This window comes from Stegastes partitus, unplaced genomic scaffold (assembly GCF_000690725.1).
Source record: "Stegastes partitus isolate 25-593 unplaced genomic scaffold, Stegastes_partitus-1.0.2 Scaffold12, whole genome shotgun sequence".
NCBI lineage: Eukaryota > Metazoa > Chordata > Actinopteri > Pomacentridae > Stegastes > Stegastes partitus.
In genome coordinates this window covers 274551-335498 of record NW_007577743.1, presented here as the reverse complement: position 1 = coordinate 335498, position 60948 = coordinate 274551, and the positions used below count along the sequence as shown (strand labels likewise).

The following is a 60948-nucleotide window of genomic DNA, read 5'->3' as shown; positions in this document are numbered from 1 at the left end:
TCATGTAACATTGTCATTATGTTTAATAACATGTCCAAAACATCCTCAGAATATTACAAGGACCTGTCTACCTTTGTTAACGTGGCATTCAAAGAATGTTATATTAAAAACGCTCCGTCATCTGAAGCCCCGATAACATCTTGAAAACATTTTTTGAATGTTTGTTTGAGAATGTTCTTCCGTTGTTATCACATAATGTAATCTGTGGCCCTGACAACGTCCGCAAAACATCCTCTGAATGCTGCGGTTCGAACTCGACATCTCAGCTGACATATAACCTTTTTTTGAACATTTGATTAGAACTATTTCTTTAAAACATCATTACAGCATGTAGGTAATGTTGTAGGAACATTTCCTGATAGCGGGGACCATTAAGCTTTTAAAAAAACACAAAACGTATTCGCTGCTGTGTAAGATCTGAGTACTACAGAGTAGAAAAGTACTGAGAAACAGAATACCACATTTGGCATTTTGATGAGATTAAAAATGTAAAATAAAACCAACCATGTTAGAAATAAAAATGCCACAAGAAAAGAAAACATGATATTTATTAATCATCATCACAACATTGACATCAGCACAATTCTCCCTTTTTGTTCTGCTCATCTGAGTGCAATCGACATCATTAAATAAAACATGTTAATAAATAATTAAAAAAAACAAGTTATTTACAAGCAAGCAAATCATTTTAGCATTAATTATGCTTTGCACTTCTATTACAACATAAAAATATACTTAACAGTTGTACAAAACAAAATTCTGTGCAAATAGCTTGCTGAATTCAGTGGGGGTTCAAATTCCTATTTAGCATACGAAAGAACGGATTCATTATGGCACCCTGGATGCTCTGTTTGTTGCTAACTATTTACAATCCGTCATCACACTACAGTGGAAGGAATTATGAGGAGTGTATCATTGTATCAGTGTTTTCTTCCAGTGTTCAGTTGTAATACTTATTGACAATATTCACATTGTACTTGACTGAACAGTTGTGATTTGATCCCTTTTTTTTTTTTAATGTCACAGCTGAACTGTGGAGGTTAGTAGCAGTGAGAAGTGAGGGGGCCCTGGATTAGACAACATGAAAGGGGGCAGCTGGTCACCAGGGTATTTTCAGTTATGGCTTTAGGTCACTGTTACAGTGAGTCACCATGCAATGCTGAAGCGTAGCCGGTGCTGGCCGGCCCGAGTGGCCACATTAGAGGCTGCGCATTCCCAGGAGCCTCAGCGGAAGGGTTCGGCTGCAAATAACCAACACTCCTTTGTGGCTGCTTTAAACCGCGCTCCACAAACACTAACAAGTCAGGGTCCATACAAAGAGACAAGGACAGATTTAACATCAGACACCACGGGTCATGCTAAAATAAACAACCACACCACCTCCGCCGTTTTGGGCTGTAGCTTCGGGGTGACGCATAAACAAATACACAAACTTGCAGACGTGTGTTTTATGCAAAGTCTAGCCAGTAAACTTTTTTTTCTTTTTTTTTAACCATATAATTCTCAAACTCCATTTAGAATCACTGTTTAAGGAGAATGTGAATCAAGTCCTGAGTGAGAATGCTACGTCAATTTCAGTTACTCAGAATAAAAACTGTTTTGCTATTTTAGATAGAAATGGAAATTAGAGCAACTTTGTTTCTAGTCCAAATGACACATCAACAGGGCTTTTCTACTTTTCTTCCTGATGTGATTTTTGACATTATAAACCAAAATGAATTTTTTTATTTATTTTTTTTGCCATTCATGCTAAATAGCTGAATCGAGATTACGTGTTTACATTTGTGTTCAGGACCTTTATATGTTCTTGATTCTGCCCAGACAGCTCAAAATAAATAAGTTTACTAAAACCAGGTGAATCTGGTTGATGTGCCCTCAACCACAACTCACTGTAGGTGTTCTCTACCCAGAGAAATCTTCAATTAGTCCTTGCATCAAATACACATAGCAATTAAAACTTCTTTTTTAGCTGACTCAAACTCTCCCTCCCACGAAACAATCTGTCCAAGTCAAATCTGTCCACCATTACATTTTTAAGGAGAGCTTTTCAGAAACTAAAGGGGGTGAATCCAGTTTTGGTTCCCTGGTCTAGGCGCAGGCTTTGCAGGGTGAAGACGGGGACACCTTTTTGTTTTCCCACCGTAAACAAAGCTGGAGACTCCTCTCAGAGTTTAAGAGGTCAGCTTGGAGTAATTGGGTGGAGAGAAGCGTCTGCGCAGGTACTTGAGGATGTACAGGGGCAGACAGCTCACCAGCGTGATGACCGTCACCTTCCACAGGAACGACACCGTGGCGATGAAGTATACGTCTGGCACAGAAGAAGGGTCAAAGGTCAAGATGATGTTGTCAGCTACAAACATGCATTTCTCTTTTTTTTCGTCATTTTCTTTTTATTGATTTTTCCATTTGTAAACAGACACACAAAAATAATGAACAAGAATACCTTTTGGTGAATATATAACATCAGGGAGAGAAAATTTTAAAAATGCCTAAAGAGACTTGTAGAGATTTCAGGTTGTCAATGAAACAAGGAGAGTAAGAGAGAGAAAGAGAGATAGTACTAATAATGACATTAATAGTAATGATATTAGCAGTGATATTTAACCAAAGTTTACCTGAAGTCTGGTTCAACGGTAGAAATATATGCAGTCCACGTTTGCCAATTTTCAACAAATGCATGTTTAAGATTCTCAAGTTAAAAGTAATTGTTTCCATAACAAAGATACCATGCACAGTATCAAGCCAATCATCTACACTGGGTGCCTCCCTTTTCAGCCATTTTCTTCGTAATGGATTTCTTACAGGCCACCAACAATATTCTTAATAGGTATTTATCCAGGCTGCAAGGTGGCACAGTTGGTAGCACTGTTGCCTCGCAGCAAGAAGGTCGCCGGTTTGCGTCCCGGTGGGGGCACCGTGATCTTTCTGTATTGAGTTTGCATGTTCTCCCCGTGCAGTGTGGGTTCTCTCCGGGTTCTCCGGCTTCCTCTCACAGTCCAAAAACATGTTGAGCTTAATTGGTGATTCTAAATTGTCTGTAGGTGTGAATGTGAGTGTGCTTGGTTGTCTGTCTCTAAGTGTAGCCCTGTGATAGACTGGTGGCCTGTCCAGGGTGTCCCCTGCCTTTGCCCTGAGTCAGCTGGGATAGACTCCAGCACCCCCACGACCCTAGTGAGGATTAAGCAGTGTATAGATAATGGATGGATGGTATTTATCGTTGCTCCTCCAATCAAGTTTCTCCAAATTGACTAGGTACAAGAGATTGAAGCTTAAAGTAATTTGAGTAAAAAAAAAAAAAAACAGTCTCTAGAATTTGGTGTGTTTTGAACCAAAATGGAATTACAGCAGGGCAACTCCAAAATATATGAAAATGATTTTCCTCTTTGCTTCTACAATGTCTCCATCAGGATGTCCGATTTGAATACATTTTGTTTTCAAACATACATTTCTAAATGCTACATAACGACTTTGGAAGAAGAAAGTCAAGCAATTTCTTTGTCAGTTTTATCATAACTGTAGCGGAAGTCATTTTATGTCCTCTGGTGAAAATCAAGTTTTTGTTATATGGCGTTTTATATTTGCTAAAGGACATATTTGTGGCTGAACGATTTTACCTTGAATCTACAGAGGACAAATGATGGTCACAAACACTTCAGGCTTCACAAAATAATTTTTCTACTTGTCAGTGTTTACTGGAAGGCAACAAAAGTCAAATTCCCTGTGTGTGAAAACCTACTTGGCACAAAAACTAAAACCTGAGGAGTCAACCTGTTTGAACCTGTACAGCTAAATTACTCCAGTGCCTTTACAATGTTTGAGCAGAGATGTGAGTGAGCTGGTGTGCTCGAGTTGCAGTGAGTCGGGGGGGAAAGAAGAAAAAAGAAGAAGCGGAGACTTCTAAGATTTACACATTGTAAAGGAGGCAACGCCATAGTGTTGCATATGAGCTGTTTAAGGCACAAAGGGATTATCCATAATCTATACACCGCTTAATCCTCACTAGGGTCGCGGGGGGGCTGGAGCCTATCCCAGCTGACTTAGGGCAAAGGCAGGGGACACCCTGGACAGGTCGCCAATCTATGACAGGGCTACACTTAGAGACAGACAACGAAACACCTACAGACAATTTAGAATCACCAATTAACTTCAGCATGTTTTTGGACTGTGTGGGAGGAAGCTGGAGAATCTGGAGAGAACCCACGCTGCATGGGGAGAACATGCAAACTCCACACAGAAAGATCCCGGTGCCCCCACCGGGATGCGAACCGGCAACCTTCTTGCTGCGAGGCAACAGTGCTAAACAACTGCTACACCTTGCAGCCCACGAAAGGATTATTTTCATGGAAAATCCAAAGAAGAGAGTTGAGATAATCGTGTATCAGATTTGGTTATAATAAACCAGTTAGTCCTATTCTTGACATAAATTGCGGCAATAGTGTTTTAAAGTGTTCATAAGCAGGTCAAACTGCATTTGCATTCAGATCAGCAGCATGCATCTGTCCCTGTCAGCTCTCTCCCTTCGACTCACACTGAAGAGGAACACCTTTAGAATGTCCATATCAAATAAAAAAAAGCATTTCTCGTAGGAGTTCTTGACAAAGTTGGAACCATATTGGTCCAGACTGAATGCAGGAGACAGGAAAATCCACCTTGGAAAATGTCCAACAAAGCGCATACAGTGCGCACACGACAGAAGAATAGCCTTTAAAATCTATTCCAGTCTGACTTCAAGAGGGACAGAAAGTGTCCAAAAAGGGTACACTTGACCACATGCCAGTCATGATCCTCAGTGGTTGAGATTGTAGGCTGAAAATGGAACTCCACACCCCACATAAAGCTGAAAATAAAGACTTGAAGAGCTCTTGGTCAGAGTATTGTGTATGTCATGAGTCTTAATATGGCACCGCTAAAAATGGCTTATTTTTTGTCAACCACAGTAAATAGATGTCCAATAGCCTGGCAACAAGCACAGAGGAACAGAATGCGATTAACACTGTCAATACACTTTTCTTCTGCTGGAAAAGCTGTTCTTTCAGGCTTCTAATAGCTATGAATGTGATCCTATCTGACACTGACAGAAAGCTATTTTTGTGGGTTTCTACCAAACACACCTTTACTGTGAAAAACACATAAACCTTGGCAGTTGACAGGAAACTAACCAGACTGTTGGCGTTTCCTCTTTTGCACTACAGTAAGCCCGAGCCCCGTTCAAACCAGGACAATTTTTCAATACACTCACCTTTAGACTTCCTAATATCCAGCATACCACAGCTTATTGTTCACTAGAGACACAATATGAATGAGCAGGTCTCCCCTCACTGCTGAATGCTGACGTCTATTTCAAGGTCGGCCAAAGCACAATAACATCAATCAGTCTGCAGTGAAATGAACGCAGACGTGCATTTGTTTTCTTGTCTTTATGAAATATGCTGCTACAAGTTCCCAGTCACCTTCTGTGTGGCTGAAATAATGAGTGTAGGTGTGTGTGCTTGCAATCTCCTACCGATGAACTCGTGCAGGAACACGAGCGAGGCGACGTAACACGCCAAGCTCAGGAGCTCGCCGACGATCATGAGCCAGTGCCACGTCTGGATGGTCAGGGCCACCATCAGCAGCTCAGTCAGGATGAGAGAGGTGAAAGAAATGGCAACGATGTGGACGAACTCTGACTCGAAGAGCAGCAGCGCCCCGTACATGATGATGCTCCCTGGGGAGGAAAAAGAAGCCGCAAGCTGAGAAAGAGTCCAACACCAAGTTTAATCAGCACTCTTAAAGTAATGCACAATCTAATGGGTTAATAAATGCCTTAACAAACCCCCTGCTCAGACTACAACTGGGGTAATTTCTAACCCAGTCCAGTTTGTAACTTAGGTGCATTGTCTGAGCTAGAATCATAGCATTCATGGATATAGTGGTAAGTATTTTATGTCATACAGTGATTCACCTAAATGCCCTTTACAAACTACCACAAATTCTGGACTATAAGCCGCTACTTTTTTCACACACTTTGAACACTGTGCCTCACTGCTTGACAAAATACAGTAGATTGAAGATGAGCTGTAAAAGGGAAAGCTCATGTTATGAAAAAACTAGATTACAGGGTGTAGCTTCAGACGTCCCTGCGAACAGCTTTTACTTGCAAATACTTGATGTCATAAAGTCCTTTCAGCTGTGGGCTGTTTATAGGTGACATGTCATGAAGCAGTGCTACATACCTTATTTGTTTACCAGAGAATGATTCATTTGTCTCTCCAGACTAAACACCTGAGCTGCATTGTTGTGCTTGATCTGATGTCTTGTACATCTACAAACTACTTGCTAAGTTTATGGTGTGAATACAGTTTGAATGCTCCAGAGCAGCTGACTCTGTGTACTGGAAATGTGTTTATAACTCATGACCAGCAGTTTCCACAAGTGCTGCCTTACCTTGATAGATACTTATTAGGACCCATATTAGAAATGTCTTGAAAGATAGTGGTCGACCCTATGAAAAGAAAACAGTAGAACATCATTCACCATGTCTGCCTATAACATATGTGGCTGCACAGCAACACCAAGGGTGTGACCATTAGTTAAATACCTTCAAGAGATCTTTATATAATTCTGGGTACAGCATGGCAACCTCTGACTTCACATCTTTGTCCAACACAAGAGAGAAAACAGGGAACATGGTGTAGATAGTAGAGTAGCTGAAAACAGACAAAATCAAGCGTGATGAATATGTCCCAGATAAAATGGCACATGTACAAGATGCTTCATGCATTTCATTGTAAGATTCAGCATATTTTCATATTTTCCCCTTCTCACATTTCAACAGGGCTTTAACACAGAGGAAATGCCAGAGAAACAAGGCAGCCAAATGCTCTCTTGATAAGTCATCACCATTCGGAGCTTGTATCTCACCCAATAATCAGGAATCCTTGGTAGAGTGGGACTGAGGCAAAGTAGAAAACAGAGGAGAAAACCGCCTGCAGAAACAGAGAAAGACAGTAAACCACTATTTATTCTTCTTTTCATATCAACACCCATTACAGATAATAATGGAAGAAAACACTTAGAATCACATTTTAAATAGTACACATATAACCTTCAAACAGCTCATGTTCAGAAAACACACCAAAATAAGCATATACCAATAATCTGGCATGGTAACACACAAATTACAAGGTAACCACACTGACTAATCAGTTAGCTAAATCCCACACATAAAACGCAATAATCCTCTTTCTACCGCAGTGCTACTGCTGCCCGGATGATGCCAAGATTGAGCTGTCAACCACTCAGCTCGCCAACCAGGCGGCCCCAAACCAGACAGGTCACAGATGCAGCTGTGGTTGCCGTTAATGTGAGACATGTGGAGGAGAGCCTCCCAAAAACCCCAAAGTCCACGATGCAGTGAGTCATGGGCTGTCCCTCCACAGCGGGGGCTGAGGTAGGACTGGGACATGGGAACTGGACAGGGAACGCTGTTGGGTTTGGGGGGCGGGGGGGTCAGCTTAGAAGGGCACCACAAGCTGCCTCCTCTGAGTCATTGTGCACCCCACCCTTCCATGACCACCCCTGAAACTTCCCTCTGGCTTGCCTCAATCAATTCCTTTTCACAAGCAGATTTTGGGAATAAGCACAACTACTAAAAAATATCTCCCTGTCTGTACCTCAAGGTTGTGTATGAGATATGCTGCAGTGTATTTTTATGGCTATGGCTCAGATGATCAAAGTGAAAAACTTACCTGCTATACTAATGTCCTATTTTTTTACCTTCAAAGACAAAACACTGTCCTTGAGTTGAAACTGAAAATCGCTGAATCACATACTCTTCAATACATATCGACCTCATAACAGCACCAATTGCTGATTACTAAATATAAAGCGCCTATATAAAGTATTCACCCCCTTGAGAGTTTTTAACATTAAATCACAGTCAATACAATTTGACTTTTGTGACAAGAACTTACAAAAAAAATAAAAATAAATGCTGCAATTGTGGCCAAAGGCCAAATGTTTAAAAAAAATAATAATAAGGGAAAGCTTATGAGGAGGGTAAATATGTTTCAAAGGAATTAAATCATAGCAACATGTGTTTGTAGTAATTTCTCTTTATTTTAGCGTATTACCTAAATAGGCATGTTTAGCAAATGTATGTCAGTAGTGGAAAGTTAAATAAGGAAAAATAATTACATTACCATTTCTTTACGTATTTTAGATGATTAAACTAAAGTGACTGAAACACTTGAGGTTACAATTTCAAGGTGTGTAAGATTTTACAGTTTCATAAATTGTCCTGCCTTCACTCTAAGTCAGCTGGGATAGGCTCCAGGCCCCCGCAACCCTTGTGAGGATTAAGCGGTGTATAGATAATGGATGGATGGATAAACTGAAAATGGAAATTAAGCCAAATGAACTGGAAAATGTTTGTAATTCAAAGCTATAATTTCAACACTTCTTTTGAAGAAAAAGCTAAATGTCGCTATGTATTAGCTGGACTCTACCTGCATGGTGCTGATGCACAAGCTCCTGTGGATGACAAACTGGCTGAGGGCTGCAGACCTTTTGTAGCTGTTGCGACCGTGGACCATGAGGAGACGGCCTAAATGTTTGAACTGAGTCACTGAGAAGTCGGCAGCCAAAGAGGCCTGCTTTCCTTCCTGTCGAACACACAGGACAGAGGACAGTGAGGACACGCAACACAAAGACTTTGCTGACCTGAAAAGCATGCAGTGTTTATTGTGAATTGATCGCACAATGACAGATATAAAGCTTGGCAATTGGGAAACACACACACACACACACACACACACACACACGCCTACACACACACAATAAAATCTAACAAATGTAATGTGCAAAATGTGCCATGTTAATCCAAAAAAAGGTAATGCAAGTATTCAGGCTCTTCACTGTGAATTTATCTGCCAATTCTTTTCTTGAATAATTAATTACAAAATATCAGAAAACAGGGAAAATGCTCATAACATTCATAACATTTCCATACTGAACATTGCAAAACCAAATATTATTTAAAGTTTAATAAGTCAAACAAATCTGTGTATTTGAGAAGTTATACCTGTCAAGTGTAAGGTTTGCTTTTTGCTTAGCACATACTGGAATACGTTCAAGTCTGTGGAGCGCCATTGGAGGGATGAACACCATGTTTCCAAAAGATATTGCCTCATTTAGTGTTCTGACAATGTGGTGGACAATGCAGTCAAACACATTGCTCCAAAATCTCCTACAGTTGCTCAGCTCTGCTGAGACCTGGTGACTGTGAAGGCCAGAGCATATGATTCACACCATTTTCACCCTCATTAAACCGTTCAGTGACCCCTCATGCCCTATAGATAGGGGCCTTGTCATCCTGGAAACAACTGCTCCCAACAGGAAACCAATGTGTCATCAAAGGATAAAGGTGATCACTCAGAACAAGTTTATATTGATTTACAGTGACCCTTCCCTCTTAGGGGGTAAGTAGACGCAAACCATGCCACAAAATGCCCCCCCACAGTATAACAGAGTAACCAGATCCCCTTACTGTGGGGTTCAAGGGTTCTAGTTTTTCTTTTAATTTTTCACCTGTCTGTATATGTATATCAATGAAAAAATTAGTAATATCGAGCAGCATAGACAGGTTAATGGATGCAATATTACCTTCCACATCTATTAGTTTAGAGTCAGTTTTGTATGTTCGGGTTTCTCTTTAATTTTACAATGATATTCACAGTTAACTGTTATCGTAAGCAGTTTTAATTGCTAAGATCAGCATGAAGGATTTGTATTAACAAAGATGGCTGTACCAGCAATGTAACAATACTTCAAGTAAAAGCTCAGCTTTTTTTACAAAGGTGCTTATTCACTTTCTTGCCAACAGTTGGATGAAAAGTGTGATTTCACTGATATTTGTCCATTCATTGGCTAGAACCATGAGAAATGGAAGAGGCAGGCGGATGAGAGATTCTTACTTTTACTTAAGCTTAAAAGCATCCTGTCATCTTTGTTTCCTCTACTCGGACAATAGATTCTCATAAAGAGGAATCATCTGTGTGCACGTCCCTCTACAACTCCCTGAATGTGAGAGAGATCTTGACAGGAAACACAAAGCAAAAATCTGTGAGAGTGGCACGTCAACGCGAAGTGATGAGATGGAGAGAGTCTTACTTTTCCCTCCACTCCCACGCCACAGTCAGCTTCCTGGATCATGCTGACATCGTTTCCTCCATCCCCTAAGAGAAAACAAAAGCCATGGCGGTGTCAGGATTCACATCAGCGGCTCACCAATACAAACTGTTGGTTAGAGTATCATATGCATGTGTATTTCATGAGACGCTCCCTTAATTTGGCCTGGTTAACGCCTGGCTAAAAAACAGGTCTGAAAATCCTAGCAGATTTTGAGAAAATGCACATAAAGGGAAACTTCACAGATATTCTTCTCTCTAATTTCAGACATGCACACCCTGCAACATTTTAAAATAATGGTGCATCACATACTGCAGGATGTTGTTAAGATTATTGTGCCGGAGGGAGCAGAGCACCACCTCTCGTGATCTTATAGGGAAGCAGATGGAAACAAAATGGAACCTTGCTGAAAGACTAATATAAGTTTGAATTAAGAAAAAACACAAAAGCAGAGGAATGAGCAAGTCTGGATGAAAATATGGCTGGAAAGCTGCAGTCAACATGGTTTCTCTTTTTTAATATCTGTAGTTAACGTTAGCCTGAAGGACTACGGTGTTTACTGTTGTTTGGTAACGGTGTCCACGACTGTGATAATCGTAACCATACAGATTACAGATTGTATTTAAGCAACCATAGGTCATTCTCACTATGGGCAGTCCTGTATTAGCAAGCAGAGAGCGTTGTGTGGGTTTAGGTAGCAACGAGCACCATGACAAAGACTTCTAGTGGCTTCCAAACAGAACTACCACATATAAGACCAGCAGCTGTTTACTTGGACAGTCTGTAAAATTGTTAATTGGAGAAGAAAGTCACATTTTGAACTTTTCATACTAATCAGATGTTGCCCAGTGTCTCTGCTGTGGTAAATTCAGCCTTGTATGTGTTTTTAGAAGTTATACGGTATAATGTGTACGTGAATGAAGCTATTTATTTGAACTGAAGTTAGTAGTTATCAGTGTTGCCTCTCTGGCTGCAATCAGAGACACATAAAATCTTCATTCATTTTTAAAACTGAAGCCCTAATAAAATACTCCTAACCAACTTTAGTGAAAATGATGAAGTTTTAATTTCCAAAATGTCACAGATACCATGCTAAATATCCTTAGTTTATAATTATGATTTATCCATCTTTAAGTCAGAGATGAAGTAGATTTAAACGGAATTAGTGTGCTGGAGAGATGAGTTGATGAAGTGACGGTGGTTTGTGGCTGAGATATAAATGTGTTAAGTGGGATGTAGATAACAGAAAAAAGGTGTTAACTGTTTAAAAAAAAAACCTTCAGCAAAAAACAGAAAACTAAAATTAAACTGAAAGCTGTACAGACTAAATCTCCCACATGGAAAAGCTGTTGGACCATCTCTATTTTCTACTCACCTACGGCGCAGGTGAGTTTGCCTGTGCGCTCTTGCAACAGTCGAACTATCTGAGCCTTCTGAGTCGGGGTGCATCGGCAGCAAACCACAGCGGGACACTGGCATGCCAGTTCCATGAATTCGTATTCATAATATTTCAGGCAAACCTGCAAGAAAACCGCAGAACGGTCAGGTTTAACTGATTTCAGCTGTGGCTCTTAAACATCTCAACTCAGCTTACAGTTAACCTCCTACTGTGGTTTAGAGAGCAACTCTAACCACAGACAGCCCTTACAGAGAAGCTTCGGTGGAAGTGATACTATCATGCAGAAAACATGTCAGTTTCATAAGGAGAGATAAGTCAGTGGGATGAGGGTTATAAACGCACATAGACGCTCTTACCTCAAGCGAGTCCCCTGATATCACCAGAGCGCAGTCATGTTTTCTCCTGAAGGCGTTGAGCTCCAGGTGGGCTTCCCCTCGTGTTGTCACCTATAGGCAATGTTAACCACAATTTCAAATGCATGCATATGCAAGTATGCACAAAAAAGACTCGCATCAAAAATTATCAAGGATGACAATCTGTCAGCCTTTGCATGGTTTTGGCTGTTATCAGGCAGAAGAATGGCAGCTTGGTTCTTTCCAGCTGCAGTGATGACAAACCGCAACTGAATAGCTGCAAAACACCTGACTACCTAAATACAAAATAGATAATATAAAACGCTGAACCTAATATTTTCTCTCATCAACTCTTGATTTACTGATTTGTTTCTCTCCTGGTTTCAATATAATCCATAATCTGATCTGTGTTCGTATCCTTGTTATTTGGATCATTCTTCCTTATATACAAATTGTCATGAGATGTCAACATAAGACAACAACTTAACCAAAAGTAGAGACATACATGCATCACTACTTTTTGAGGATTGTGCATATTTCCATTACATTGTTCTAGAAATAGTATAGTTTAATTTAATCTGATAATCTCACCACAGTGAATCAACACAAGAACAAAAAAGAAAAAGAATTACAAATTTAACTAATGCTCAATACAAGAATCTGTTGTCTACCATTTTGCATTATATCTGGACAAATATATACAAAACACATTTGTAATTATTCTGTGAGTTTTAAATTACAGTTTGCTAAAAATGATTACTTCAAATAACGCTTTGAAAAACTATTTAACAATATGATCCTATTACCAGGTCATGATACTATTACAGTCAATATGATGATACATTTAATTTACAGGCCTATTAGCTTAGCACTAAAACTTTAGGAGAAGACTGGTATGTAAACTGAAAAAGAATGATGATGATATCCTAAAAATTCGCCTTAAATGTAGGGAGAACTAAACTATATTATGTTATAACTGATTTACTGATTGTTTATCTTGTGTTTATAAATGTTCAACAGATAATAGATAATACATCTACGTTAGAAAGGAAAACTAGGAGGCAGGAAAATATAATGCATAAAAAAAAAATCCAGTTTCCTGAGTTTCCTAACAATTGTGTCAAGTTCAAATATAGACTTAAAAATCTCCAAAAATGCAGCACTGACAAGGCATGGTGTTAATCTGTCAACAAGAGCTGTGCTCTGGTATGAATATCCTTCAACCGCTGACTATTCATACGTCAATCCAGATCTGGCCATTGGTGGCCACCAGGAAACTAATCCAGATGTATGTGTTGCAGGCCCAGTCAGCACTCCCCTGTCCACTGGGACAGAGGTTTTCAAGCCGTGCCAGCCATTGTTATTCTCTTCCAGTAACCGCAGTTGTACGCAAGTTGTAACCTTCCTATATGGCAGGCGCTCCTTCTGCTCTGGCACGGCTCCAAAGGGGAAGGCAGAAGGGGACTATCAAAGCAGCTAGAGAGCCTGAAACCTGCAAAACAAATTAGGAAGTGAGCCCTCTGCATGTTCCCTCTGGGAGTGGTTCAGCTGGTTTCTTCTCTCTGTTCGAGCGAAGGGTTGTTTGTTCTCTTTGACAGTGGCTTGGATGCTTTCGTTGGTGGGAGGTGATTTATTCAGCTGTGGATGCTGGCTTGGGCTACATGCGTAGCTGTGTGGGGTTGCATGACCACGAGTTAATGGGCTTTGGTCACTGAGCATGGATGCCCTTGGCTCGACAGAGTCAGGAATCTGTCAGTGCTGCATTGAAGTGAGATGAGGCCTATGGTAAAATCAACCATTATATGCACATAAGAAGGAGAAAGGTCCTTGTCCTGCACTTACTGGTCTGAAGATATGGATGTCCTGGTTACGGGTGATCAGATGGGCGTTCTTAGCGGTGCATGTGGCAGTTTCAAGCTTGTCTCCCGTCAGCATCCAAACCTATTCAGAAACCAGAAAATAGCATTTAGCCACAAAAATTTTCACTCCACTAAACTTCAGAGATCAAAGACTAATCACTGACTTGATCGAGTAACTCTTTCACTGTTGAGCCTCTTGCAATCAAAAACAGTTGACTTTATCTTAGTATTTAGATCTCATACTGATTGTAATAGTTTTTTTGATGTTGCATATAAAAGAATACAGCAAAGCTTTGATGGACGATTCATTAAAATCACAAAAACCATTTCTTAAATTTTGCAGTTTGGGGTTTTACTTGCTCAGATTTTGAGATATTCCTACTTCTTGACATGTCTGACTCCACCCAAATTCCATGGAGATGAGTTGAATGTAATTTCTGCTGCTCACAGCAGTAAAAAATGACATTTAAAAGGTTCAGTAGTAACATAACTTTCCAGAGACAACGTTCTGTTCCTGTGGATAATCCAAGGAGCAAGAAGTCAAAAGTTTATTAGTTACTGCAACTACTTTCTACAGAAGAATTAGTGCCTAATAAAGTGTTGACAGCACATTCTGTCGTTCATCGAGAGTTGCAGGGAAACTGCACTGCTGCTGATTTTTATTCATTACATTTTTTAAATGCTACAAGCTGCAGAAATGAAATTTTATTCACCTCCACTGGAGCAGAAATCCTGAGCAAATAAAACTAGTCCTTATACTTAGAAAGAGGTACTTGAATGAAAATTGTTCATGCAGGTAGATATGAAAAACACATGTACTTGTCTAGTTTCTATGTTTTGTTTTCTTAGTTTGTTGCTACTGTGAGCTATAAGGCCATCCACCCCCCCAGACCTTGATGCCTGCATTGCGAAGGATCTCCAGGGTGGGCCTGACATCAGTCTGGAGCTGGTCCTCCACCCCAGTCAGGCACAACAACTCCATCTCCATCTCGAGACTCTCAATCACGGTGGCCACCTTCAGAGAGCGGTCATGGACACTGAGCTTGGCCTGGACATATCGCGCCTGGGGAGCAGAGGAAGCAGAGGAATGGGAATATTGTGAGTGGGAGGATATGAAATTAGTGTAAATAAGGTAAAATCATTGCAAGACCAAAGATGGAAAAGGCAAGAATAGAATATCAATCTGGCTAGCAGCCGTATAAGTCATGACAAACAGGGAAAGAAAAACTGAATCAGAAATGCCTCATGCAAAGTGCAATAATTAGTCAAATTTTACGATCTACACAGAGACTAAACTATGTGCATGTGTATACACACCATCCAAAATCCACTGAAACCTTTAGAAAAGATTAAAGTTTCAGTATCACAAATGTCAGCTATTTGCTTTCAAACTGAAAAATACTACTGTAAGTTCTACAAAGCTGCACATACAGAGCAGAAATAATCAATTGGTCAACGCCCATCTTTAGCCTTCCAGCTCCAGGGCAATTTGCAAGTGAGATAAAGCAAAAACAATCTGAGTGTGACTCATACAGGAACATAAACTCTGTGTGTGACTCAGTTGGTGACTCACTGCTGCCCACCAGCTCTGCTCACTCAATTATACACTTCAGTAATGGGCCTGGGGCTAACAACTGCAGGGGAGACAGCCCTGCCCTGCTCAAACAATGAGAGGGGCTTGGTGAATGTGTGTGGGAGGGTGGGGTGGAAGGACTGGGGGGTCAGAGGTTAGTCTGATTACCCAAGAACATACTTTGACATTTAGAAATAGAACATGTCTGCCCAAAGTATCATTCTGTATTTTGTAGTGTATCAGTCAACAGACATTAGCTGTAATTAGAGCATAAAAGAAACAGTTTCTATTATGCTGTTAAAAGTTATAAATGCTTTTCTGGTCTAGTCAGTTCAAGACCTACTGTGTCTTAATATCATGAGCGGGCGCTTACCTCAAAATCTTGATACTGCTCCTCAGTCAGCGACTTCTTGGACACCACAAGGACCCTCAGACCTTCTCTCGCCATGTTCCCACACTAGAAAACAAGAGACAACGGCGTCTGGATTCAGTAGGTTACAACGTCTATGAGTCTATGAGTCACATTTAATGGGAATAAAATCACTCTCATTATGTCTGCATCACATCTTGCGAAAAAGAGGGAAATGTACCTCCTCTTCCAGCCAATCATTGTACTGGACGATGCCTGCCATCACCACATCAGCACCCTTCATGTAGAAAGTTATCTCCCCTGTAGATTCATCCTAGAAAGCAAGTTATTTACAGTTTATTGACTGTAAACAGAAAATAGAAAACTGATCATCTCAGATTAAAATTCCCAACTATGCTTCTCTTAGGATGGATTTCCAGTATGTACTCATATAAGCCAAGGGCAAATGCACTATTTTATGATTTTTCTGTTGCCTGGAAATGCATAACTTATTTTGGAGGCTTTTAAAAAGTGTTTGAAAATATTATCATGTGGAAGTCAAGTTTAAAAATCCCAGACTTCCTGGGTTATATCTCAGCCAACAAAAATAGTTGAGTTAGTCATCAGACTTAGTCAGAAGTCAAAAGGTGAGGATTTTCTCAGATAATATGCTTTAATACGGGTGGGATTTTCTTTTGTTTTTCATGTTTAAATCAGTGCCAAGTTTGAATCAGCATCCTAGCAACTACAGCTGCACTGTGTTGATTGTAACTCAAAATAATGCACAATCAATAGGGAACAAACACAATTCCTATGAAGCATGTAATGAAGCAACATGGATAATGGCCACTACAAACAGAAGAGAACATTAGCAACAAAGTCTTTCTGGCACTCACTCGCACAATAATGCCCATCCTCTTGCTCTCATAGGTGAAGGGAAATATCTGAAGGATAGTGAAGTTCAGTATTTGGCCAGTAGGGGTCCGCAGCTGCATGGACGACTGGTCCCTTCCCACCAGTGTCAGCCCAACACTCTCTGTCCACTGCACCAGCGACACCTATCAACACCACAGTGCAAAGGCTTTAGTGAGTGGTCATTAAAATAAAACACTGACACTGAATATTTGGGACAAAAAGATGAACAGGCTGCAATATTTATACAATATTTTTATTTTTTTAACAAATAATAACATATGATCATAATTCAGGAACACACAGATAAAAAAGTGACTGCTGCTTGTGTTTTTTTATTATTCTGATGCAAAGCCATTATGTCAATATGATGTTCCATTACTTGAATTTCACAGAAAACAGTGAAGGCCACTTTGGAGAGAGTAGATTGTCAGAGAGCACAATGACCATTCAGCCTTAATCAATAGCTTGGGCATTTTCAGCACTTAAGACTATTGATTGATAAACTTGGAAGATGTCCATTTCTGAAGTGAAAATATTGTTTCTGCTCGAGAGTTTCTGAAGGACACAACAGATGACATCCATTAATACAATAGTTACGTGTCTGTGTGTGTGTGTGTGTGTGTGTGTGTGTGTGTGTGTGTGTGGGGGGGGGGGGGGGGGGGGGGGAGGGGGGGGGGGGGAGAGAGAGGGGAGAGAACATTGCCCAATAACTTCCAGACCAGAAGCCAGATCACATACTCAATTCATCATCCATCTTCTGACAGGACAAGTAGCAGAAGAGCCAAATGGACACAGATGAGAGAAAACAAGGACGACTGCTATGTTCCAACACTAATTTTAAAAACACAGATTTTGTGGTTTCAAAATTACTTATTTTGGAAATATGTGCCATGTCGTCTGGCGATGCCTGGCTGGGAGCGCTTTAACGTCAGAAAAGCTCCGACTACCGTAATGTTTGTCATCCAGGTTGGGAAATATGAAGATTACGCTTAGTCACAGTCTAGAAATATTCATTGTGGAGGAATTCTTGGATCTGGTGTCCACCACAACAGCACCACCTTATAATAGCAGCATCTGGGTTTGCTGTCCCATTTCTAACTTGGGCTGAAAAATGCTGCATCCAGCAGGTTTGACTCAGACCCACCACATGGCTTTCTTTTTTGTTTTTTTGGTCAATTGAAAAGAAAAGTGATTCAGATATCAATGCTCCTAGTGAATGGAACCATACATGATATAGGTCACCCTTGTGACGAGTAGTTCCAGGGAATTTTTTTGCCCCAGAGTCCAGGTCATTTAATATTTTGTGTTTAATACTTTATGTTAAAACAAAGTCCCAATCTGACACATTTTCCTAGATAATACCCACTTTAAGTACATCTTAAATCAGTCCAGTGCTTGACAAGTAAACATCTCCAGCAATGTATTAAGAAAAAAATTACATTTCAGGCATACAAGCTGTGTCTTAATGTTATGTAGGTGGTCATGATCTTTGTTGTACAGCTTCAGTAGCACACTTTGAAATGTAGTGTAGAGAGGGTAGTGTGTATCGTGGCTACAAAAGCAATGAAAACCTGTATTCTTTACATGTCTGTCAGAAAATGTATTGTAGATTAGCCTTTGTACCTGGTTACACTACCAGGTGGAGCTTCGTGCTGTTTAAAACTGTGGCAACTTGGCCAACAGGCAGTTTTGTGTTGGTAAACAGAGAGGATTGTGGGGGTTTCGCTAACAATGGGCCACAATGACAAAGACTTCTACGATGTTTATTGTCCTTTGGTCAGACTTCACAAGTTTAGGAAAAGCTGACCTGAACAGTGTTTCTATATCTTAATATAGCCCTAATTTATGTGTTTGTTGGCCAAAACAGCAATACTAATATAGGATGAATACTCAGTGGCCAATTTGTATAATCAATAAATTGATAATTAGATAAATTGCCCAAAATGTGCTCCCATAACACCACAAACAGACAGAGCAGACATAAACAAAGGATCGGGCTTATAATCACATATGAAGAACATTACTCTAATATTAATACATGGGACAAGAAAACATTGTACTTTTTTTTGCATGTAGACAGTGGTTAAATGTCACAAGGTAAAAACCATGCCTTCAACAGTCACTCACGTTGTGTCCACTGCGCTCACAATAAAAACCAGATCTATATTAAGACTTCCTGACAGTTGTAGCGAAGCAAACTGAATCTGCCCAGATAGCACCATACTGATGAGATGTAAATTTTAGGTCAAAGGCAGCAATTTTCAACCAGCATGCCTTAAAACAGCTCTAACTCCTTCCAACAATACTATAGGACAGTTTCTTTAATGTTTACACTTTAAATGCACTATCACAGAGGAAATTCAGAAGAGGATGAGTGCAATGGGCTTGGGAGCACATTAAGGAAATCCGTATTTACACCGCAGGAAATGGATCAATTCAAATTCCGCAGCTCTCTTCCTGATGTTCAAAGAATTTATACTGATCAAGGACATACGTGTGGAATGCAATTTGGTATAAATGTCCCCCTTCAAGAAATAAAGAGGTTTAAGATAATGGCTTGTACAAGACTATACGTTGAATATTGAAGTGGCATACCTCATGAACACCAGTGTTTATGTATTTGTTCTGTGATAATAACATAAAAGGCAGTAAAAATTAAGTTAAAAAAAAAACAAAACAGTAATACAATTTGCTCTCCTGTTTAAGTAAATTACATGAACATTTTCTGTGATGGATATTTTGTATCTTACAGGCTTTACTATATTTTACAGCTTACACTAGGTATGCTACTCTTTTAATTATTTCATATATTAACTGTGTGCTCTCTCCTGTGAACATTTGTCTCTAGTCTGCTCTTGTTTGTATCAGCTTTACCTTCATGCCTCTTTTGATGTCTTGGCCCATGCTCATATTTCCACATACTGAACTTATATTCAAAGTGAGCTCAGAGAAACCTTCAACTTTTATAACAACCTTGCAGTGTCACACAGTCTGTACAGTGAAGGTTGAACACCCAAGTGAAGTGAAAACATGTTTTTGATTCTTTAATCATTAAAGTTGTTCATGTTACATTTTAGGATATCATATTTAATAATATACTTAAATAGCAATTCAAGACAATATTATTGTACTAAATTTTATAACAGCACACGCCATGTGGGTTTTTGTAAAGCATGATTCTCTCAGTTTTTGAACCCTTCAGTCCTGTGGCTGATAGTAAATATCCAGAATGTCAATAAAATGGAAGAATGTGGTTCTGTGTGGCTAAGCAGTGTACCTCATCTGGACTGGACGCCTGGTAGACTCTGCATGTGTCTTCGTAGTGCTGCTCAGCCTCGGCCTGGTCAGTCACACCGTTGGACTCATACACGGGTGTCACGTTGTGCACCAGGGCGATGGCCTTCACAGCCTCGTGAACTCTGCTGATGATAGACTTTCGGACCTTAGTGGCTGCTGGAGCCCTGGAGGCTGGAGCATCATGGGTGGGCTGGAGATAATTATAGAAGGTACCGTGAATGAAAAAAAGGTTGGAGGAATCTGAAAAGAGTTAAAACAGTATTTTCCAATTGTAGTTGTTCGTTGTTGTAAAGGTTGTTCCAAGAGAAAGCATCTGTTGTGGCAAACAGAACTAATCATCTGTACTGGTAAATGAAAAAAATAGGCTTCATGAAAGCCTGTGGGGTCAAAATTGAAAAATAAATAGCTTATAAGAAAACTTGAAATCCCAAACACACGTTCAAAAACTAACTTAATGGAGATGTCTATGTTTTAGTTTGAGAAAGTAGTTGCTTCACCTCCCAAGTTTCCATGATTACTGTGATAGTGGCCAGTAAACATAACCAGATGTGCAGGGTAAATATGAACAATTTGCTTTTGCATTGTGGCTTTGCTATTTTTAGAAGGCAGTGCGTTCCAGGGGTTAATGGCAGCGTCATTAAAGGAGTCCGGTCAAAGCTTCGCTTGTGCACTAATCCTGTTTCCTGCTTCGCTAACCTCTGGTGTCAAGGGGGACAAAGAGTGTCATCTGAGGCCAGGAAGCACTCGACCAAACAATAATCACAAACTGATATGTTTCTTAAAACAATACTTGTGTCTGTTTGTTTTACCCGTTCTTCAGCTTTTGGAATTTCACTCCTGTTTTTCTAAACGTTGTGAGCGAATTTGTTCATTTTCCGTCACTTTTTCTCAATCTGGCAGTGCATTGCTTTGTGCGCGTCTTTTACCTGTGTGTAGGCGCTGAAAACGTGGCTTTGTACTTCATCCATAGAGTCCATCCCGTATGCCACAGTTCCAAGATGAAGACGCCTGAACACCATTTCGTTTTGGGTAAGAGTTCCTGGTAAAGATTACGAAACAGCCATCAAATAGTAAAAGCGTTAAAACGATATTTCTAAGACTAACTGGTTGTCAGATAGTTTTGCATTAGGATAAACAACAACAAATCTTAAATTATTTCATGGAGTTTTGTTGTTAAACAAACTCTATTAATGTCGATTTCAGTAAAAGTATTTCTACGCAGTTTGTGGGTTGGTTTTAACAAACAGTAATCATCTACCTAAAAGAGAATTTGCATGTCACATATGGTGACTGTTAAAACAGAAAGAAAACCAGAAGGCTTTGACACTACACACCACCGCTGTATCCTCACACTTACTTTAAAAGCATTTTCTGCCAGTGTATCAAAAAGACTTCAGGGGCCTCACACATACATTAGCCTGATCTGCAGACCCCACTGGCCTTATCACACTCTGGATGGGGAAATGGCCAATCATTTTATTGGGCAGGACGGCCATAAATCTGACGTCTAACACCTCACGCCTGAGGAAGTGCACTGGTGGAGGTGTTATGCTCTGAAGGTGTGCATGGATGAGAGACTTTGTTTTTCTTTCTTTTTTTTATGATTTAAGGGTCCAATAAGTAGCAAGTCTCAGGGAGCAGAAACGCCACCGCAGAACAACGCCCTTAGGGAAGGAAACAACTAAACTCTGTCTTACAGGATACTTCCTCGGCAAATCCTCTGCACTAAAACCTCTCATTTTAGTGCTCAGTAGTTCTGTTGGTCACACAAAGAAAGAGGCATGCAGTGTAACCTGTTTTGTCAGTCAGCAGGTAGGAGATGCGTCCAAGCTGTTCGGGTATGGTGCTGGCCCTCACCACCGTCCCAGGGATCTTGGAGTCTTTCTTAATCATCCAACTGAAAACCATCTTGCCCATATCCAGATTGACACGCAAACTGCATCAAATTTTAGGGAGAAAAAAAGTTCCTTTGAGTTTCTTAATATAATGCAACACTGCAGAAAACATTCAAACTAGAACCACATATAGAAGAAAATGAAGTAAAATGAACACATTTGGAATAATAACCTGTTGTTTCAGCTACGCAACAGGGAATACAGAAGTAAAATGCTTGTTATTCTATATATTTATCCAGTCTATATATATGGCAGCATGCTTTTTAAAAAGACAGCTAAACAACAGGCACTGCTTCGCAATTGAAGTAAGTGTTAAGTGTAGCATTTAACTGTAGTTTTCTACAAGAGTAAAAATAACCCCTCTGCAGTTCGAGGTGTAATTGATGATATATATACATTATTTCCTTTTTATCCCATGTTCCCTATAATTCACTAGATGGCTAACTAATTCATGTTAGGTAAAGTCAGAGACTGAGAGATGTGGGTGTTATATTTTAATATAATTTATTTTATATTGTATGGATTTGAAAACAACAAAGTGGGTAAGATTGGCCCATTGGTGGTTTTAATGTTAACAAGAATCTCAAGTCACACCTTATGGGCACAATGTGGGAGAAGAGCAGCAGGAAGCGAAAGATCTGGAGGTACCAACGGCCAGCGAAGTGCTGGAGGGCCACCATGACAAGGGACACCACCACCAGGGCCCCAAACAGGATCTTGGTCAAACAATTTACTTCCAGGTCAAACAAACCCACCTATCACGAGCAACAGGGGCAAACATTATAAGATGAATGAATGCAAACACAAACTGAATGTACAATATGTAGGTCAAAGTAAATCAACAAATGAAAAAAAAAGTTAAATTAACCACTCAGATGACCTAATCTGGATATGCATTTTAAAAATCCTTCAAGCAAATAGTCCTTTTTGCTACAAAATGACCAAATGTTTGTCTCCAGGCTCGGCCAACACTACTGTACCTTGTGCCTTGGGTTGGAGGTGTTCATGACACTGCGCAGTTCTTTGCCTGTGTAAATCACAACCCCCACCACTGTGCCTGGAGTGAGGGAGAGAAAAAGACCAAAACCTCTGCCTCAGGTCAATATAAAAAAGGTACAACATAAAACATAGTATGTCTGGAAGATGTCTCCCAGACTTAAAATCTTGACATGATTAAACTTTTTTCGAATGAAGAATGTCATTTGCAATATAGGATGCAGATTTCCAATTGCTTGATGGGTAACATATGTTAGTGTGGGTTAAACTAGCTTCACTCTCCTGCAGAAGAAGCCCTCTTTCTTTACAACTATGGTTAGCTGCCCTGGGGCTATTTAAAAATGAGCAAAACGTTGGGCTGCCTCATTGTTATTTCAGTGCGTATATTTGGTTAGACAAGTTGTCAGATAAACAGTTATGAAGGAAACAACACTCCAGCGCAGCAAAGGCTGGTCCTGGTTACTCTCTGCTTACTAGCTGATTTATAGGTGCACCACCGTTCAGATATTTACCAGAGGCGACAACAGTGCTGGCCCACAGGGTGTTCTCAATACTGAGACTTTCATTAGCTGGTGGGTCGCCGTCCTCCTGTAACATTTGGTACAACAAATATTCAGAATGATGCAGGATGACAGAAAACAGTTTAAAAAATCCTAAATATGTTAAAATATGTTCGTTATTGCAACATTTATTTTTTTGCAGTTATCCATTTAAACGATATTTTTCTCATTCAGAAAGGTGTCTTTTACATTCATACTTTTGCAATATTGTACAGTACTTGACAACTGCTGCATGAGAAGACAGAGAACAGCAATAAGTTAAAAGGCGTTATGATAAGATAGTTGAGTACTATACAGTTGTGTGCATTTTAAAACCTTTCTTGCTATTGACAACTTAATCATTAACCATTGCTTTTCCAGTTGATCCACTGAATCAGTTCATCATTAGTGTTAATAGACAGCAACTTCTGCTGTTTGTTAAATAAAACTTGACAAGGCAATTATTGCATTGCTGGAAGTTAAAGTGGGACTCTTGTTGTGTTCCTTTTAACTCATATACTGTTCATCAAACATTTGTTGGATATTAACTTGTTTTTTTATGTAGCTGGAAGGTAAACTGACAATATATAGAGAGAGTTTGCCACATTATTGTAGTAACAAGAAGGTTTTTGAACTCTGAATTTAATCAATCAAAGGGTTTTAAAAAAAGTGCTGCTATAGATAGTTAAATAAGAAAAAACTTATTACACTGATAGATTTCAGTGTATTTGTAAATAAAAGAACAAGGCTGAGATAATAAATCAGTTACAGTGATCTCAGAAGGCAGTAAAAGACAAACATTTCTCTCTATGCAGTTTATCCTGCATTTCCATGGACTTCACTCACATTTAATAGCATTCAGTTCAAACTTCTGCTACGAGATGAATGTGAAATTGCCTTGAAATTAACATAAAGGGTTATATATCTGAAAAGGAGCTTAGAGTTGAGCAGCATGGCAATGTAAGCACTTACCCTGGTGAAAGTTCCAATAAAGTTATGGATATCAATGTTTGGCTCTTCTGCATACACATATGATCTAATTTGGAGAAGGTCCTGTCAGACATTGACAAAAATGGTTAAGGATTACAAACAGAAGTGAAGAACATTCAAGTCACACAAGTCTTAGTGAGGTAATGAAGTTACCAAATTGACACAAGCTCGAAATACTGTTTTTGTTTTTTTTTTAAGTTCAGAAAATAAAAGTACACAAAGAAATCAGCCAAATATACTTTATCTGGGTGTGCCAGAATGTTGGTACACAACTACATTATCATTTACAGCTTGTATCTGCATTTTACACCGAGAAACTTTGCTTGAGGCTATAATTAGCAGACAAACTGCTATGACACATTCAAACAATAATTACTCCCAGACTTGTTTGACAAATATGGCAGCTATATGTTGTTTATTCTCCAAAAACGTCCGGTCAGCAGTGACTCAGGGGCAGCATGGGTGGGAACAGTTGCAATTTAAGGGTGAGTGACACCCAGAGCTGCAACTTACCGGTATTTATTATCAATGGTTAATCATTTGGTGCCATTTGGTGCATATTACAAAAAATACCTGCATCCTTACGACACATGCTGTATTTCAGGACTCACAGCAGCAGTTGGCAATCTCTGAGTGCAGGCCACTGGGAGGCGTAGTTTCCAGTCCGTCTCTCCATCCAGCTGGTCAGTGCGCAGGAAACAGGAGCCTGGGAAGGGAGAGGACAAGAGCTGCTACTGATGCTGAATGAAAACACATCCACCTCTAGGGGGCAACAATGGACAGGCTTTTACTTAAAGGAGGAACCTCACATCCTACATTCTTGATGATGGCACTGACAGTACAAATCACTACATTTATATTTCATGCTGAGGGCCATCTAGCCATTTCTTTATCGTGTTATTTCTTCTAATAAACATCCATTTGAAGTTACTGGCATGATCAAATACATTAAATAAGCCTATAAAACAATTTTAGCCTGGGGTCACAGATGAACTGCTGTGAATGGGACTGAACAGTTTATTAGTTGTGGAGCGATCTACCAAAGCCCATCCCCCCCACCAGCCTGCATGCATCATCCTGCCCAAAACTCCCACTCCTGGTCCCGGCCCTTCATAATTGACCTAATGGCCTCCACATGGAAGCGAGATAACCAAAGACTATTTCCAGTAAAACAAAGTTGTTGTTTTTCTTCCCCCAACAGGAAGAAGCACCAACAACAAGCACCTAGCTCTTCTTATGGAGTCACGTTTGGGTTGCTGCAGATGGGAAAATCAAACTGCCTATGGGGATTTGGGCGTGCTGTGCCTTAATGCTTGTTGTTTCAAATGCACATTGCAAGGAAATTCACCAAGTTTGTGTGATCACTGACACATGCTGTCCTAATCCATATTTGATTATTCAGATGAGGCATCCTCCTCTCATGTCTCCTGTTTTCTCTTTGTATTTGATTTCTGAGCGTCCCTCGATTTTCCTTTTCATTGTCTTCTCATTTGAATGACAAAATTAGTCGGGAGACAAAAATGAAAGGAGAGCAATTGTTTGTCTCAGTGAGTAGCGACTCTCCACCGCACCACACTTTTGAGTGACAATTTAGCGGTTACAATTTATACATTGTATGGCTTCCTGTCCTGGCTCAGGGCTAATCCCTGTACCTCAGCGCCTTTTTAAACAAGTCATTTCCCCAGCCAGCCAGGCAGCCAGCCAGCCTGTTGTGGATATGTGGATGAATGACCAGCAGATGTTTACCATTTCTTTCAGAGGTCCTTAAAAAGATCATGTCAGCAGGAACACGCTGGTTCTACAAAGAGAGGCAGAAAGAAAAACATGACTTCAACATCACATCCTGATCCTGCACTTTTCCTCCTCCCTCCTCTGGTCTTTAACTGTAGAAAACTAAGACTTTTAGCTTTTCATGTACCACATTACCAACAGTCACTCAGTCAAAATAATAAGCCCTCCAGCAAATCATCCTGTCGTGTCCCGAACAGGACCTTGCCAGATTTTACACTCTGAATGACCTGCTTCCATAGACAAACTCCCCATTCAGTTTTATCTGGAAAGCTTTCCAAAAGTTGTTCTTTGAACAGATTATTGCTAAGTGGTTGATAGTTTTAAAAAGATGTTGTATGACTCTTCAAATGCAGGCCAATTTAAGCATTCTAACTACTGGTTTCGGCTCCACATTTCTAAATAGTAACCCACATAACTCTGAATCACTGTCACATTAGTTAAATGTGTAGGACAACATGTGTGACCTTTCCCTCAGCTGCACTGAAATGAGTGATTCAGGAAGAAGCACTCAGTTGGAAACTGAAGACAGGACTGACATCTCATATTTCATGTACAAAGACCTCAGAGAATTTAGCAGGAGAGCAACACAACCGATTCCCCCCCTCCCCAATCAAAAAACAAAACTTAGACATATTAAACTACAAACTATAAATTGGATTTCAAGGGAAAAATCTTTCAATAAATAGTACTTAATTGAATTTGTGTTTAGGATCTAATTAAAGGCATTTTAGGTTCACATCTGCTTTGTATGCATTGAGTTTGACAGGCTGAAGCTCAGCATTGATCACAAGATTACAAAATCTTTACTAACTCCTTTCACCTCAGTCACCAGTGGAGCACAGAAGATTAACAACCCCCTCATTATTCGCTGTCATACAAATGGTAACATGACAGTCCTAAAAAGCAAATTCTATTCACAGATGTGGATGAAACAATCTTCAACAAACCTTTTCCACAATTATAAGATCACCAACTTGAATGCCACTGCTTTTAACCTTCACTGTGCCTGAAATATAGAACAAATTTAAAAGTTAATGAAGAGTTTTGCACGTTTGTATATTATCAGATGGTTTGCATCTGGGGTAACTATAGGGCATTTAAATTTGTCAATCACATAAACATTGACTTTGGATTTTAGTCTATAAAGTTGTGCTGATTATAAAGTAGTCTTTTATTTATTTTTTTAATCAAACATGACTTCAAAAATCCAACTTTGATGTATTCTTTGGGAGAACGGTTGTCCTGCATGCCTCACCAGTCACCTCAGTGAATTTGGGAAAGTAATTCTCCATGCAGATTTGAAAGAATGCTGGGGGAGTTGAGCCTTTTCTCTCATTCCACTTGGAACGAACGGGCAAAATTGTTTGGAAGAGATCACTGACCCTTGAACTCTGCCGTGACCTCTGGGCTTTGCATATGTAAGACATTAATATTGCTATGCAATAGGGTTCATGGGACTTCCCATTAGGGCTCTGCACCACTAATGCAATTACATTTTACACATTACTTTAGAAAAGACACATAAACAGCATTTCATTGCAGAACAAAATGTGACAAAATGGCTTATTTATCTAAAAAACACGAGGAAATGAAAGGTTTTTAATCATTATTTCAAGTAGTTGTGTTCACAAACATAGCTGTGATTTAACTAAAGTTAGACAAAATGACTGCAAACAGTTTCTTAATATGATAGAAAATATTACGCAAAGTTCTGACATCATAAAGTTTCTATTAACCACAAAATATGCACAGGGGTCGCTATCATGGAGGCAACCAGTCATTGTGTTTATGGGTAAAACAAGCTGCCACATCAAAGGGGCAAAGTGATGGAAACCACAAGAGGTCTCCTGCTTTTTATTGCTGGTAGCACTTTATACCAAGGCCTCTTATGTACACTTTTACATCTCTGCTTTGAATTACCTACCATTTCCCCTAGCCCCAATAAGCTTTAATAGGACCAACCTCCTACAGTTAATAGACGCTGATGCTGAGAAATAAGGAACACAGATATCTACACAGACAAACATGCCCGATGTTGTTTTAGTTCTTACCTCTTGTTGAAAGTTTGCTGTAAATCTGAGAGTTCACCTCTTTGTCCCGAAGGTAGCATCTTATTTCTTCAACTGCCTCCCTCATGATGGTGATAATCAAAACAAGACCCTGAAGAGTAGAAAAGTCACAATTAAAAAGTGATTCAAACAAAGCACAGAACAAACAAACTTTATGTAAGTGATAGCAGTGGAAGTTGGCAGAAAATACAGGAACCTGAATTTACACAAAAGAAACACACTGAAAAAGCACTGATCCCAAATAATGTCTGGAAACTGTAGCTAATCGACTGTAATGATTAACAGTTAGTGAAATGCCACATACCAAAGGGACCCAGTAGGTGTAGAGGGCACCTAAGCGTAACTCCTTGACAAATTGAGAGCAGGCCAAGAGCAAAAAGTACAAGTTGAAGAAGTACTTGAACTGATTGAACAGCACCTGAGAACACAAAACAAGAAAGCGCAGAGTGAAATATTTGCTGTGTGCCAAGTTATTATGTGTAATATTATACAGACATTTACCGCTGGAAAGACATCTGTGGTCTCTGTGTACTTTGTTATGCCACTTATGGCAATGTGTGTAGATGAAAGTACATATGGGCATCAATGAAAAGGACTTTAGGTATACAGACACATTTTTTTACACCACCAATTTTAACGTGTTTCATGTGACAAGTGTAACAGTGCTTCCTTTAAAATTAAAAAATATTTTAAAAGTCTCTAAAGTAGGAGAGGGTGAGCTAGAAAAAAATCCTCTGTCACTGTATAATTCTACAACTTGACATCGATACCTATACATAGCATAATTACAGTTGAAATAACAGTTCAATAATCAATTACTTGATTAACAGAATATTAATTGGCAAGTATCTGATAACCTGTTATTTGCTGTCAAGGAAAAAAATCACAAAAAAATATCCCACTGTTATGTAGATTTTTGGCGTGTTGGTAGATTTGGGTATTTTTCGCAATTTTCTGACACTTTGTGGATTCAGTTTAATCAACAAAATAACCTGCAATTGATTCATTGACAAAAAAAAATATCTGTTGTCGCAGCTCTGATATGTCACAAATATTACATTATTACCTGACTGCAATTATCTGATCCATTGGACTGTGTGATAAAAGCTGGATGAAACTGAGAGAAGTGTCATATTCTGCAGAGGTTTAACAGCACCAACTGTTTATCTCAAGGCACTTCATTTTTAATACTGCAACTGCATTTTGATGAGCACCAAACCACTGCGCCACTCTGGGTACATTTTGGTTTTATGCCAAATGAAATAAGAGAGCTCAATAACTTGGAGGACAACTCATTGGTTTTGCCGCAAAATGGTGCTTTTCACTGCTTTTGTACTATTGAATAAATAAATATATTCATAAAAATGAATAGAAGCAAAAAAAACAGAGAAAGACAGTTTAATTGTTAATCATCAACTAAAATTTAGGATCACAGCTGCCCCACTTAAAAGATTTTTCTTGGTGAATTAAACAAGAATTAAAAAGATTCTTCAAACTGATGAACGAAGAAACATACTACTATACATAATAAATTACAACACTGTCCATATTGGCTTTAAACAGCCAGAAATATTAAAAGGGATGACTACTACCATACAAGTAATGTGGCAACAATTCAGACTGCACTCACATGTGTACATTTTCACATTATATATCAACATATCACACACTCTTAGTATAAACTGTACAATTTTCAGTTAGATCTTCAAATCTTTTTATGAACCAATAGATACGGAGCAATGTGCAAACACATATAGTTGCTTTTCATCCACCAGAGTCACTCTTAAATTTAACACCCATGCTACAGCTTTGCTCAATTTCATTACCACCAGTGTGTGAGATTAGCACCGGGAGAAAACTTGTGTCTTCACATTGCTGCTTTATGACATTACCAAAACTGCAGCCAAGCGGAGACTAGAGCACAAGAAACCAGTCACAGAAACATGAAGTCTGCTATACGTTCTAGAGGAAGGAGCTTCTTGACATCAACCAACGTAAGTGAAAAGCATTACAATTTGCAATGCAAAAAACCTTTGCTCTTGTCTTTTGCTTTCCAAACAAATCTGAGCTACTTTTAATGTCTGACTCCATAAACAAAAATAAGATCTTAAGACAACTGAATGCCTAGAAAACAAATGCATATGTAAATCAGATAGGGAAAATGCAACAATCATAAACTGCTGTCCATGTAAGAAACTTTAAACCAAGGACAGAGCTGTTACTACTGTGCTCTTCTGGTAACATAAAAGTGCTTATAAGGACCTGATGCTGTGAAATAATGCAGGCGTTTGTCCAAATGTTCCTGAAACTATCCATCACCTCTTTCTTATTATTCAAAGAGTTTTAGTTCATTGTGACACACTGCTCTATTCAAAAATGGCTAATTGTCTTCTCTTACCACTTGACATGCAAACTGAAGAAAGTAATTAATATTCCATTTACAAATCAAGCCTCACATGCACATGAGGCTGATGCATTCCTATGACGGTGCAAACTGTGCATCTGTCACAAAATGCCTTATGGCGTAAGTTGAAGCAGCAGAAATGCAACCAGCATCTGTCAGAGGCATGCTGATACCTGGTTATATGGGGTCAGGCTGAGTAGAAGAAAACAAGAGAGCAGCATTTTGACTAAAGAGATGCAAAAAAAGAATAAATAAAAATACAAATAATATTATCATTTGAGGCATCTTTCTGACCTACAATTGAAAAGATACGTCCATTTATTCATTAGTTGCAGTTTATTGATAACTATTTTAGCTACTTTTCATACCAAAATGCCAAACATTTGCTGGTGCCTCATTCTTAAATGTAAGTTGTTTTTTTCTCTGTTTTATATTGTTAAAAAGATAGAAAAGTAGAATGTGAGGCAAAACCTTAGTATTTAGCCTCTAGTTTGGGTTTAGGAGGCAGAAAGCCTCCTCATTTTTATAATTTGGCTTCCAGCTTTCATTTTCGATAAAGCTTCTCCTCTCCTTCACCCTCCGTACATTTATTGGCCACCAGTGCACGTCATTACTTTGTGTCTTCTGTCTCCTCTTTCCTCTTTGTCCTTGTGCTATACTGCAGGTATCTCTGGAAGCGGACCTGCATGTTCCTGATCTGCATTTTCTGGCCTTACCAACCAGCCCAGCGTTTATTGTTGATCCCAACTCGTCTTTTCTCTTTTCACCCTTCTTCTCCCAAGTCGATAAAGACGTCTTCAGTCCTTGACCTTGGTTCTGCTCAAGGTTTCTTACTGTTACAAGGGAATCCTTCTACTTCTCTCTATTATAACACACTGTAAAGTATTTTCTTTACTGTATTAAGTACACTGAGATGCCTTGTGTTGTCAATTGGTGCTATATAAATGAAACTGAATGGAACTGAATTGATTATCTTAAGGTTTTTGGACTGTTTAAATGATTTACAGACATAAGGTCAGGGTGGTTCTACGATGCACTTTTCAGTTTTTACTGATCACTTAAAAAGAAAATAATCATTAAACAATTGGGAAAAACAGCTGTCAACTTAAATTGAAAATACCTATTAGTTGCAGTCCTGACTTGGTCAGTGAGTCACGACAACAAGCACCAACACTTTGATGACCTACATTACAAGCAGCCAGTAGGCTAGGGGTAAAAAAAAACAATAAAGCTGACTAGATTCTGGGATTATGATTCTCTGAAAATGTGTCCAATGAGCTGATAGTGAATCACAGCAGGACTAAAAGAGGTGGGTGGCTGTGGGGTTAAACAGAGGGAAGGTGAAGGGGTGACCTTTGACTGACACTAACCCCAGGCAGGAAGGTGAAGAAGTTGTACTTCTGGTTGTTAATGACATTCCTGGGGTACCTCTGCTCCCTCTTTTCTGGGTGGCCAAGCCACACGGTGCGGGGACGGAAGTCGCCCATGCCACAGCATCTCGACCACGGGCAGCACCTGAGAGGAAGAGGCACAGGAATGTTCAGAAATATCACATTTAATCTCAATGTTTGGTTCAGAAACACACATGCTGAGAAAAAGATCTTTAAAAGATCACAGAATCAGCTGATTCATGAAGGATATTTCACTCCAAAAAACTCCCTAAAACACTCAGAACCCTGTGTTGTATTTTGTAAAGCTGTAGAGATAACTCCTCCATTTTTAATAAATTGCCTGTCACATCCCTTTGTTAATGTGTTGCTTATTGCTGCCATAAACCCACCAAACAGACAAGCTAAGTTGAAAGTCCGTGACCAAAGAGTCTGACTAGATCATGCCTTACAAAATAAATATTAACTTTATCTGGAAAGACTAGTCACTCCCTTGACTCCACCTAAACCAAACATTCCATATCAATTAACTAAGAGCTCAGCGGCCTCAGAATTTAAAATTGAGCTATTCTGAACAACGTAAAATGCTGTATGTTCATGAGAATGGCTCAATTTTGTTAATGCCAACAATACTCATGGTTTTCATGGGATTGTGTATAATTAACAATGAGATCAATCCACAACTGACATAATCGTGAGTTGCAGTCCTAGTGCACATTAGGATCTAGAGATTGAACTGCCAGTTCTAGTTCCCACCTCCTGAGAATACTTCATGTTGATCTAAAATGAGTAATCTGACTGTACAAAAATGTCCAGGAGTTCCACCAAGTTCTGTTCTGAGACCTCCTTTGTTTAAAATCTATGATCCCTATAGCACAACTGAAAGAAAACACCAAAATGTTTTAGCATTGTTATACAGATGACACAAATTGAAGAAACAACACTATGAAAACCGAGGCGAAACAGAAAGCCAAATAAATTAGATTGCTATTATTTTGAAAGACTTTGTGACACGATAAGATAAGATAAGATAAGATAAGATAAGATAAGATAAGATAAGATAAGATAGAACTTTTTTTCATCCTGAGGGAATATCTTGCACCAGATGTTGCTTAGAAAAAAAGACAATAATATCAGAATAAACACAGTATCAAATAGAATAGGAAGAAAATGTAACTACAAGAGGGAAGAGGGCGAAGGCGGTGCAGTGGCATAGAAGATGGGGAAGTAGTGTGGTTTATCCCCATGCAGTCCCCTTCCTTCTGCAATACTCACGATTGTCCGCAAGACGCACAACCGTCCAAAATTTTTTTATTGCAGTCATCTTTTATTAAAAAAACATTACTAAAATAAAATAAAATAAATGGGTCACAATTTTATCAGTAAAGGCCTTTTTTTCATATCTTTTTCAGGAAAAAAAAAAAGTAAATGATGATGTGATGACTTTGTTGTGGTCTGTACCAAACAAATCATGCTCCCCTATATCAGGAGAATACAGTTTGTTGGCTGGGGCATTTCTGTAGCACCATAATTCTTCAATTACAGGAATATTTTAAGACACATTTTACCTTTGCTAAAAAAAAAAAATTCTTATGATTCAAATATCAGGTCATTCCATCTCATACCATTAAATTTGTACAACAATTTCTGCTTTGCCACATCTTATTTGACTAAAATTTCTATAGCATTACATAGATATTTATCCTTGATAACACTTGTGAAATTTTCCACAAATATACCAAAAACTTTTTTAAGGTTCCATTTTTTTTAATTGCCTATCAACCTACTTTCAGCCCTTTTAATTAATTAATTAATTTATTTTATTTTGCTCATTGAAATTTTAGACATTGTTTGCATGACATTATCTCAGAAACTATTAGATTTTTTTTTTTTTTTTTAAACTTAAATTTTCATAGTGGTTTCTCATCATGCCACTAATTCTGAATCTGCAATATTAGACAAGCAGATGCACTACTAGTCTTTGAATATAAGTGAGCTAAAATATGGGGGGAAAAAAGTCAAAGTCATCATGACAATGTCATTTAGCACACATGACCGAAAAGATGATAATGCAGAAGTCAGCTTGTGATATTTTCGGAAAACTTTGTAGTTGCATGTCACATTAACACAGAACAAGACATACTGAATGCACTTGGCCATATTGCAATTCTGATCATGTTTTAATCATTTTTTCAGTCCTACAATGCAATTTATTGTCCTGTTTTAATACATGGCAGTTTATTTTGCACTTTCTACTTTATTTTGATAATTGAAAACTTAGTTATGGACATGGTTTTGTGCTTCTTTAATATGTTGCATGTACAGTACCTTTGTCAGTGGCGATTCTACAGGGGCCTACAGGGGCCAGTGCCCTACAGGGGCCAGTGCCCCTGTGCTGACTGTGTAATAAAATGATCGCTTTATAACGATGACGTGCCAGTGCCGAAACCAAACCTGGCTCTCTGCTCTATACGATGAATTAGAGCGACGTGCCCAAATTGTAGCTCGGCTTTGCTCTCGGTGCTGTCTCCTGGACATATACCAACACGCAGTTCATTTGCAGTTGGAACATCAGCGTACTTGATGACGTCACCACCTCCGCACGGACACCACATAATGCAGGACTGTTTTATAGGACCAATGGTGAGTAAAGTAATTAACAGTATCCACCCGTGCTCAGTATAGATGGTTAACGTTACTTGTTAAATGAAATGTATGTGTAACAGGGTTAGTGGTGCAACAGTGGTTGTGCGTTAAATATAAAAATGTATTATTGTATTAGTAATATGTAATATACACTACCAGTTTACCAAACAGCACAACCACCATAACCTGTTGCTGTAGTTTGATTTTGAATGGCAGCAAACCAAACCACTTATGTTACCTATGACGAATTTTAAATGTTCCTTATGGTAAATGGTAAATAGTCTGCTTTTTTCTACCTTTGTGGTATCCAAAGCTTTACCATGTGTTTGTCATTCCCCCATTCACACACATTCATACACCAGTGGCGACAGAGATGCCTTGCAAGGTGCTGCCTGATTTCAGGTTCACTGTCTTGCCCAAGGACACTTTGACTGTGGAGGGGCGGGGGATCAAACCGCCAACCTTGCAATTGGAGGACCACAGCCGCCTTATGTGCCTTATGTGACAAATTTCAACACTGGGCCTTATAACCAGTGTAATTGTTTCAGTTAAACATTTGTTTAATTTTAATATGGAGTAAATACAAGTTTTTAGTGCTTAAATATTTATTCATTTTATTTTACCTTTATTTTACCAGGTAAAAACGTCTGAGAACCAGTTCTCATTTGCAAACATGACCTGGCCAAGAGGCACCAGCAGAAACAAATACACATGTAAATTACAGGCACAAACAGACACATAACAAACAAGTAAGAAGCATGGGAGCATACAGTTGTCCTCAAATTTAGTCATATCCTCCCATGAAAGAAGGAAAAAACAGCTGTCACTAAAATAAGTTGGAATTTACAAAAGTAATAAATAAATTAATGGAAATCATGGCATTGCTTTTGAATTGTGGTTCAACACAAATTTTTAAATAAATATATATATATATATATATTTAGATTGTCTAGAACCGCCACTGAAACCTGTGTAGCATTGCTTTGCTCCCCTATAGGTGCAGGTTGGACAGGTGTATCGGATGCACTGACGGTCCAGGATTGACTATATGTGATGCTAGTAACTGTAAATCATGCACTGGTGAGCCGTGCATGTGTGCAGGCCAGCATTAGTGCATCACCACAGCCCATCTGCAGCTTGAACTCCTTACTGACGGTGACATCATGCTAGCCCGGTCAGGCTACTGGCTGCATGTCAGCACTGTGCTTCTCCATCATCATCATCATTTCTGAGGCCTTCCCCCTTGGTGTGAAAAAAACAACACCCCCACGGAGCATCATATCATCACCATGTGAATTCAAGGACAAGTTTCTCTGAGAGATTCCTGCTCTTCGACACGCTGAGCTCATGTCGGTCGAGCAAATATTGACACGGGCGTCAAATGCACTTGTTCCAGCAACACCCCGGAACAAGGATGTCTCATACTGCTCCGGCTAACGCTGTTAGCTGTTTTATGCTAAATAAAAGCCCATATCATATTTTAATAGCAGAAAATGTATGCTAGCTTACTGTTCTCCTCGTTTTATGACCATAGAAACGAGGCTAGCTAGCATAATGTAGCCACTGTAGCTCCCGTGAAACAATTTATCGGCCAAACAGACAACAGCAACGGACAAAAAAAAAACAAAACACGTAAACAAATGGCTTCCCGTTAATATCACGGTGCCGGATAAACGCCCTTACCCATTCCTGTGTTTGCCGTCGTGTCGCTTCGGTCGCCTGACAGGCTGTAGCGGGATATTGTCGGTCATTCCTGCAGCCCCCTGGTAGCGGGTGTCGGCGAGCGGCAGGCAGCCCGGCAGGAGCGGTTCTGGGCGGAGGCTTCACGGCTGTCAGTCACGCAATGACGGTTCAACAGTCAGCAGGTCACCGGCACAGCCAACACAAGACCCAACACAAACCCCCGGCTCACCGAGACACTGACACACTTCTAGACTTTTCTTTTTAACATTTATTTCTTCATTTCTAAGCCACTCTATAAACTGCTTTTTGGGACCAGCAGTCGTGGAAAGTAACATAGACACAAGAAGAATCCCAGAATTATACATATAACCCAGAAGGAGAGACAAACAACCAAAAATTAGGTGTAACAGACCTAAAAGACATTTAAATTAAGAGCATACAGAGATTAAATAAAGAAACAAAGAGATACAAAACAACCATAAAAGGTATGAGATGCTAAATGTCCCAAATGTGGCACAAAAGACCAACAAAGAGTTGACAAATGACCAAAATGTGACACAGATAAAAGTGCAACGCAAATAACCACAAAGAGATATGAAGCGGCCAAAATAAATAAAATAATCGAAATGTGACACAAAATGACCTCAGAGAGACACAGAATGACTACAAAGAAGTGGAAAAAAGCAACCAGAATGTGACAGAACATTATCAAAAGCAAACGGCCACAAAGAGATGCAAACCCCCCAAAATTGAGCATAGTGTAGTACAAAATGAGACACAAAACAACCATAAAGAGATATGAGATGCTAAATGTCCCAAATGTGACACAGGACTAAAAATTAAATGCAAAGAACCACAAAAAGATACAAAACAGCCAAAATGAGGCCTAAAATAACCCAAATGTGACACAAAATTTCCTCAAAGAGACAAAGAATGGCTACAAAGAGGTAAAAAAAACAAAAAAACAATCAGAATATGACAGAACATTATCCACCATCTCAGATTTTAAATCATTACATTATTTTGGCTGAATTTTAAGAATTTTACATGTTTTTAGACCTGGGAATTGTTGTATTTTTACAGTCAAGACAAACACGTAATTTAATGGGTTTAACAGTCACACAAGACCCACAGCCATGAAATTTGCCGTCATTCACATGAGCTGAGGCAATTTGAATTATCGTCAGTTTCTCTGTTCAGTGTTTATTTCAAGTATGTATATGGGAACATTCAGTTAGGCAAAATGAGCCTCATATGTTGTCAAATTTCAACATGAAGAAAACATGGAAGCAACTTGTTCCTTCACACATCTAATGACATCATGTGGGCCGCCATGCACACCAGTTTTTGAGTCATATCACCATTTTGACATGACAAAATAGGAACATTGGCCTACTGTCCTACATCAGATTCTACTGATGTCAGAGGTCTAGCAATGCCTGCATTTTTATGGCTATATATATATATATATATATATATATATATATGTTGTCTGAGTCCTCACTAAATGTTTTGGGCTGTGGGACAACAAGGAGAGTGGGTGGATGTACACTACTCTAGCAAAGTGTCCTATTTGTATAATACCTATAATTACATTTGCATGCCACAACCTTGGCCACAGTCTGTGATCTGGGCAGAGACAGAGCACAATTTGTTATTATGATTTGGGGTGACCACCACTGTGAAAATAAGCAAGTATGGACTTCCATGTTTCTATTCTGTACCAGGTTTCAGTTTTATGAATAAAATCCTTAAGTTTAATTTTGTGTTAGTACTTTTGTGAATGTGTGTTTTGTGTCTAATGCATCACAAAAACAGCATCAGAATGAACCACTGGCTGGACAACTAGTCTCAACAAAAATGTAATATCTGTATTTATTGCAGTGCTGTGTTGTTGCAGCACAGGTTTTTCTGCATTTCTGCTCACCAACTGTATGCCTGAAACTCCTTGTGTCCTATAAGGACAAATATTCAAAGCATCGCATCATGTCTGAAATGTAAAGGAGGAAGTCTCGGTGCAGTCAACCTAAAATGGATTAAGGACACACGATCTGACAGCATGCTTCAGTTGTGGATGCAAATGTTTTTTTGAGAATGCAAAAAGGCAGGGATTAATGGCTTCTGGTGGATAATAAAAATAGAAAAAAAGGATTTCACCAGAGTCATCTGAAGGTGAACAGATGTAAATGAGGGATTTTATGTGCATTCAGACTGGCCTGGGCCGGCACAGAAATTAGCCTGAGGGTAGGGTACATTTCAGTTGTCTAACCCATGCAGTTGGAGACTGTTTATGTCCTCTGTCCACTCAAACTGCTTTGCCTGTCTGTGAAGTAATGACAGAAACGATGTTGAAAAAGTCACCCTGATTTTATTTTTGAAAATCAGAAAACATTTATGTGAAGGAAACATCTCAAAAAGATAAACCAAAACAAAAAAACAACATTTACATTGTAAACAGATCAAATTGGCTCAACATTACTTGAACAGTCGAGACAACTTGAAAGCAGTTCTGACATGGTTTGCTAAAGAAAGGCACAATTTGGCAAATGCATATCGATAAGGAATGTACAGCAGGGGCCTACAAAGTACTCTGACCATTCTAATTGTGTAAAGTGTCCAGTGATACATTCATTACTGTTCAACTCAGCAGGTTGAGAATGAAAAATCTTGTCGCACACCCAGAATAAGAATGTATCGGAAAATGTACAGAGCATTGCATTGAGTGTAAGGGGCATGGGGGACAACTAAAATCTAAACGAGGTAGAACTCACCCCCTAAACTCAAGCATTTTGTGTATTAGAAATAAATTAATGATGCTACAAGTTGATAAGATAACCTAGACAAAAAAAAGCCTGACAGTTAGTAGTAGAAATGGTAGGAAATGGTAGGAAGGAAATGTTGACAAAATTGTAGATTTGCCCTCTCTCCTTTCTAGCCAAGACAATAAAATCAGTGAAATGTAAATGCAACAAAAACCTGAAATAAAGTGCGGGCATGAGAACATTAAGCATACGACAGGCTTCAGAGCTCAGCCAACTAAATTTTGGCTCGTAGATTTAGAGGTGGAATATATGGGTCGAAAAATTGTCTTTAGTGAACTGACAAAAATATGAACTACATACCACAACACATGGTACAACACGCAAAAGCCTTTGTAGCAACGTTTAGTTCAGAGTAGGCACTTGGCAAAAAGGTACGAGTTGTCAACTACTGTATCTTGGCACCAATGCAACAAAACATGTCGTTACCTACAACTTCTAAAACTCTGGTGCACCTTGATTTAAGAGGCAGGGCAATGGAATAATGTGTCAGTCTGATCAAAAGCCCCTTCAAAATGAGACAAGCAAATGACATTTACCATTACAAAAATGTACAATGTCATAAAACCAACGGCACACAACAGGAGGGAAAGTAGTCATTATAGACACATATGGTAAACTACAATATTATTTCTGAACACTGAGACCACATCCTGACTGGTCTCCTTAAAACTCACGCCCTGAAACTTTTCCTATTTAAGTCAACATCCTTCAAAAAGTATCAAGAAGACAGTCTGAATTAAAGCAGTTTCAAGTAAGTTATACATTCAAACTTGTGGATAGAGAGCAAAATACCAACAAACAAACAAAAACAAAGTCACAGGAAAAAATACCCGCATATATATTTATATAAAATAAAACTACAGTAGTTATATCAGTTTCAACTAAAAATAACACTTGAGGAGAGTTGATCAGAAGGAGAGAGAGCTGCAACGATGTTACTAGAAAAATTCAAACAATCTAAGTGGAATTCTACAAAGATTTTTCGGAATATTGATTGTACCTCATTCAACAAAAAAAAAAAAAAAAAAGACGTGAGGAGAGTTGATCAGAAGGAGAGAGAGCTGCAACGATGTTACTAGAAAAATTCAAACAATCTAAGTGGAATTCTACAAAGATTTTTCGGAATATTGATTGTACCTCATTCAACAAAAAAAAAAAAAAAGGGAGACGTCTCACAAACTGAACAGAAGTGATTACCTGATGAAAAAAACAAACTAATTAACTGCAATTTTACCCTCCTCCATGAAATGTGGGAACTGGGATTTTGGCACACTGTCGGAGCTGTTCTTCTCAATTTCAGCCATGGAGGCAGGCAGGCCAGAGTGGGATCCATCCATCTTCATGAGGCCTCCGGTGGATCCGATCAGAGGGCCACCGGCAGGACTCCCCGGCAGCGGGACGCCACCTCCCTGGATAACAGAAATCTCATTGGTCTTCATAGTCAGGCCGCCGCTGAAGGCAGCAGCGTACTGGTTCCACAGAGATGGGTCAAAGTTGATTGGTGGAGTCCCCAGCTCTTTGGGGGCCTGCATGATCTCTGGCAGCATCTTCGCCTCGGAGCTCATTGCCATCAGTGCCATGGGATTATCCAGAGACAGACGCTGGCCGCGCCGTGATGAGTTGTTCCACATGTGGGTACCAATATGCACCTAAAAAACAAGCACAAGTTAAATTATAATCCCATTAACACATTATTAAAGATTACCAACTTCACTTAAAGTGGTCTATTCAACAGACAACGCCTCACCTTTAGATTTCCCTTGGTGGTGAAAGCCCTGCCACAGATGTTGCAGGCAAAGGGCTTCTCCCCGGTGTGAGTGCGCTCGTGGATCTGCAAGGCGCTGGCCGATGAGAAGTTCTTGCCACAAGCGTTGCACATGTGCTGCTTGGTTGATCGGCGTGGTGCAGGGGAGATAGAGGGCATGGCTGTTCCCTGAGGCATATGGGAGCTGAACAAACTGTGAGACCCCAGAGGATTCTCCGGAGGAATCTTCATCTCCAGACTGGCCAGACTCGATGGTATCCTCATGAAAGACATGTTGCTGGGAGCTGTTGATACAAAAAGTGCAAAATTAGATCTATGCATTCAGTACGAGAGCCTCTTACACACTTTCAACTATTAAACTCACCATATTCTCCATTTGTATACAGCATCCCAGGTTCTTCCTTAATCGCTTTGGGAGTGAAGCTGCTGGAAGCGGTGAGGTCAAGAGCTCCACTTGACTCAGTTCCCTCTTGAGCACCATCAGACTCTGGTTTTGGCCCATTTGGGGCAAATTCATCAACAGCACGCTCAGGAGACTTGTTTGCGATGTTGTTCACTGGGGAAGAGGAGTGAAATAATGGGGCCGAGTCAGAAATTGCAGGACTGCGACCATTCTGATATTCCTGCTCTCTGGGAGCTGGTGGAGATTCTTTGGATGTTCCCTCGCTCTCCGAAGTGGTGCTACTCTGTCTTTTCAGTGCAAGAGCGGAGGTGAGATTCTTCAAAACATCGAGGCTGGAAAACACTGCAGGGGCTGCGAGCTTCTGTGGCTGTTCCTCAGAGGCAGACGGGAGTGAATCCGAGGTATCATTTGGCTTCTGGGAGTTCTGCTCCAGCTCGTGTTCTTCCATGCTTTCTTCAAACTCATTGGCATCCACTGGTTTCTCCTCTGGCAGGGATGGCTCCATTGCTTCTGCTGCTGCTTCAAACTGGTTTTCTGGCATTGGGGTGTTGGGGATCTGTCCACCCATGTGCATGCGAATGTGCTGCTGAAGAACCACAGCATTGGTGAATTTCTTCTGGCAGATGGGACATGAGTGCTGCATTTTAAGAGGAGTGTTGGCCCTGTGCACTCCATAATGAGCCTTGAGGTTGCCTTTTGTAGAGAATGCACGGCCACAAATTTTGCACTTGTAGGGCCTTTCACCGGTGTGTGTGCGGTAATGCATTTTGAGCGAGCTCTGGCAGCTGAGCACCCTGTGGCAGATCACACACTCATTAGGGTCGTTGGTCCTCTTTTCCAGGCCATCCACCATCTGCTGAAGTTTCGCTGTTCCAGAACTTTGTTCTCCTGTGAGGGCATTACCGTTCATATGATGCAGCGCTCCAAGCAGCTCTTTAGCGTCCTTCTGGTTGGGATCCAGTCCCATTTCTTGGCCAAACACAGACGGGGAGCAGTCACTTGTTGATGGGGAGGGCCTCTGGGAAAATGGGTCGCTCCCAAAACCATCAAACGTTTTGAATCCTGGTATGGACGACGGGTTGAACCCAGCAGCTGGGTGACCTAGCATGGGCTTAATGTCAGTCAGGTTTGACTCCTCCATGGGGACAGACATACCAAAGGGAATGCCACTGCTGGTGGGAATATTGTCAAGGTGCTCTGGTACAGGATGAGGATTCATGCTGATGTTAGGATATTTATCCTTATGCCTTTGGAAATGCACTTTGAGGTTTCCTTTGGTGGTGAAGCGGTTTCCACAGATGTTACACTTGAAGGGCCTCTCTCCAGTGTGAGAACGCAGGTGAATCTGGAGGGCACTGTCATTGCCAAAGGTCTTTCCGCAGTATCTACACTTGTGCTTGTATAGTGAGTCCCCATTTTTTGATTCCGGTGGGGGGTTCAGCATCTTCGTCTTCACTTTTTTAGACGACTCAATTCCTGCTTGCATCCCACTAAAGGTGCTTGGGAAACCCATGACGACTGGTGACTGAGGCAGTAGGGCTGGTAAACGGCTGGCCAGATCAGGAACGCCCTTCAAAATGTCTGATTTAGAATTCATTGAGCCCAGTCCTGCACTCAGAGAGGTAGGGATGCCAGGGGGGAGAGGTAGTTTACCTTGCTTCATCGTCTCCATGGAGAGGCTCTGACTGCCGGTCCTTTTTCCGATGAGAGCTGCTGCAGCAGACAGCTGTTGAGAGAGATGCGCACCAAGGGCTTTCAGGGGGTCCATCGCTGCCCCTACAGGTGACTGGAGACCCTGTGGTGTCATCATTGCTACTTGGATTCTGATCTGTTCTGTGAGCTGGATTTGCTGTAGCTGCTGTTGCTGGAGGCACACTAGCTGTTCCAAGATGACCGGGATGGCCTGAAGGGCTTCCTTTGACGTACTCAGAGATAGATTTGAAGAATGTTGGGAGACAGCTGCGTTAGTGTCAGCAATGGGTTCGAGTGTGACATTTGAATCATGCATTTTGGGCGAGTGGTGGAAAGCCATGTCAGGACTAGCAGACACGTCTCCATGATCCTGTTGTCCTGAGTCCTCTGCATTCATGCTGGACTCCTCCTCTGCTCTGTCCAGCTGCTCTGCGGTGGCATGAGATAGGGAATGACTGCTGGACTGACTGTCGTCGTGGTCACTGCCGAGGCCTTCAGGAGAACCTTGTGAATATTCCTCTGGCACGTCATTGCCGTCTCCGTCTTTCATGATGACTACTTGCTGGCTTTTAGTGCAATTTGTCTCATGCTCAAGGAATTCTGCTTCATCGAAGAATTCTGCACAACATTTCTTGCAGATTCTCGTCTCGTCCATTCTGAGCCGCTTCATTTCATTTCCAGTCTCTTCAGATTGATCATCTCGATGACTCTCTTAAGAGAAAGAAGAGAGAAAAAAAGGGTTTAAATAAAGGCTCTTCATACAGTTACATAAAGTGATAAAACCAAACTGAAAAAAAGGCAACAGAAAATAAATTGCTAAATATACAGACTTGAGAGCCTTCAAGTTGTTGTTTTGAGTGTGTTGAGATAAAAGTAATTGATAAGAGCAACAGTCCTACAGAAGAATAATAGCCCTGTAATATATTTCTTTTTGAGGATGTGTCAAGATGTTTGTTGGATCACAAAATCTTGCAATATGTTCCTGATATTTTGTGTACTCTACAAGCCACTACACAGAGCTTTGAATTTATTTGCCTTTTGTCCACAGGGCCAGCAGAGGGCAACCATCTGCCTTTGACAGTACACAAAACAACAAAGACAAAGAGCTGTAAATTGGGCATTAAATTACTGGTTGTGAAATGACAATCCAACAACTTGCTCAAAGTTAAAGAAAAAAAAAAAAACTTGTGTCCAATACCAATCAAATTAAAATCCATTAAATGTTAATCTTGATTCAACAACAAACCACAAATATCAAACTTTAAGATGAAATTTAAGGTCTCAGTTTGCATCAAGTACCATTGTTTTTCCAGCCAAGAATTTAAAGACTACATTTACAATACAAAGCTGCTGAGGGGGTGGGGTGGGGGGTGGGATATAAAAGAAAAGTGTAAGTATAATGCTGATTACCTTGAAGCTTTTTTTCCACAGCCTGATGTGTGCATTTTAATTTGTCTGCTAACCAAGGGGCCATTTCACAACTGGGTGCATTGTTAAATGCTAATGCCTGTGAGGAAGGGGGGTAGACCACCTGTTTGCATTTGCCCAAGGAAAACTACTGGACTTGTTAATTGCTCACCAGGAGGTAGTGAAGCAGTGTCACGAAAAGGGTGCATTAAATTCGTATCCATGAGGAGACACTAGGTATGGCTCTGCCGTCCCCCCACATTTGCGCACTGTAAAGCTGACAAGATCTTATTTGACCAGCTTACAAAGCAACAGCGTGCATATGATGTAATTAAATAATGCTTAAAACATGTTATCTTTGCTAATCATTCAACAACCCCCACCCCCGCATCTCTCCATTATCGAGCACATACAGGAGGCAGCGCACCCGGTTTGCCACTTGACGGCGCATGACCTGTATGTGATCACCTTTAGTGGGGTACATGACACGAGGTCAGACTCAACATTCAACTTATGCGCTCTAGATTAGTAATATTTCATCATTTAAAGGTTTTACGCGGCACATGTACATCCGAGCCGCTAAGAAAGAAGGAGAAACTAAAGTTTCCTCATTACGAGGTGAGGTCTCCGGCATCGCTGCTGCTGCTTGCATATGGCAACACCAAAACGCACCCCCACCCAGTCTCCACAAAAAGGCCACTGCTCCATCCCCCACCTCTCCACATATGTACGAAAGGAAACAGTCATGCATTAAACTGGGGGATTTATTGCCTTTAGGTCAGCTTACTCCAGACTCACATTTCATACAGTTTTTTGGGCACCTTTGTTAGAATCTCCTATTTTGAACGCACACTTGCACACACTGGGTTAAACAGCAACAGCCAAACACACTAGGTTTAACTAGAAATAGTGAAAAGATAAGCGATTAAGAGAACATGACACTAACCGATGATAAATGTAACAATGCCCAATTGTAACCAGTCAAAAGACGCACTCATATTTTCTAGATGCGTTTTCCACCAGTGAAGGGTTCATGTTAAATAAAGCCAGCTATTAATGAAATAAAAGAGAAAAGTTAAAGCTGAGAAACCTTCTAAGCAGCCGAGGCAGTAATTCTTTGCCACGCAACTTACCAAGTAACCAAATTCTACAATGTGCCAAAAAAAAAGAACCAACAGGTACCAACACACGCCTCTATGAATCCAAAAAAGTTAACAGGAGGTTCACGATCCTGAATTCTGCCCACGAAGCAACTCCGAGGTATCAGTTTGGATAAAACTGATGGATACACGTAAATCAATCACATCAAAAGTTACAAGAAACAAGATACGATCTTTGAGTTAAAAGTACAGCCTCAAAATGTTGCTTTTTTTGGAAGCGACCCTCGCGGAAACACCTGATTTCTCAATGTGTCGCTTCCGAGGTCTGCGGCTAAGTTTTTAATTCCTGGTCAATTCAAAAGGACAGCAACAGGTCAAAGTGTAAAAAGCCAGACCCCAAAGTTTTGAGATTAAAAAAAAAATGTCGAAAAGTTAGCAGAACAGCATGGCGGGGATTGCGTGTTCAATACGAGTGGGGGACCAACAGCCGCGTATCTTATGCGTAAAACTTACCATTTTCTGCGGATCCGGGCTCGTCGGAGTTGATGTGCTGCGGTTTGGCTTGCTTGCGCCTCGACATGGTGCAACCATCAGGAGCAAAGAGTTACAGACAATTTTCCTCCCCTTCTTCAACAAATTCTTCGGCTCGGGAAAATTAGCCCCTCAAGTAGAAATGCGCATGTCAACGTAATTATTATTATCAATAATGCATTGCGATTTATCACAGGCCCCTGACAGCTGATTGGCTCCAGTCCAAGTGCTCACACATTATTCAAATGTGCTCCCTATTGATGAGCGCAGCGCAGTGCCAGGAGGGGGCGGGAGGAGCCCTGCGAGTGGCCGGACTGCAGGATGGAGGCTGGGTTAATAACAGCCAACTGGTCGCTCCTTTCCTCGTTCATGAAACAAATATGTTGCCACCGACAGGCACAAGCGAGCCAAACATCAGTCAAACATGTTTGTCTTGACTTGTGGGCCACTTACATCCAAAAACGTTCAAAACTTCAAACGTGGAATCATCATTATTACATTGCCGATTGTGCGTAAATGTGGCATATATTTTATTTACGGGTTGTGTGTGAGTACTGCCCATCACTTTTAAGGAAACTCATATTTTAGCCTTCTCCAAATGTCTTTCCAAACACATGCGATCTAACAGTGCTGCAGAAAACTCAATTTGCCTACACACATATGGCATCACAACAATGTTTGTATTCGTGGTATAAATGTTCATCTTATTTCCTCCACATACAAAAAGTTGAAGCAGTTCTGTACAAGAGTGTACAGTAAAGGAGGTTTCATACATTTTTTTGATTTACAAAAGTATTAAAATACACAGGAGACATTTCAGCATTCACAGTAAACAGCACCAAACATGAAATAAATGTGAAATCTGGGATATTAGAATGGATAAGAAAAGAAAACATGTTTTATAAAACAGCATTTGCAGCAGTCATTTTGGCCGGAAGCTTTAAATAATCTTATTTATTTATGTCACTGTTCTAAAATCGTAGTATTTAAGACAAAACTTGCTAAACTATTTTGAGTGTGTATGTTAATGTAAACAATAAAAAAGCCATTATGGTGATTTTTCTTTTTCTTTTTTGCAAGAAAAAAAAGTGACATCCCTAACTAGTGTGAAACATTACCCACTTGGAGTGATGCATAATTGATGAAAGAGACTGAATTTACGTCTCCTTACTGACCCAAATATACTCTTATGTCAGAACAAAATGATATAAATGGGGCTGAAGAAGAAAAAAGAAAATCAAGTAGGAATCAAGAAGATGCTGGAATTATTTTTAGATTGGTGTTTCTGACATAGTTGCTGTTTTTTTCCCCCAAAACAGCCCAGAAAGTTCTCCACACATCACAAAGGAGAATTTACAGCCTTTATCACTGCAGTGCACAGTGGTCACCTGCTGCATGTTAGTATCGTATCACACAACAACAACAACACAACAAGTTCACACAGATTTTCCATCTCCAGCTGCAATGTGAAGTTTCTGACATGTTCAGTGGGTCCGTGTCACTGCGGTGTACACTATACTAATGATGTAGTGTGTAGGACCCACAGTGCGTCTTCTTTGTTCCTCTCCTTATGCTGACAGGAACTTATTTTTGGAACATGGCATACCAAAGACATACCAAGCTGTTTGAATGCTGCTGAACAGACACTGAGGGGTCGGTCAAGATCCCAGAAGTGTGGGAAAACTCTATTATGGAGTCGTTTTTTGTTTTTTTTGTTGTTGTTTTTTTTATGTAAAAGGTGTAGACCAGAAAAGAAAAAAAACACTGTTGTGATGGAACATGAATGACATTCTACATAAAACTCCTCCTGTGGCCAAAACATTGAGGATTCAGAGGGGATTAAAGTGTTCACAGAAGCAGAACAGACGCACAGAAAGTCCCCCAGAATAATACAGAAAAATAACTCTATTGAGCAAGTCTTGGCAACTTTATACTTTACTGATATTTAAACTTTAAAATGACTTCAAAAGGTTGACTGTGAGGCAATTCTGACGTGAAAACAAACGTGTGAAAAAAAATCAAAGCAATGAAGGTTAAATTCAAGGTTCAGACTGAAGCATAATCATTAATTCTCTAAAGTGAGGTTTGCATTGTTTTCTCTTTGTTTGATGCCATTTTTAACTGAATCTCATGTCGTTTTTTTTTTGTTGCAAGTCTAAGAAAATAAATTTAAAACTCCACTTTTGTTTTGGTAATTTAATGAGAACATTTGCCGTAATTTTGACTTCATACTTTATTTTTTACAACAATCAATTGGCCACATGAATGAAAGAGGGATTCATATATCAGCTGAGAATTTCCATTTAAGAGAGGAAAATCTATCACTTAAATGAGCTGTTAGACATGAGTATGAATTGAGAGAAACTGCAGTATGGAAAGTTTATGTGATGTGGGCTTTTCTGCCGTTTTCTTTTGCAGGCTAAAATGCCTCAGCGTGTGTTATATAATGCCACAGCTGATAAGTGTGAGACAAAGACATGGCAATATATTCAGATAAACAAATGCCCTTTAAGGGACTGGCTGAAGGTGAAAAAGAGGGGAGTGCTGTCTAGACAGTTTATTGCCCCAATAAGAAACTATACTTGAATACACTGTTTCTTTTACGTTCAATCTAAACAACTCAAACTGTGCACAGTTGTAAAGCTGCAGTTGTGGGAAACAGAGGAATGTCAGCTTATATGACCAGATCCTTTTGAAAACTAAGAAATAAGGCTGGGAAGAAATTCTGAAATAATAATAAAACAAACTGCTGAATTATGAAATCAAAAAAAAAAAAAAAAGGTTTTCACCTCAGCACAAAGAATCTATAGAGAAAGACATTCACCTCCTGCAGTGTTCATGTATTTTGTAAAAAAAAAAAAAAAAATAAGAAGAAATTCTGAAAATAATAATAAAAAAACTGGCCTAATATAAAAATCAAAAAAAAAAAAAAAGGTTTTCACCTCAGCACAAAGAATCTATAGAGAAAGACATTCACCTCCTGCAGTGTTCATGTATTTTGTAAAAAAAAAAAAAAAAAAAAAAGCAGTACACCACACAGATAAATAGATCCTTGGCTTTTTGTTATTTCTTTGCTGCTCGGATTCATTCTGATCATTCTGTGCTGCCAGTGTCAGTTATGTCATTCCTGAAAAAGGAGAAACAAATGGTGAAGTGAAGGCGAGCACAAGAAGCAAACTTAATACAACATCCTTGACCAGGTCATGTGTGTGACAATAGCGACAGAGAGAACACATAAATGGCCAGCAGTGCAGTTTGAAAACAGCCTCGAAACTGTAATTATAGGGCCATGATTTTTTTTTCTATATCCTGGCCTTATTCTGATTCCCTCTGGAGTTTACACAACATTAGATGGAGAGATGTTAAGTTTGTCAGATGTGTCACTTGTCGAGCTTTACTCTGATCCCGCAGTGGACAAACAATAACGGCACAACACTTTTATTATATGGAAGGAGAGAAATCCATCTCCTGCGCCAATCTTGTTTTGTAAAAAGCAATACAGCACACAGACATATGGATCCTTCACTGTTTTTCTTGCCTTTTGTTAAATTTATTTTTGCTTGCCGCCTGCCAAGATGCTTTGTCATGATTTTGTGTTGGTCAATGCCAGTTATGTGATTTTTTATTTGATTTTTTAAGTAAAGAGACAAACTGTTGAAATGGCAGTGAGCTCAGAAAACAAAGACATTACTGGCGTCCCTGACCAGGTCATGAATCTGACAATAATGAATCTACAACGGTGACAGAAGGCCTCATAAATGGCCAAACAGGGCAGTCTCAGAGCAACCTTTGGGCAGCAGGATTATTTTCTTGGCTTCATTTTGATTCCTTCTGGAGTTTGTACAGCAGAAGCGCTGCAAGAGACATGCAACCTCTAAGATGTGTCGCTTCTGGAGCTTTACGATGACCTTGCGGTGGACAAACAATAACACCCCAACACTTGCTGAGGAATTGTGAATAGAACATGTGTTTTTTAGGACTCAGTAAAAGATGAAAGGCGCAGCCCGACTTGGGAAGGATGAGCTATTTCACGTCAGTGTGACAATCAGCGCTGTTCTCAAAACAAGACAGATTTTCGTGAAAGGTGTCTGCTTCACTCATCCTTTTTTGTTGTTGCTGTTGTCAGTTGTTAAAATCATTTGAATGGAAGCTTCCTAAATGAAACTAAAACAACTCAAAGCACACTGAATTTTGATTTTTGCTTCTCTGTTTGGATTTTTGACCCTCACTGTGCAATATTCTCTGTCTAGTCTAAGACACAGTTTTTACTTTTATCTGCAAAGGAAACCCAATTTTAATCCTGTCTAACTTCCTACACCTAGTTTTAGAGAATGGGTTAAAAAAAAAACCCAGCTCATTTGACATTAAATTAAAATGTACAAATAAATAATGTCTTGCCAGAAAGTTCCCAATGAAAGCATCAGAAACATAATAATTTAGTTGAAAAAACTACCTGTGGCTGTATCTCTACATGCAAAGGACACTTTAGGGTTGGAAACATAATTCCAATACCAGCTGTTTCAGATCTGATGGCGATATCAGCAGTGTGCATGAAAATGAGAAATTATGACCACAGGGTGAATCAAGACAAAACATACTTTGATAGTTTCTGCGTGTGTCAGGCTCCGGCAAACATCCAAAGTAAAAGTTTGGTCATCATATGCAACTTTTTGAGATTCTACCCTCTTCTGACTACACCACATTGGTCTCTGTTTATCAAAGAGTTAAGATTTAGGCAGGGAAGAAACACAAAACTTGTCCCAGCAGAGTTAAATGCATTATTCTGTGACATTGCAGCAAGCTTTTGTGCAATTTGTGATATAGAAACATGAAACCTCCTTTCAATGTATACATGAATGTGTTTCAGTATTCAGAACAAAGGCGACCTGATGAAAATATGAAGACTTAATTTACAAAAACAGATAAGTCCATCTTCACAAACTTTCAGAAAACTCACTTTTCTATCGTCTACCTGAGACGATATCAAACTAAAGTTATCTCTGCTTTTGTCATGTCATTTCTATTGAGTCAAATCCACTCAACTTCAGTTTGATTGATATTATCTCAAGCAAACAACAAAAAAATAAGTTTTCTGAAAATCTACAAAACTGGAGTTATGTTTTTGCAAATTAACTCATTACATGTTTCTGCATCTGCTCCAGGTGTTTTCACGCTTTCACTGGTTCACTTTGGATCTCCAGCTTCCCTCCAGTCCTAAACAATGTGCTGTTTGCTTGCTTTGGTTCCCATAAGCTTAACTCAAGTTTGTATCAGGGTGAATAAAGGGAGGATGTTTTTTGACCTGGATTGTGACATTTATGTCCAAGGTGTAAAGTTAAATGTTTATATCAAAGAAGAAGTTGTGATGTGTCCACAGGATCTGTTAGATGTTTGCTGAGTCATATTATTCAATGAAAGAGGTAGGAATGCAGGAATTTTTTTTTTTGAGTGCACTGAATCACATACATGACAAATGTTAGATAGCAAATAATTAACTGACTACTGCAGGCACAAAAGGCAAAACAGCACTTTCTAATGTAAGCCTGAAAAAAAAAACCCTGCCAGGCTGTTCATGTTTCATCATTTTAGCTGTGTTCTCTCCAACAGCGGGACACCCTTAACAGTCCTTTAATGGTTGACCAGTGTATTTCCTAGATCCTGTTTTATTATTTTATCCTCTATTGGCTTTCTTCAGGTGGCCCCCCTTAAAACATTTCCTCCCTTGTAGTCATAAATAACGCCATTAAAACTTACACAAAGGACAATGGGAAAAAGTTCTTTTTTTTTCATGCAACACTTGATTCCCATGGAAAGGGTAAGTAACACTGAGGATAGGCAAACACAAATGAAAACAGTTCGGGTGACCTTTTTTGTGACTCGGGCTACCTCGGTCTTGCGTTTTTTTCCATTCATATTTGTCATATCGCAACATAAGCTTTGCTTGTACGCAATCAAAGCACCTTTTTTTCTATGAGCACACTCTTAAGACTATACAGTAATTTTCCTAGACTGCCTCGGTTTTCAATCACCTAAACATGGCATTATCTGGAAAATACAAGTATAGTGGCTCACTGCAATCACTATAGTGTCAGACTGTTTTCATTATTGATCAGCAAACACCCTTTCCAACGTCCTCCTTTTCATGAACGTGTATTTAGTTCTTTTGTTCGGTAGCATGAGCCTAGAATAGAGACTGAGGGCATCGAGGTGAAAGGTATTGGATGTTTTTCTGCTCTGCCAATATTGTTTTTCCCTACTGAATGTTTCTCTTTTGAAAAGCAATACACATATATAGCCTGCCACGAATACCAACTGACCACAGTGATGTAGTTATGAACACATAGCATATACAGTGGGATTTCTGTAACAAATATAAATTATTTTAAGTCACCATCCATTTAAAAATGTGCTTTGCTCTTTGTTCCCTCACTTGGATGTTTGACCTGCATTGTGCAAAAATGATGTAGGTGCAGCGTTTCAATAAAAGAACTAAAGGAAAATATTCTTCGGACTTACAGTGAGCTTACAGTTGAAGCACTGAGAATCAACTTTTAAGTGAAGTCAGTTCCTAAATCTATTAGAATCAGAAGCAGTTGAGCCTCGAAATTAAACCAAACATGCATATTTGAAAATACAGAAGTAAATATAACTTAACTATTATTTGAGAAACTATATCTTATGTAAAGCTAATTATTAAAAAAAAAAAAAAAGAAAAAAAAAAGAAAGAAAAGAAAAAAACACGTCTAAAGCAGCATCCTCGAGTGCAAGACAACCAGTCAAAGCACATAATCAAATTTAACAGATCCATTTGCATGCAAAGAGTTTGGCCGGAAATGGTTGTGACACCTGGGTGAAACAGGAAACATAAAGGACTTTGTCTTTAAACCAGATCTGTGTCTTTGGAGATAGCAAGATGAGTGCTTATTTGTCTCACACCACCGGCTGAGAGGATGGGGGTTGGGGCTGGAGGAAATTATGTGCCACAGCATTCCACAAACAACTTCTGCTCCGGTCATGAATTCTTTAGATTTACTTTTGGGGTCATAATTCTTGAGAAAAAGATTCACTTGTCTTATTTGTTTTTCTCTTATAGTTGATGACACAAAGAGGAAAGCCAGTCTTTATTTGTGTATTTCTTTTCTGGTTTTGGTTTATAGTAATTTGGTAACAGTCTAATGTCCTGCTCAGCGCTGTGTGTGTGTGTGATCTGTGTGGCAGGCGGGTGAGGGGAGAGATCAGTGGCCCACACATGGCTGTAATTTAATGGAGAATTGCCCAGTGGTTCCTGTGCAGAGGTAAACACGACCAATAGTCAGGCTTTTGTTATTGCATGACTATGACAACTGCCTCCATCAATAAACAATAGAGTGTTGGGTGGGAAACAAGGACTCGCTGTATGAAGAGAACCCCACTGTGTCCACTTCTCACTCTCACTTCTAATCAGCCTCTCAATGAAGAAGCGTATGACGAGTGCGTGCGGTAACGAGAGCCGAAGTCTTGCATTAGAAAACACTTTTAGAGGTGTTTTTAGACATGTTGGAGGAAAACAGACCTCTTAGATTTAGTTGCTATTAATTTACACATCTCTATATGATTATGTAGAGGGATTGTAGTTTGGGGGGATGAGAGGGTCAAACTTGAAGAAGTTGAGATACAATAAACAAAGAGATAGGGAGAGCTTAGCAGTCACCATCAAGCTGTGAGTCAGCGGGGGGCCAATCCTTCAAATCTGAGATGCAATCTGGGTCAGGGCCATAAACATTTACAGGGTGGGAAGTGCTGAGCAGAGGGGCTGCAGGATATCAGTCCTCTCTCACTTCTAATTAGCTTATGAGAATGCAATGGTTATACAACAGCAAACTCCGGTTTTGGTTATTTCCATGTATTCATTCATAAACAATCAATTTAGGGCCACAGGATAAAATAAAAAAAAAAAAAACATGAAAATGAAAGAAAGAATTTTAATTTTCTCTGATAATGCACTTTTGGGATTCTAAAAATGGGGTGTGAAATCAGTCGATTTTCTCGTTGATTGTAGCTTCCAATGATTTCATAAACATCTGAGGAACGAAACAAGTCAACTTTGTCAAATGAGTGAAATTGATTGTGTTGTGTTTTTAATGGTTTATGGTGCACTGGAACACATGTTAGTCTCATGTTAGTCCTGCTGATGGATTAATTTTTTGTGAGGAGAGCAGCCAGATGGCAAAGTGACCAAAGTAAAGTATGGCGCTGATGAAACATTGATGATTGTAACACACCCATGTTAACATGATCTCATGCTGATGCACACACACACACACACACACAGACACACACATCCAGTTTCTACACTTGCAGTGAAGCAGAAAACCTCCCTGGAATACCTAATCAATCATATTCAGGTCACATTTATTTACACTCACACAGAAGTTGTCCATGAACAAAGAGCAGAGCACATTCATGAGATAAATACACTGTCAGAGGTGACAATGGATCTCGCAGACACATACAAATGCAATCATGATTTAATGATTCAAGCAATTTTAATGCAATTTTAAAATGGTTAATTTAGCATCAGCTAAAAGCTCTTAAAAAGTGCCCTTGGGTGTTAAAAGGTGGTGGTGGGGGGGCAACTTCCCCGAACACAAAAGAAACACACAGCATAAAGCACTTGACAGTGAATGTGGTCGTTCTTGTGGGGCTCAAAGACTGTAAGACACCTGGTGGGTTTTCAGGCTCTTCAATGCAGGTTTACAGCAGCCGTTGACAAAGACAGCCGTGGACCTCAGAGGTATTGACTGCCTTCTGTGACTGCTCAAAGAAACTCTTAATCCCCTCAGCCTCTGCCTACTGTATTCAACACTCGCAGGCATTTAAAATCTCTTCGCATTTCCTGTAAGATGGCTAACTATCACTGAGTTCTTACTACTTTGTGCTCCTAAAAAAAATGTGATTTGTGTCTGTTTTTTTTTTTTGTTTTTTTTTATCCCATAACGTCTCAAACTGAACATTCATGTGTTACACAAATTTGAAAACATCATTAATCTGACGTGCCTTGCTTTTCCTTGTCAAGACAGTTCAAAGAATCAGAGCTCATGCGACCATGAGCACTGCGCAGGGACGTGGATAAGAGTGTATTACGGTTGTTATAGCAACCGCAGAAATGGCTTCTGTGCTGAACAATAGTCAGATGGGCCTTTGGGGAGGCCCAGTGGCAACCCCCTCCACACCCACATCTGCTGCCCTAACATTCAGACTTATGGGATGTTCTGCCGATTATTTTCTGTGCTGCTTCCCCCTTTCAAAACTGACAGGCTGAGAGAATGAGAGTGAAATTAGGAATTCTGCCAACATCTGCCTTGGAACTGCGATGTGGTGAGCACAGTTTAGATAGGAAGTTTGGGGGGGGGACAAGAAAAGAAAAAGGAGACAAGTTGATGGGGTTGAAAAGTGTGTGACAAAAGTTCTGACGTGCTCTGAGGTAAAAACATCCAGCTGAAAAGGGCTGTAAATAATAACTGTGCATAGCAACCACAAAGGTATGTGGGGCATGACTTTGGATATGTGTGCTAATCAGACTGAATGTGTTTGCATGTGATGAGCTAAAATTTGCATGTGTGTCTATTTAATTATTCATTATTACTAAATGTTGCTTGTAGGAAAGTTTTCTTTTCTTTTCAATGACTTCATCAAAGCACATTGCAATCTCACCCTCTGCTATGAGCAAATGTGTGAGTATGTGCGAGAAAGGCAGGGTGGTTTACTTTACAAGAGGCAAAACTGTAAATCACAAGCTGGACAAAAAGGAGAAAAACCCTATAGTGCCTTTGTCTTCTGATTGCTCATGGAGAGCAGAAGAATTGGATTGAAGCCACCTGCATGACTGCAAAGCCACCACTCACTGAGGAAAATACTGACTGCTGTTGCTTTCCAACATGATGGCGGAGGCTTGTAAAGCTGGAACACAAGGCATTTAAGAAAATTTCCCCCAAAACAACATAACCCTCAGATTTCAGTGGTAACATATTAATAATACATGTTGTCTCTGAAAAACATGTCATCAAGAAGCCAAAAATAAGGCTAATTGAACAGGTTTATTGCATGGCTTGTTTATTAATCACTAAATTGCCTCAGAGGGATCACAATCTGTACAGCATGTGACACGCCACGACTACAGACCCTCGATTTATGCCACAAAACTTTAAGAGAAGGAGCAACGGGTGATGGATTCCTCTCCTAGAACAGCCGTGCAATAGAGGTTTTAAAGAGCAATCCTTTCCTATGAAGTGTCCAAACTTGAATTACTTGTTTGAACGACTGTGCTGCTTGGCGAGACCTCTGCTAATCAATAAGTTCCTCCGCTCAGGTATGCTTCTGGCTTTGTACTCACACACAGAGATAAACAAAAATTAACCCTGAGTTCTCCTAATGTGTAGTGACCGCTGATGCATTTACAGGCAAGAAAAGAGAAGGAAAGAAAGACTTCAGACTTCAGGGTATCCAAACCCCCGCATCCATATTGATTAAACAAATTTGCCACAAATCATTTTACAAATGCCCAGCGGGGGGCTATAGAGGTTGGTGGAAATACCCCATTCATGCTCTGTCCTCCCCCGCAGGGCTGAAGCCTCGACTCTTGGCTCGTTTAAGCGTGCTGACAGCCTCTGATCCTCCGGCCATCTGCAGGGTGGGCTGGCCAGCGCTCAGGGGTCTTTGTGTTCTACACTTTAGGAGATTTAACAGAGAAACTGGAAGAAAAAAAAAAAGCATCCTAAGGTGAAGGCTCCCCCTCATAATTCTGGTTCTAGCTCATTTGCAAGACACACAAATCAAACTGTGAAGTCAAAATGGCATGGAGCAAAGTACTGAAGGCAAGCACATCTTTATGAACACTGTGTTTAGAGGATCTCTCTCTCTCTCTTTTTTTTTTTTTTTTTTTTTTTTACAATAACAGCATCAAACCGTCCAACATTTTCTGCTGCACATAGCAGATGCCTGTTTTGCTCTTGTGGTGACTCGCACAAATTTGGGTTAGCACTAGCTCCACCTCCCACACCAAGCTTCCCTTTGTGAATGAAAATGGGTGGAGACAGCTGCGTGGAGTGTATATGCATGTGTGAGGCTCGGTATTTTTGAATGCAAGTGGGTGTGTGCATGTGTGTGTGTGCATGTGTGCGGACATGTGCTGAGCTCTTGTCCTGCAGGGGAAAGTAAACAGGCAGCTTCTGCTGACTTTATGTGTGCACAACCACATTCTTTATTTCCGTTTGTGTAAATTGCATTAGTTTATGCTGCTATCAGTAACTTGATTTCATTTTATTTAAATGAAGTGCCTCCATATGTTTGCACATCTCAAGTTGTTTACACCATGTACTATATACATTTTCAAATTTTCAGGGGAACAATTTGAACATTCCAGCGAACTGTAAATATTTATTGCTTTTTATTACCTCAAATTCCTTCCGTTGCTACTTTTGCTGTTTATTTGTCTTGTATCACTTACTGTCTACTCACAACACTTGAGTTCTTTTATCTACTTGTTAGCATTTACTGTTGCATTAAATCCACAAAAGAAATTCTTCACATGTGAAAACATACTTGGTAAAAAGTCAGATTCTGACTTTGGAATTTCCTTTAAAATGACAATATGTGTGTTATTGACTGAAATAAAGAAAGCCAAACAAATATGTGTCACATGCTCAGTCGTGCTGACAGCAACCAACCAGAATTCAGTCAAAGTAACATACAAAATCTCTCCCAGCAGTGATAACAGAGCTGCCGTACTTGGTGAAAATCCTCAACTTCACTTTTATCATCATACATTCTCATAATGTTGCAGTAAACTGCAGCAGTCCTCGCTGCTGCTGCTTCGTCCAAGGAGGCCATTCCTCCCCTTCTCATAACCTCAAACACATGGTCAGCTCCTATTATTTTAACTGCTTCCAGTTACTTCAGATCTCACTCGACCTCTGAGTGCAATCAAGAGAAGGAACGGCCACATTAAAACAACCCGGCCAGCGACAGCTTAGGTTACCCCGGTTATAGAGGATTAAGATTCTGCTTTAATAGATACAAATGTTCATAAACGATTGATCCGTTTTCAATCTGGTTGATTGTGAAATACAAAAACATACTGACAATCAGCTTAACTTTGCATTTAATAATGTTGGATTTTCCCAGGGATGCACATGATTCATCTGGTGGCAGCCCTTTAAAACTCCTGTGTATCCCTTTAACCCATCATGCAGAGCACATGTCTGGAAATTATTTTGCTCTTGTTCATACAAAAGTCAAAAGACGCATGATGAGTGGGCTCGGAGGGAACTGCTCAGTTGGTTTCCGAAGAGAACAACAAACAGGTAATGCTTGCAACAGCTGTGTTAGGATTCATATGTGCATAAGATGCCACCACTGAGTGTGACTGTACGTACACAGTGACTTTGCCCTCTTCCGCTTTTAAGATATTCTTATTCTTATTCATAAAAATCTGCACACAAACATGAGCTTATGTCCAATCAAACATTTCCTGGGATGTGAAATGTATTCCTGCATTGCGCTGCTTATAGACAGGCCCTAAATGCTTCCCCAGAAACCCAATCCAACAAAACAGACCATCGCTCATAAAGACGCCACATGAGTGATGTGAGCAGAGCGAGTTATAGCGACCCTGGGACACACAACTCTTTCCTTTCCCAAACACACAAATTCCACTGATTTGGACTCATCTGTGATCTCCTGCAACTGTCACATCAGTTTCAAGGTAGCATTTATAAAATCTGTCCATTCCCCGGTTTTACATTACCTGTAAAAATGGACATTTTTTTTTTTGTTTTTTTTTTCTTCAACAAAGAAGAGCAGCAGCTTTATTCAGCAGCAACAAGCCCTTTATTTGATTCTGGTGTCTGAATGCAACTATTGACACACGAGTGCTTTTGAGATGCAAAGACATAAAATCAATATCTTTTTTCTTGTTTGCGGCTGTTAGTGTTGGTTGGGGATTGTGGACTGAGTCAATAGTAAGCTGCTGATAAAGGACACACAACGAGACTTTTTTTTGGGGGGGGGGATAGCCAGCTAACTTAAACCATTGTGCATTTATATCACACTGTATATCTTATCCTATATCCATGTGGGCATGGATATAGTTGAAATAAATATGAAAAAGTCAGTCAGAAAGATGCCTCAAAAGTTGGGGTGGAACTCCTACTATTTATGAAAAAGGTCATAAAAATTAATATCTTTTAGATGCAATAGTGAACCGGCTACCTATACCCACACCCCTCTGGCTATCCAATTCTTTTTTGACCCACCTAGTCGGAAGTTACAGAGGCTTGGTCCTCCACACAATGAGATAAATATACTACTCGGGTCTTGCCTGCAGATTTTTCTCATAAAAAACCCTTTGATAGTTTAGCCATCTGGCCAGACCTGAAAAAAGTCCTCATAAAAGAGGCCCAAATAAGGTCAGGGGTCACTCCCTCCCTAGGTCAGGGGCCCTAGAAGGTTGTTATAGTGGACTTTACTAAAGTTGTCAGCTTAGATCCCCTTGACAAATTAAAGCACATTCTTCTGTTTTTAACAAGTATTCCATTACAGTCAGACTTCCCCAAAGGAAATGTCGTCCAGGAGACTTGAGAGGTCGGGCGGCGCAGATATGGAATATGAACTCACCTCGTCGGTGTAGACTTGGAGATGAATAAATTCATCACTTATTCATGAATATTTGACAATCAAAAATCCTTTCATGCTTTGAGCTTTTTTTCTTTCCACTGGAAAACCATTACCCCATCTGTGGACAAGTAAACAGCCGTTACTCAACACATAGTACATTAAAGGTGCAATGACAGCCTGTCATTAACCCTGACCTGTCTGAGTCTCTGTCCCAATGTCCAGAGGATGAAAGGCTCGAGCTGGACTTATCTCACAGACGTATTTAGCTGGCTGCTGTCTGTGTGTCAGCACATAGAATCTGCCTGCTAACAGGATACAGACACTGTGACGTTTTTTGTGTGATTCACCGTCTGCAGAAGCTACTATCTCCAGATTCTGCTTTCAAAACTGGGACTGGATCACAGTCTGGACTTAAAAATATAAAAAGATTTTTTTCAGATTTCACATGAATTTGCTCTCTTGCTAAGAACTTGATGAGAGGATTGATGACACTTTTCTTTGTGAGGTCAATTTGAGGGTCCAGTCAGCAGCCCATTAGCTTAGCTTAGCATAAGGACAGAAAACAAGTCCTAGCGCTCTCTAAGGATTAACTTGCATGTCTAAAACTCACTTATTGGCATGTTAGATGCTCTATTTTTTTAAATTAGGTGTAAAAACAACTAGCTGTGGTTTCACAGCAAGTTGTGTGCTTTGATGAGCCGAATGTAATGCCTGTAAAAACATTATTTGCATCAGAAAAGGTGGAAAAACTTCCTATATTTTGCTAAATTTGCTTGATTTTTTGACATATTTGAAGAGAGAAACACCTTTTTGAATAAGTTCTGACATAACTCCAATGACTGATCAGTTGTTTCTTCCATTGTCTTCGTCTCTGGATGGCATTAAACACTACTGAGCTGGCATGAAAGAATAATTACAACTTCCCTTCATGAAAACTGCTTCTGCAGACTTCTATCCATTTTTGTCCTATAGATGAACAAAATTTTGTTTGTTTCTTCTTCTTTTTGGAGGAATTTCAGACGATGGCAAACAACTGGGTTAATTTCCAGCTTCTTCTGTATTATAGCCATGTGAATGCAGTCTGTCCCGTTACCTTCTGAAGACGCTGTGAAGCCTAGTTTATTCATACAAAAGCGGTTGGATTGTCAGAAACAAGCCTATTACGCATTTTCTTTTCTTTCTTTTTTTTTTAGTTATCTGTTTTGCAACATTTCAAAAGTTAACTTAAAATGATCTTGACAGTTATATGGAAACACAGC

At 39.8% G+C, this 60948-nt stretch overlaps 2 protein-coding genes across 2 annotated transcripts; both read right to left on the bottom strand.

Annotated features, from left to right (window-relative positions):
• Nucleotides 1-530: 530 nt before the first annotated feature.
• On the bottom strand, nt 531-36384 carry atp9a (ATPase phospholipid transporting 9A). Its single transcript, XM_008287710.1, has 28 exons — nt 36317-36384; nt 31970-32114; nt 28500-28613; nt 28178-28286; nt 27074-27132; nt 26082-26133; nt 24947-25041; nt 24318-24398; nt 23319-23394; nt 22791-22867; nt 22405-22565; nt 21709-21851; nt 20842-20954; nt 19896-20105; nt 16600-16761; nt 15945-16037; nt 15728-15811; nt 14674-14844; nt 13765-13863; nt 11926-12015; nt 11546-11690; nt 10153-10217; nt 8490-8645; nt 6904-6968; nt 6581-6689; nt 6427-6484; nt 5504-5707; nt 531-2308 (listed from the first exon to the last, which is right to left on the bottom strand). The coding sequence occupies exons 1-28, from the start codon at nt 36382-36384 to the stop codon at nt 2172-2174; spliced, it is 3141 nt and encodes a 1046-aa protein (XP_008285932.1). The 3' UTR covers nt 531-2171.
• A 3968-nt stretch (nt 36385-40352) lies between these two features.
• sall4 (spalt-like transcription factor 4) lies at nt 40353-46085 on the bottom strand. The gene is made up of 4 exons (XM_008287701.1): nt 46015-46085; nt 41268-43705; nt 40886-41187; nt 40353-40787 (listed from the first exon to the last, which is right to left on the bottom strand). Exons 1-4 carry the CDS (start codon nt 46083-46085, stop codon nt 40353-40355), a joined length of 3246 nt encoding a protein of 1081 aa, XP_008285923.1.
• Nucleotides 46086-60948: the final 14863 nt, after the last annotated feature.

What these genes read in the sequence shown, in the direction of transcription:
- sall4 (XM_008287701.1), bottom strand. Translation starts at nt 46,085, where the DNA reads ATGTCGAGGCGCAAGCAAGCCAAACCGCAGCACATCAACTCCGACGAG. An exon ending in GTATACAAATGGAGAATATG is followed by an intron (nt 41,188 to 41,267) that starts GTGAGTTTAATA and finishes TTGTATCAACAG; the next exon opens with CTCCCAGCAACATGTCTTTC. An exon ending in CCACCAAGGGAAATCTAAAG is followed by an intron (nt 40,788 to 40,885) that starts GTGAGGCGTTGT and finishes CTTGTTTTTTAG; the next exon opens with GTGCATATTGGTACCCACAT.
- atp9a (XM_008287710.1), bottom strand. Translation starts at nt 36,384, where the DNA reads ATGACCGACAATATCCCGCTACAGCCTGTCAGGCGACCGAAGCGACAC. An exon ending in GCGTGGGAGTGGAGGGAAAA is followed by an intron (nt 8,646 to 10,152) that starts GTAAGACTCTCT and finishes TGTGTTCGACAG; the next exon opens with GAAGGAAAGCAGGCCTCTTT. An exon ending in TGTGCATCAGCACCATGCAG is followed by an intron (nt 6,969 to 8,489) that starts GTAGAGTCCAGC and finishes CTGTTTCTGCAG; the next exon opens with GCGGTTTTCTCCTCTGTTTT.